We start from the raw sequence: 71,782 nt of genomic DNA, 5'->3' as shown, positions 1-71,782 counted from the left end.
TAGGTTTGATATAAATGGGGTTGTTTTATTGGTTGATATGTGTGTACTTTCATGTGGAAAACATTTAGTTAAATATTAGATATCAAGTTGATAGATCAATTTTTTTTTATGGTAAATCAAAATCTAACAATTGGAATTTAAGAGATGAAAATGGATTTATACACTATAAACTATGGAAGAAAACTACTATATCATAAATCTAAATTTTTGCACTTCTCACATGCAAACTCTAAATAATGTGTTTTTACATAACAATGGATGAAAATAAAAATCTTATGATCAACAAATTTCTCCTTTATAGTATTTAACCTAATTATATATCAAGGACTTGTGTTCAAGTCTGCACAAGTTGATTTTTATAACAAATCTGCACAAGTTGATTTTTATAACAAATTATTATCTTATGCACATATTTTTAACAAAACTATATTTAAAAGTTATTTTTACTCTTATTAAGTTATGTTGAGTATTTAATTTAAGTTTATTTTTATTCATTTAAAATATACTACTTAATTTTAATTTGATTTACTATTTAATCTCTAAATTTTCCTTTTCACCTTATCAAATCACTTATCTTTTATTTTTTTAATAGATTTGATTTGTAAAACACTTTTAACTCTTTTATTTCATTATTTTATTTTTACTTCTACATTAAATTTCAATAGTCTTAAAAAATTAAAATAAAAAAGAAATCTTATACCACAATATAAATTATTATAATGAATATAAAATATAATATATATTAAAAGTATTTATTAATCATAATATAATTTATGGATTTGAAACATATTTATTAATAAATTTTAATCAGGTGGACATAAATATTTATCATTTACATGTCATAAACTAAAATATTAATTATATCTTAAAAAAGTATTGGCTTCAAAATAAATACTAAATTACCTTCTAAAATTAATTTAAAAAAAAATAAACATCTTAATCAATTATGATCTGAATAAATTTGTTCTTATTAGACGTGGCATTTAGTCATCCAAGATGGTAAATCCGAGTTATTAACCATGTTGGTTATGTTTTTTAAAAGATTAATGAGTTTTGTATTTTATGTGGAAACGTTCTAATACGATGAACGTATAGATAGGATGTCGAGTTTAAAATACATCCCACATATGATGATACTCTGCGGAGGTTGTTAATATCTAATAAATATTAATAACCCAGATTTCATAGATTGAGTAGTACAAAAATAAACTAAAATAAAAATAAAAAGTAAAATATGTTTTCAGGTTCTCAACTTTTACCAAATTTTTTTCACACTTTTAAATAAACATTTGATTTGTTTCAATTTTAAATTTTGTTGTTAATGTTATGGTGAGATGAAAACAACAAAGGAATTAAAATAAGTCGATCAACAAATCCTATCAATTTTTAGAAAGAATTCTACAAGTTTTTCGACTACATTTTTTACCCAAAATCTATAATTTAATTGTGATGAGAATGTATGCTCACCACCACAAAGGCAAGTGCAAACAGAGGATCTCATGGTTTGAGGAGCACACCCTCAACTACTACACAATGACAAATCAATTTTTTATTTATTATCAACAAAATTGAAGTATTAAAAGAAAAAAAATTAAGATATATAAATTTTATTGTATGTGAGCTTAATTGGTCTTTATCCTCATAAAAATAAGAGTATCCTCGTAAAAATAAGAGACTAAAAACATAATTTATTAATAAAAAATACATGTATTTCTATCTCCACAATTTTTACTTTCTGTATTCACATAATAATCAATATAATCTTTAAAACAACATCACTTAAGTATTAATGTGAAAAAGTAAAATTATTAAAGAAAATAAAATCCACCAAATACTTATTTAGAGATTAAAAATTAAAATTTCTAAGAATTAATGAACTAAAAATATAAAAAAAAAAATCACAAAAACAAAACGAAATTAGGTTTTTAGTTTTGGGCTCATTTCGAAATTGGATTAAACCCAATCCAACTTGCTACCCTACTATATTTAAAGTTATCAGTTTCTTCTCGACACCCAAAATTTTCAAAAGCCTTTATTTTTCTGTCAGGTAAGTTCTCAATTTCTCTCACCTTTCACATTAGGGTTTCTGGACAAAGGAATTTTCTGCGATTCCCCTCATCGAATTTTTTAAACACCCAAGTGGGGTTAGTGATAAAGGGGTTTTAGGGCATTGGTGGGTTTACACCTTTTTCGTTTTTGTTTGTTAGGTTAATCTATTGACGATTTTAATTCTGAAAGCGATTCGGACGAAGAGGATGAGGCCGATTTTTGCTGGGAACTTGGAGTATGATACTCGTCAATCGGAGCTTGAACGGTTGTTTTCAAAGTATGGAAGGATTGACCGCGTGGATATGAAATCTGGTAAAGCCCTCCCGGTTTGCATAATCAACCAAAGTATTTTTAGTGGGATTTTGTTTCTTTCGATTTGTCATTAGTTTCTCTTGCCTGGTGAGCGGTGATGATGAAGTACGAATTTGTTTTTGTTGAGTTTATTGTTTTTTTAAATTTTTGTGAGCAAACCCTACTCTTTTGTCCCTTTTTGAATATTAGCTCCGATTTTTACTTGACATGTTGAATGGTCAGTTGTCCAACCGATTTCGTGTTGCCCATATGCTGTGTCATTTAGTGTAAACTGTGAGGGTCTTTTAAGACAACTAGTTGTCACTCATTTTGTGAAGTTAGTGTATGAGTAAAACAGAGGGTGTGGCTCGTTGGCAACACACTGAGCTTGTGGGGAAAGACATGATTTCGATTCCCCACAGAACACATCCTTGGAGAGGGGTGAGGAACTTAAGGGTGACTAAGCTATAGTCCTGAGTAGTGATCTCATAGCTGGTCCAAAGATTGTAGCTTCTGGGGATAACCTTGGGCTTCCATTGGGGAGCCAAAGGACTTAATAATGGTGGTTAAAGAAAATTAACAAAATAAGATGTTCATCTAAATGGGACCTCATAGCCGTGTTTTGGAATTTGGATGTGAGCATATGGATGCTTTTGTGGCTTGAATATGTAGTTCCTATGGCCTGGTAGGAAGTAATGGAAGCCACAATTGCAATGCCTTTGGAAAGAAAATCCTCTGGTTTTTAAGTGTTTGTTTTGGCGCAGGAACTTCTACTAAGGGAAAACATGCCGAGCTTCTGTCTTGGCTTGCCAACCTCTCTGCAAATTTTTTTTGGAAGAAAACCTTCTTGCTTGCCTGCTCTCCTTCTACCCACTGATCTGCATTTTCTCATCTGATCATTCGTCACTCACCTCATCATCTCCCAACATTGACATTTCCACCAGAATGTTCTTAGTGGGATCATCAATCAATTTATTAAGCCATGCGTAGCTTATCTGAAAATAGGGGATCAATGAAATTCTGTCAAGTCATGCCATTCTATTTCTGAAATCACTTGTGCTGTCTGAATGGAGAAGCATGCTTAGCAGTCTCAGATCTGAATTTTGGATTTAACCTTTATTTGCAATCATGATTTTGTTCCTCATTCAACGCCTCTACAGCTTCATGTGCATCAGCCCTCACTTATATTCAGGTGTTGTATTCCTTTGTTCCTGACAGGGAAAATGATTTCCTGGTTTGGCTGATGTACTTCTGGTGAGGGATAACATGCTGATGTCTTTCTTAATCATCTATGCCTCTAATACTAGTTTTGTTGCAGGTTTTGCTTTTGTCTATTATGAGGATGAGCGTGATGCAGAAGAAGCAATTCGAGCACTTGACAATGTTCCATTTGGTCATGAAAAGCGAAGGCTGTCTGTGGAGTGGGCTAGGGTATGATAATGTTTTCATAACTATATTTTGGTTTTATTTACCTATTGATGAGATATCACAGTATCCTACCTGGTTTTAATAGGAGCTTATTGTTTTCCTTTGGCAGGGTGAACGTGGACGTCATCGTGATGGATCAAAGGCAAACCAGAGGCCAACAAAAACCTTGTTTGTGATTAACTTTGATCCAATCCGAACTAGAGTTCGTGATATAGAAAAACATTTTGAACCTTATGGAAATGTTCTTCATGTCCGAATTCGAAGGAACTTTGCATTCGTGCAGTTTGAAACACAAGAAGATGCTACTAAAGCTTTAGAGTGTACAAATATGAGGTAAATAATGAAAATTATATTGTCTTGTAGTAAAATTCAGTTTTTTTGTTTTTATTTTATTTTATTGAATACAAATATTAACGTTTTGGTTTCATTACACGTGCAGTAAGATCCTGGACAGGGTGGTGTCTGTGGAGTATGCTTTGAGGGATGATGGTGAGAGGGGTGACAATTATGATAGTCCTAGACGAGGAGGTTATGATAGATCACCCAGTCCAGTTTATCACAGGCGTCCGAGCCCCGACTATGGTCGTCCACGCAGTCCTGTCTATGATAGGTATAATGGTGGACCAGACAGACGGGTGAGTCCTGATTATGGCAGGGCCATTCCTGATTATGGCAGGCGCAGGAGTCCTGATTATGGAAAGCCAAGGAGTCCTGATTATGGAAAGCCAAGGAGTCCTGATTATGGAAAGCCAAGGAGTCCTGATTATGTAAAGCCCAGGAGTCCTGGTTATGGAAAGCCCAGGAGTCCTGGTTATGGAAAGCCTAGGAGTCCTGGTTATGGAAAGCCCAGGAGCCCTGATAATGGGAAGCCCAGGAGTCCTGATTATGGGAAGACCAGGAGTCCTGATTATGCGAAGCCCAGGAGTCCTGAATATGGTAGATATCGCAGGTATTATATTCTTGGTAAATTTAACCTTTTCGTGCACATGTTTTTTTCACTCTTCTAGCAGCTTATTTATTCTGTTTTATCTGCAGCCGTTCTCCATTGCGAAGGTCTAGAACGTAAGGGATGTCCGTTTTTAGGGTAAGAAGAAAGGCTACAATGGCACTGTCACTTTCTAGTAATTAGAATAGCAAGTGGTACATTATGTAGTAAAGGGTACTTATGAGTTTAATGTGGTTTGCATCTTTATTTAGCATTCAGTGTGCCATTGGTTCCATAGGGACCTAATATGAGACCCTGTTTAGTGTGGGATTATTGATATGCATATTTTTTCAATGACATCGTGCTTTGCTACAGTCAAATTCTATTTTCGTAGCCTAGTATTACACTATTGTGAATGAGTTCGCTCTTGCAGTTAATTTGTAATCAACTGTGCTCCGAAGTAACTGTTACTATGCATATCCAAGTAGCCTCATTTTATCAAAAGAAACCTTGTGTTTTTTTTATGAAATACTCCTAAATACTAACTCTGCCCCAACTCTGGAAAAACAAATTAAATAGTTGGTGGAAGTAGGTGTCTAAATTTACACTTCTTAGTATAGGAATTGCTCTGGTGGATAAATAATTTCTTATTTGTAAAATACTGGTATGGTAGCCTTGGGTGTATATTAGTTTAGTTTGTTAATTTGTATAGTAGTTTGGTGGTTTATATGAAAATTTAGGTAAGGTTGGGAAAGCATGTTAGGAAAAGAGGGTAAATATGTAGTTTGGTGGCTTCTTTTTTGTCATTTTCAAACTGAGAATATTATTTGTGTGAATCCATCCGATAAGGTTTTAACGGTGAGGTGAGGGAAGAGACAAAAAGGCAATGTTTAATGTAGCAGCCTCGTTTGAAGTTTTTTATTTGCTTAATGTGGAATCGATAAACTTTTAGGGGGAAAACATGAGTAATTAGCCGTCGCATTGGGCAATTGTTCAAATTAAAGCAATATAACATCTTAGTTGCAATTATTTTGTCCCAATCAATACTTATTTTGATATTTAAAATTGTATAACCATTTTTATCATAACTTTTTTTAAGAATATCATTTATAAATTTCTCTAATTTCCAATTCCTAAATAATAGTTTTTTAAAGAATTAAAATTTCATTATTTTATTTAGTAGAATTTAAAGTTGTTTTTAAGTAAATAAAATAAAAAGTATATAACTTTTTTATAACTTTAAAATTATATAACAGAATAAATATGTATATATATGTTTAAATGTGGTTACTGTAAATTATTTGAAGTCTCAGTTAATGAAATATTTGAGTAATGTATACATTGAGGTTGAATAGTAATAAATGAGCTATTAAAAGATATTACCTATTTTGGATTCATTATTACGCAGTCCCATAATCCTAATCACCATATTAACCATTAAGCATTATTGTGCCGGGATACTTAATTGTTGAGCTATTGTTGTTCTGTTTCATTGACTTAGTTCTAAAGGAAGTTCATAGCTGAATTCCACTTCTATAAAGTGAGAACAAATATTTAAAAACAAAAATACATTGATAATTATTGACTAAAATTTCAACATATGAATTACTACTAATATCAAAATTTGTTATACATGTATTTGATTTTTATTGTAACTTCAAAAATTAATTTTTAATTAAAAATAAATTTTATGATAATTGTTTTTACAATATAAGAGACCGAATATCTCCTATCAAATATCTTTAATCTTCTCTTCTTCTATTATCCATCCGTCAAGTCTGAGAGGTATAGTATTAGTAAAGACACTCAAACGTTTAAATTAATTTTATTTATAATTTTTTATTGGGTCTTCTTTCTTAATAATGTTAGTCTAGATTTACTAAATTCTTAATAGTACTTTGTAGTTCTTAATTTAGATTAGTCCAATTAATCGATGAGGTTTTTATTGAAAGATCGAGTGATTTTTCGTGTTGCCAATCATTCGGTTTATCATGATAGGAAAGTAATAATAATAATAATAATAATAATAATAATAATAATAATAATAATAATAATAATAATAATAATAATAATAATAATAATAATAATAATAATAATAATATTATTATTATTATTATTATTATTATTATTATTATTATTATGCAGGTTAATAACAAAAACCAACTAACTAGCCCATCTTTGCAAGAAACTAAAATTGATTTAAAGAAAATAAGAAAAACCATCCACCATTATTTTGTCATTTATCCTTTCATACATAACCACTGAATGATAATGAATCTGAATCATCTTCTACATCAATTTATCAAAACTTATTTCCTCTTTCATTGACTTTTCCTTTTACGAGAAACACTCAATCATTTAACTAATAACATAACTATTGGCTATGTCTGCCCAAGATGAAACCATCAAATGAAACTAATATTTTCTATCAGGTAAAAAATGTAACAAAAATGCCTTTCTTGAGATAAATTTATCATTAAACACTTACAAGATAAAAGAAAAGAGTAAAACTTATCTACTGTTGGCTATCATTTGATATTCATACTGATTGAAGAAATTCATTTCATTAATAATGAACACTCCTTCAAGACAAAGATGAGTTTCATGAATTGTAGCAGCAGCTTAAAACAGACAAGATTTTGATTCATAATTGACTACAAAAGGAGCAATAATAATTACATGTCTAAGTTGGGGAGTTCCTAAGTTCTTCATGAATTGCCTTTTCCAGCCATGACTCAGCATCTTCCATCATTCCAGGGCTAAGCCTGACCATGAGAATGCAAAATTCAGTTTCATTAAGCTTTCCATCACCATCAAGATCACCTTGTCTAACCATAGCATCTGCATCCTCCATACTCATGCCCTCTATACCAAGAAGAGCTGAGTTTCTCCTCAGACTCTCACTTGTTATCAAACCTTTTTCTGGGTCTGATAGAAGCTTGAAACCACCACACAGTTCTGACACAAAGGACTCCACATCAAGCTTCTCTGCCATCACAGGCAGCAAGTCCTCAAACTCTGTCTCCATGCTGTGCTGCTTGCTTTCCATTTTATGATACCAACCTTCCCTTTTCTTCTGCTTTCTCTTGAAGCAGAAAGCGACTTTGGAAGACTTTATCTTATATAAGAATGAAGAAGACTCGATGAGAATTCGTTAGGACAAGTAGTCTTTTATAGACATGTAAAACTTCTACCTTTTGGAATAAACACTTCCTAACAAAAATAAATTATTCTAAGCTCCCAACTTATAAGCTTCATTCAAACTCCAAAACCACCATAGATTCTTTTCTAAGTGTATCTTACTCCCTTATTCTTTTCTAATATACTTTTTTATTTGTTAGTCATAATAATTTCATGATTTTTTTATCGATAAAAATAAATAAAAGTATTTAAAAAATACCCAATCTTTATAAAAAGATTAAATTATTTTCCAACTCACTAAACATAACAAAGATCTTACATATCCCAACCACTTTCATGCACAGTACACACATTGGGGGTAGGTCATAAACATATAGGGTAACTTTTTTTTTTTTTTATTAAGAATGATGTTTGCAAAAGAAAATGAAAGTGGTGGTGGTGATGAGGTTCATCACCAGAGACAAATTTGTGGGTGAGAGTTCTGAATTTTACCAAGTCAAGAAGTTGAGGAATCTAGAGAAGCCTGTCTTTGAGAAGTAGATAAGTATTATTTGATGTGCATGCCATTGATTATGATTTTTCATTTTCATTTTCATTTTGATGATGAGTTTTATATGCATAGGAAGGTTTCTAGGAAGGTGCCTTTGGTGGGAGCAGAAGGATATTCTTGTTCAGACGTAATCTTGAGTTGTAGGAACTGTTCCATACATTGGCTTCCATGAAGCTTCCTCTTCCATTTCTAGTTTTCTTCCATCCATCAAATTTTGCTATTCTGTCGTCTTCTCAATCAATCATATACATGACAAGTGCCATAATAATTTATTTGTTTTTAAACCACAACCTTTCCACATGGGGCATATAATTCTCCATCGCAACATTTTTTTTTATTTCTTTTCTCAAATCATATCACAACATCTAGTTTTCTTTTACTTTGGTTTTACATTTTCTTTCCCTTTGTTTCTTTATTTGAGAGTTTGCACCAATGCCCTCTTCACGTGTTTCACAAATAGTACATCATTGCTTAGTGGCAACTTTTCATATTCATAAACTAATTAGTAATGTACCGGTAGGCACCGACCGACCGAATGCACAATAAATGTAAGGGCATTTATGTGACAAGCTAAGTTGGTTAAGATACACCTCCGAAGAATAAGGAATATGCGTTTAAAGAAGATATGTTCCCCGGGTATTCCGGAGCACGACTAGCAAGACATATCCATAACCACCCTGAGTCCAAGGGACAGAAGGCCCATTAGGCAATCCTATAAATACTGTGCTCAAGCCAGAGAAAGGTACGTTTTCATTCACTTACGAAACTGCGCTTAGAATCTCATACTTACTTGAGCGTCGGAGTGCCTTCGCAGGTACCCTCCCCCGCCCGACCGAAGGAGACACCAAGAAGGAACGACCAACTGAAGGAGACACCAAAAAGGAACCACCGACCGAAGGAGAAAAAGATCGACACGTCAGCAATCTCATTACGTCAACCGACCGTGCCTGGGCCCCATTTCTCCAAACAGGTACAATTGGCGCCCACCGTGGGGCCGAGGCAAATCTTCAACTTTTTGAAGATATAATGGTTGCGACAAGAAACAACAACGACGCTATGGCAGAACAGATGACTATGATTCAAACCCTCCAAGCTCAGATGGAGGAACTGCGACAAAAGGGGATGGAAGACCATCGCCAACATGAAGAAGATAGACGCCGCCAAGAAGAAGAAATCGCCTTATTAAGAGAGCAGAATGCACGGCTCCAGCAACAGGTCGATAATCCCGAACGAGAAGGCCAATCCCATATGGCCGACCGAACCGCCTCTCTCATACCTACACCGACTAATACCAATCCTGCTTTCAGAGCTGAAACAGTCGAACGAAAGTCCAGTAAAAGGGGTCATCCTTTAACAGACGAAATTATCACTACACCACTTCCTGACAAATGGAGAGGTCTCGCTATTAAACTCTATGACGGCTCGACCGACCCGGACGAGCATTTAAATGTGTACAAGACGCAAATGACTTTGTATACCACAGATAATAATGTGTGGTGTAAAGTATTCCCCACGTCCCTTCAAGGAGAACCCCTTACTTGGTTTACAGAGCTGCCTCCGAACTCCATTGACGACTTTGACATCTTAGCTGTAAAATTCTCCACTCAATATGCCACCAGCCGACCGCATCACATGTCCTCCATGTCTCTCCTAGCGGTACAACAAGAAAAAGGTGAATCTCTCAGAACTTTTCTAGATAGGTTCAACAAAGCATGCATGCACATCCGAGGACTCAAGCAGGAAGTTGCATTGCACCATTTGGTCTCGGCCATCCGACCGAGCCGTTTTACTGAAAGTCTCATCAAGAAACCGCCTCAAGACATGGAAGACCTTCGAACTCGAGCAACCAAATTCATGCAAATCGAAGAACACATCGATTACCACCAACGGTTCAAAACCGTCGGATCTGGAGTCCTCAAAGATCAAACCCCGAACAAAGAAAGAGAAGTCGAGACCGAACGCACCGCCCAAATCACTCCAAGATCCGACCGGAGCAGAGGAGGCCGAATCCCCAGGTTTAACAGTTATACCCCCTTAACTGGGCCGAGGGGACGAGCCCTAGATGAAGCACTACAAACAGACTTAATTCCGATATTGAAGCAATATCAAACGCCACCGAATGCAGACACCGCTAAGCATTGTCAATACCATCGAAACTTCGGCCATACGACCGAAGGATGTCAGGCGTTGAAGGACAAAATCGAAGAGCTCATTCAGGCTGGTCATTTGAGGCAGTTCGTTAAGAGGACAAGAAATTCAAGATCCCCACCACGGAGTACTGACCGTACATCTCGTGGTGTCGACCGGTCGTACCGTAACGATTATAAACGTCGAACCGACCATAACCAGGCTTCGCGGAAACGCAGTGAAAGCCCCGTTCGACGTACACGCGCCCGCAGCATAAGTCCCGACCGAAACACCCGCCCTCGCCAACGAGTCCGCGAAGTCATCAACATGATTGCTGGACCCGTTAATTTGGGCGAACCGAACCACGAAGCTAATTATATAGCTGGAGGCTTTGCCGGTGGCGGGTGCTCAAATTCCGCCCGAAAGAAACATCTCCGAGACATCCAGTCCGCTCATGTTACCACAAGGAGGCGTCCACACATACCTCCGATCACCTTCACTGACGATGACTTTACAGCTATAGATCCAGCCCAGGACGACCCCATGGTAATCACTGTCGAAATTGACAAGTTCGCAATTGCCAAGACCTTGGTCGACCAAGGTAGCTCAGTCGACATATTATACTGGGAAATCTTCAAGAAAATGCGCATTCCAGAATCAGAAATTCAACCCTATAACAAACAAATTGTAGGGTTCTCAGGTGAACGGGTCGACACTAAGGGGTATATAGACTTGTATACAACCTTCGGTGAGGAAGACGGTCTCCACAAAACAATAAACGTACGATATCTGCTGGTTAACGCCCAGACTTCTTACAACATCCTGCTCGGCCGGCCGTCTATCAACAGATTAAAAGCCATTGTCTCCACCCCACACTTAGCCATGAAATTCCCTTCGGCCACTAACGACATTGCAACCATCCATGTCGATCAAAAAACTGCTAGAGAATGCTATGTCGCAAGTTTGAAAAGTGAGCCAACTCGACGACTCTATACAACCAATCCGGACGACCGAATCCCGCAAAAACGAGGGCGTTCCCCCACACGGCGTTCCGGACGACACATGTCCCGTCGTCAGATGATAGCCCTTGTTGACCTCGACCCTTGCATGGACGATCCCCGTATGGAAGCAGGAGAAGACTTGCATCCATTCCCGCTTCGCGATGATCGCCACACTACGCACATCGGTACTTCGCTGAAACCGGACGACCGAATGGCCATCGGGACGACACTTGTTAAAAATTCCGATCTTTTCGCCTGGACGGCCGCTGATATGCCTGGCGTAGACCCACAGGTTATCACTCACCGATTATCACTGTATAGAGAAGCTAAGCCAATAGCTCAAAAGAAAAGACATCTAGGCGAGGAACGACGTCAAGCCGCACGTGAGGAAGCCGACAAATTGTTACAGGCTGGATTCATTCGGAAGGCCCATTACACCACATGGCTAGCCAACGTGGTTATGGTGAAGAAAGCGAACGGAAAATGGCGTATGTGTGTTGACTACACAGACCTCAATAAAGCTTGCCCAAAAGACTCGTATCCTCTGCCTACCATTGATCGTCTCGTTGACGGTGCAGCCGGACATCACATCCTCAGCTTCCTTGATGCCTACTCTGGCTATAATCAAATCCAAATGCACCCGGCCGACCGAAAGAAGACGGCCTTCATGACTGATTCCGGCAATTTCTACTATGAAGTTATGCCCTTCGGACTCAAAAATGCCGGAGCCACTTATCAAAGACTAATGGACCACGTATTCCACAACATGATTGGTAGGAATGTTGAAGTCTATGTCGATGACATCGTCGTCAAGTCTGACTCATGCAAACAACATATTGCCGACCTAAAAGAAGTTTTTCAGGCCCTTCGCCAACACCAGATGCGACTCAATCCTGACAAGTGTGCGTTCGGCGTCGAGGGGGGTAAGTTCTTAGGTTTTATGCTAACTCATAGAGGCATAGAAGCTAACCCCGAGAAGTGCAGAGCTATCTCCGAAATGCGAAGTCCCAACTCCATTCAGGAAATTAAGAGACTTATCGGCCGACTCACCGCACTATCCAGATTTGTTCCTAAACTCGCCGAACGAACGAGACCCATCGTCCGACTACTAAAAAAAGCATCCCGCTTCGAGTGGTCGACCGAATGTGAGGAAATTTTCCTCGATTTGAAAACTTTTTTATCAACCCCGCCGGTCATCCAGAAACCGGACGCACGAGAACCCATCATAGTCTACCTCGCCGTTTCACACGAAGCCGTCAGCTCAGTCTTAGTGCAAGAAATTAATTTTGAAGAACGGCCGATTTACTTCGTCAGCCGCGCCCTTCATGGCGCCGAAATCCGATACCAGACGATCGAAAAGGTAGCCATGGCCCTCATCATTACCGCCCGACGAATGCGTATGTATTTTCAGAATCATCGGATTATTGTTCGGACAAATTACCCTATTGTAAAGATCCTCACTAAGCCAGATTTAGCCGGACGAATGATCGGTTGGACGATCGAACTATCCGAATTCCATATTCAGTACCAACCACGAGGAGCGATCAAGTCGCAAGCTCTCGCCGATTTCGCAGCTGAACTCACTACTTCTTCAGCCGAGACCGAACATTCATCATGGATCTTATATGTTGACGGCTCCTCCAACGAGAGGTCGTGCGGCGCTGGAGTCGTTTTGGAAGGCCCCGGCGAGATTGTCATCGAGCAAGCCCTCAAATTCGACTTCAAAGCTTCAAACAATCAGGCCGAATATGAAGCCATATTAGCCGGTCTACGTCTCGCTCAAGAATTAGAAATCACTAAGTTAATTTGCAAAAGTGATTCCCGGCTTGTCATCGGTCAGCTTAACGACGAATATGAAGTCCGAGAAAGCTTTTTACAGCGATACTATCACTTAGTCAAACAGTCGATGAACACCTTTTCTGAAATTTCTATGCAGCACGTTCGACGCGATCACAATACCCGCGCAGACGCCTTGTCCCGGTTAGCAACCACGAAGTGTAAAGGAATGCATCGGTCAGTCATCCATGTTACGCTTGCACGCCCAAGCATGGACCCACAGGAATGCCTGACGACCGACACGGAATCTACTTGGATTACCCCAATCAAGCAATATTTACTCGACGGCACATGTAGTCCTCTCGGCGAAAAAACCATGAAGCTGCAGGCAGCCCGTTTTGTCTTAATCGGCGACGACCTTTATCGCCGAGGTTATACCCAACCACTCCTTAAATGTTTGACACCAGACCAAGCTTCCTATGTCATCCAAGAATTGCACGAAGGAATTTGCGGAACTCACTCCGGCGCACGGACAATGGCTGCCAAAGTATTCCGGGCCGGATACTACTGGCCGATCGTCCAGGGTGACTGCACCAATTTCGTCCAAAAATGTCTTAAATGCCAAGAGTTTGGCACTTTGTCCCATCAAAAGCCTGAGGAATTCCATTTTGTTATCACCTTGGCCGTTCGTCCAATGGGGTATGGACATCATTGGTCCTTTCGCCCCCGGAAAAGGCCAGTGTAAATTCTTACTAGTCGGCATTGATTACTTCACCAAGTGGATCGAAGCCGAGCCCCTGACTGCAATCACCGCCCGCAATGTTCAAAATTTCGTATGGAAAAATATCGTTTGCCGCTTCGGGCTTCCACAAATCATCATCACCGATAACGGTCGGCAATTCACCGACCGAACGTTAGCTGAATTTTACGAGAAGCTCCACATCAAACACATCGCTAGTTCAGTCGAACATCCGCAAACAAACGGACAGGCAGAAGCTGCAAACAAAGTCATTTTGAACGAACTAAAGAAACGTCTCGGCCCAGCAAAGGGCAACTGGACTGAAGAACTCTTAGAAGTCTTATGGGCATATCGCTGTACTCCTCAGACGACTACACAAGAAACGCCGTACAGCCTAACGTATGGCACCGAAGCTATGATCCCCGTCGAGATTGGCGAACCCTCTCTCCGTCGGCAAACCCTTGATCTTGATCTAAACAAGGAAAGCCTCTCTCGGTCGGCCTCGATCTCATCAACGAACTCCGGGACAAGTGTAGAATTAGAGAAGAAGCATGCAAAATTCGGGCAGCCAGACGATACAACTCCAAAGTTAAACCAAGATTGTTCCACAAAGGCGACTTAGTATGGCGAATGCGGAGCAGCGCTCGGAAGGAAGGAGGCAAGTTCTCCAGCAATTGGGAATGACCTTTTCGCATAGCAGATACGGCAGCCGGTGGAGCCTATTATTTAGAACATTTATCTGGGAAGGAAATACCGAGAACGTGGAATGCCACGCATCTCAAATTTTATTACAGTTGAACTTTAATAATAAAAGTGCACTCTTTCCTCGCTCGGTCGGTTTTTCCCTAAGGAGGGTTTACGACCGAGAAGGTTTTAACGAGGCACTAAATTAAAATCTAAATCTCCTAGTCCTTTACTCAATTCATATCTCGTTCGGCATCAGAATTATCTTATTACTTAAATGTAATCAGAATTATATATGCCTCGTTCGGCATCAGAATTATCTTATTACTTTAATGTAATGTAATCAGAATTATTTATGCCTCGTTCGGCATCAGAATTACCTTATTACTTTAATGTAATCAGAATTATTTATGCCTCGTTCGGCATCAGAATTATCTTATTACTTAAATGTAATCAGAATTATCTATGCCTCGTTCGGCATCAGAATTATCTTATTACTTTAATGTAATGTAATCAGAATTATTTATGCCTCGTTCGGCATCAGAATTACCTTATTACTTTAATGTAATCAGAATTGTTTATGCCTCGTTCAGCATCAGAATTATCTTATTACTTTAATGTAATCAGAATTATTTATGCCTCGTTCGGCATCAGAATTATCTTATTTTAACGTAATCGGAATTATTTATGCCTCGTTCGGCATCAGAATTATCTTATTACTTAAATGTAATCAGAATTATCTATGCCTCGTTCGACACCCGAATTATCTTATTACTTTAACGTAATCGGAATTATTTATGCCTCGTCCGGCATCAGAATTATCTTATTACTTTAACGTAATCGGAATTATTTATGCCTCGTTCGGCATCAGAATTATCTTATTACTTTAATGTAATCAGAATTATCTATGCATCGTTCGGCACCCGAATTATCTTATTACTTTAACGTAATCAGAATTATTTATGCCTTGTCCGGCATCATAATTATCTTATTACTTTAACGTAATCGGAATTATCTATGCCTCGTTCGACATCAAAATTATCTTATTACTTTAATGTAATCAGAATTATCTATGCCTCGTTCGGCACCCGAATTATCTTATTATACCATAATTGGAATTATTTGTGCCTCGTTCGGCATCCACATTACCTTATTCTTTCGAAAATCGAAATTACCTATGCCTCGTTCGGCACCCGAATTCGTAAATCATTACTTATATAAATCAAACCACGTTTAGAAATTATCGTTCGGCCTACGCACTACAAATATTAGCTGAAATTATAAAATATTCGAAATGCAAGTGTGTATTGCTCACATGTCGGGCCCAGCAATTTTCTATGGCACATTGTTCATTAACTCTTCAAAAGAGGCGTCCGGCTGTGGGCCAGGGGTCTCCGCCTCGGCCTCCTCATCTAAATTATCATCGGGGTTGGCCGGCACCAGCTTTCCATCAACTACTATTTTTTCTATGTCGTACCGGTCGTCCTCCAGGGGTGCTCCATGAAGGCAGGCCGCTTGTCCGATGCCTAACCAAAAATATTCTTCGCTAATGCGAACGTCTCGTCATTCCGTTAAATTTAATGTCTGACACTTCGAAAGGCACAACAATCATTACGACTCTTCGGCTTTTATTCACCTCGAGCCTGGGGGGCAAGTGTACCGGTAGGCACCGACCGACCGACCGAATGCACAATAAATGTAAGGGCATTTATGTGACAAGCTAAGTTGGTTAAGATACACCTCCGAAGAATAAGGAATATGCGTTTAAAGAAGATATGTTCCCCGGGTATTCCGGAGCACGACTAGCAAGACATATCCATAACCACCCTGAGTCCAAGGGACAGAAGGCCCATTAGGCAATCCTATAAATACTGTGTTCAAGCCAGAGAAAGGTACGTTTTCATTCACTTACGAAACTGCGCTTAGAATCTCATACTTACTTGAGCGTCGGAGTGCCTTCGCAGGTACCCTCTCCCGCCCGACCGAAGGAGACACCAAGAAGGAACGACCAACTGAAGGAGACACCAAAAAGGAACCACCGACCGAAGGAGAAAAAGATCGACACGTCAGCAATCTCATTACGTCAACCGACCGTGCCTGGGCCCCATTTCTCCAAACAGGTACAAGTAACTAAGCTAATCACGTTTAGTTGATTTTAAGCTTGAAACATGAAAAAGAGATGGGTTTTAGAGAGGTGAAAAGAGAACTAGGAAATTAAGTATAGCTTGATGAAATGGTGTTGTCATTGATGAATTCTATTTCCACATAAGAAAACAAGAAAGTTTGAAATCTTTTGTTATTTTGGTTTAAATATTGATCAAGTTGTTAAAGGCTAGTTTCGAATGATTGACGAAGACGCAAGTATCGAATACGATCGATCATGCAAACCAAAGCAATCTTGAACTATTGAATTTAGGCATGAGAATAATGCTTGTGACTTTTGTGCCGACTTCCATAATGTGTTACAAGATAAAGTTCAAATCAAAGATATGTAAAAGAATTGATTTTTTTACCTAATGGTGTAATTTTATTTGATTTCTTAAAATAAAATAAAATAATTTTAGAATTAGACAATTCGTGCACGAGGAATAAATTTCATATAAATGAAGTTGTATATTCGTGCACGTGGAATACTTTAGTGAAATTTCATATAAATGAAATCGTATAGGTTAAGTTCGACTTCTAATTTCATATAAAAACTCGATAAGTGTGACTTGGCCAATTTTAGACTATTTGTGGGAAAAATCAAAAGAATTTATATAAATTAATTTATGTATAAATTAATTTTGACTTATGAAAGAATTAATTTTTATTTTTATCTTTTTAAAATTATGAAAAAATTCGAAAAAATAGTTTGTCTCCTTAATAGATTCAAACATTATGTTATTATCGTGTTTTATGAAATTGTTTTCGTAATTTATTTTTTAAAATTTATATTGTCATCAAATATTTTGGAGCTATAACATATTGTTCTTACAATATAAGAGACTGAATATTCCCTATCAAGTATCTTTTATCTGGTGATCTCTTCTACAGTCTGTCTGTCAAGTCCGAATGGATGGTGGGGGTACTTGCAAAGATATTGTGACGCTCAAGTTAGCTCAGGAGGTGATATGTCTATATAGGTTTAGAACTAAAAGAGTCATTAGCTTTTACCATGAGGTTTACCTCTATTTATACTTTTCTACTGGGCTTTATGATCTACTAGGATTAACGCAAGCCCAATAGTTCCTAATCATGTTTTACTATCCTTAATTTATTTTTGGATTTAATTTCCTTGTGAGCGATAATAATCGAGAAGCTGGATAGCCGAGTACCCTATCGACAATTCGACCAATCGGTTTTCAATTGGACACGTGCCCCCTAGGCTTGAGCGTCTTGAAGAGAGGCGAAAAGTCTAATCTTGTTCCTGTGTTGGGTCGCAAGGTGATGGGGTCTTGGGCTTTGTGCGTGATTTGACATGTGTCTGATGTGTCCGGTTAGTATGTGAATCATCGCACAATCTGGGTCATTCCTTTGTTTTGATCCAATGGTTCAAATTTCTTTGCCGATTCATATTCCTATGTAATTTCCAAGTCTATAAATAACGCTAATGGTCCCCTCCTTTTCTTACTTTTTCTCTTCATCTCTTCTTCCTCTCCGACACACCACTAAGTTAAAAAAAAGCTCGAGGTAACCATGTCTTCTTCCTTGTCTGATAGCTCGACCTTTAAGGTTTCTAAAGCTGTTGAAAGCATGTTTTCACGTGACGTCGACCATCTTTCGGAGACGGCTTTAGAGAGCTTTGCATTAGCGGCAAGGCTAGTGCGGGCAAGGTGGCTGGGGATATTCGTCTTTCGGTAACCTCGTTGAAGGTGCTGCCGAGTTGAACCTTCCGAATAACTGAGCCACCGGTTATGATTGGGTGGATTCGAGTGTACGAGAGCATTCTTCTCGGTTAATTACCACCGCATATCTAAAGTCCTTCAGTTCCAATATAGATATGTTGGATTCGAAGTCATCGGACGGGGTTGTTTCTCTTTGAAGGTGTTCATCATCTGAAATTGTATGTCTAGGTCCGGATTCTTTGGGTGAATATTTTTTCTTCTATTCTTGTTTAGTAATCGATGTCCATGTTCGTTTTCCTTTTGACGTTTTTATTGTCGGTGTGTTGCGTGCCTTGAATGTTGTGTCCTCACAACTTCATCCGAACAGTTGGGCGTACATTTAGGGTTTTCGGCTCCTATGCCTTTGTCTTAATTTAAAGCCCACCCCTCAAGTCTTTTTGCAAATGTATAGTACGAGGTCGGGTAGCCGAGTGAGGTTGTTGTCTCTCATAAGCCAACTGAGGTCGTTCTTGTTGGTTCCCTTTACTTCTTCCTACAAGAATTTTAAAGGAACCTTTTTCTAGGTTGTGGTCGGGGAGGAGGGTCGTTAATTTTTTTTATATGGTGATGCTCTACGTTTTCCCTTTTATTGGACTCGCGATCCTACACGTTTCCGTGTGTGGCCGAGGTCGTCACTGACCCGAGAGGACCTGGAGACTATTACGAAGTGAACTTTAAGCCTAACTCAACCCCATAAAACCGGCTCCTGAGGTTGAGGTTTGCACCCACTTATATACAATGAAAGGCTCTAATCTCTAGTCGATGTGGGATCTCCAACACACCCCCCTCATGCCGAGACTGCCAACTCGTGCGTGGGACTATATATTATGGGTGGTCCGATATCGGTCCGATAGCGGGTGGCACGATAGGCCCAACACAAACACTCGCTAGGATAGGCTCGAAATGGCTCTGATACCATATTAAGAAAGTGGACTTTAAGCCTAACTCAACCCCATAAAATCGGCTCATAGGATTGAGGTTTGCACCCACTTATATACAATGAAAGACTCTAATCTCTAGTCGATGTGGGATCTCCAACACACCCCCTCACGCCAAGACTGCCAACTCGTGCGTGGGACTATATATTTTGGGTGGTCCGATAGCGGCCCGATAGCGGGTGGCCCAACACAAACACTCGCTAGGATAGGCTCGAAATGGCTCTGATACCATATTACGAAGTGGACTTTAAGCCTAACTCAACCCCATAAAACCGGCTCATGAGGTTGAGGTTTGCACCCACTTATATACAATGAAAGACTCTAATCTCTAGTCGATGTGGGATCTCCAACAGAGACCTTGTCGATTTTGGACAAACTCCCATGTAAAATCCCTACTCAGTTGCTGTTGCGGGTTTTCATGTCGCCCACCCGACTTTGTGATGCCGAGGGTATGTTTTTTGTTCACCTTTAAGCGCTTTCGTATTTGTTGTTAGTTTTTTGACTTGTGCTTTTTGCAGCGATTATGACTTCTCATTCACCGGACGACGATAAGCACTTCTTCAAGGAACTTTTGAAGTAGAGGCGGGCCGCTACTGGAAAAGGTATTGACGTGCAAGCCGAAATGGTATCTCCCTTGAGGGTTGTCCCGGTAGAGGGTACCCAACCTCCCCCAAAAAATCCAAGTGCGAGGAAGCCTCCCCAGGAGAGGGAGTACTAGAAGTCCCTGCGCCACCATTCTGATAAGTCTTCATCCGAGAAGTCACACAAGAGGGCTCACATTGATGCTAACTCTAGTTCGACTAAGGACTTTCTCGGTCGCCACATGTATTTGAGCGACTTGTGCTTGAGTTGGCTAGCTCTTTCCTTGAGTTGAGCACTCATGCCCTTGTGCTTGGCAAACGCATGGGTTCAGTTTTGAAGGAGAGGGAAGGGGCAGAAGTCAAGGGGCTTAAAGTCGAACTAGCTGAGTATGCCTCCTTCCTTTAGAGTGCCTTGGAGGTCAACACTGCCTTGTCATTCTAGAACAAGGATCTTTCCACCGAGTTGGCTCTCTTTAAACTAAACAATGATGCCTTGCTAACTCGGTGCTTTTCGAATGAGGAGAACGAGAAAATGGTGTTGGCCGAGAACGAGGGTCTTAAACAAAATCTTACTGATATGACAATGACCTCCTTCTCCGAACAAAAGAAGTTTGATTGGTTGCAAGCAACTTCGCAAAAGGTGGGGAAAGACCTTCAACGTACTCAAGATTTTGTGCTCCATCAGCACGAGCTCGACTTCAACAAGGCTCTCAAGCAGGCTACCTTCTTTTATGGAATTCCTTGATGTGCATAAGGAATTCTATAAAGGGGAGTTGATGTCGGTTACCCAAGATACCGGATGAAGAGGGTGAAGACCAAATATCCCCTATCAAGTATCTTCTATCTGGTGATCTCTTCAGCAGCTCGTCCATCAAGTCCGAAGGGTGAGGGTACCTGGAAAGACACTTCGATGCTCAAGTTAGTTGAGGTGGTGATATGTCTATATGGGTTTAGAACTAAAAGAGTTAACCTTTTACCTTAGGGTCTACCTCTATTTATACTTTTTTGTTGGGCTTTATGCTTTACGAGGATTAGCGCATACCCAATAGTTCATTAATCATGTTTTACTATCCTTAATATGCCTTTGGCTTTAATTTCCTTGTAAGCGATAATAACCGAGAAGCGGGATAGCCGAGTACCCTATCAACAATTTGGCCAATCGATTTTTGGTAGGACACATTATTCTTGAACAAATTATAAATTTCAATTTACTCCATTCCCCATCTTATAAACAGGGTATACGATACAATGTATATTTTCAGCACAATGGTGTCATGGACAACCAATAATGCCATCTTATAAAGAAAATTCTCTAAACAAGGTAGATGAATACAATTCTAAACTTTCTTGTTAAATATAAAGCATATTGAACATTTTGTATGCTTAAAAACATTAAATATATGTTAATTTTCATAGGGTTAAATATGTTTTTATTCCTATGTTTTCATGCGAAATTTATTTTTGTTCCTAGTTCAAACTTTAGACCTCGTGGATACTTGTAGTAAGGAAACTATTGGAATGAGTTTTTACCAATGTTTTCTTGACGTAACAAACAAATTATAATACAATTCATCCACGCTGAAAATTCATTTGTTACATAAAAAAATCACTGACAAAAGACTCATTGTAATAATTTTCTTACTGCAAATTTTCAGAAGATCTAAAGTTTGAACTAGGAAAAAAAAACAATTTCACGGGGACTCACATAACAACACAAATTCATTGTTATAATGATAAGAACAAGAAAATGTCAAAAGAATCAAAATACTAGTTAAATATTGTTGGACCATAAATAAGCTAGAATAAAGTATTGTCCACATAATAAGCTGGAAGAAGACGATTGATCTAATAATAATGTTATCTTAAGATACATGTAAGAGTAGGATAAAAAACTTGCAATACACTTAGCATCACAGCAGAGAGAGAAGATTTGTTTTCCAACGCAGACACATACCAGCTTTCTAGATTCAATACAGAAGAACTTAGTCGCTTGAATATATTAAATTAATCCACTCCTGTGCAAAAACAATACATAAATATTGCAATTCTAGCAAATGCTGAGCTCTATTAGCTGAACTTAGTTCTTGTTTGTTGGATCCACTTTACACTATTCATCATTATTATACAACTTCAGGAACATGTTCATGTATGTTGGTACAATTAAAGTATTTTCAAACATCAAGATGTTTGCTGTATGGTTGAAAACTTTTAACAGATTGAGTTGGCTCTCTGGTTTAGGTTAATATTAATATATTATCTAGTTTTTGTGAACAAGATTTTCACTTCACCAAATAATTGTTTGAGTGAAATAAGTGCAGCAGGAGTGAAATATGATTTGCAAAAAAAAAAATGTAAGAAAACTATAACATTATTCATACAATATCAGTGAGAACGTGGCCAACAGAATCAAAACACTGATATATTTGAAACATACACCATAAACTAATATATATATATATATATATATATATATATATATATAGCAGACACCAAGGCAATTACAACAGAGAAGAAGGGAAATGTTTCTGAGATCTATTGACTGAACGAAGTTTTTGTCTGTTTGATCAGCTTTAGAATATTCACTATTTTTATACAACCTCGGAAAACTTTTAGGAATATATTTATGTATGTTGGCTTAATTAATAGTATTTTCAAATATAAAACTTGAAGATTAGGTTCATACTATATATGTTTTATACATGTAATGATAAATGACTTAATGGTCAATGTCTAAGGTGGAGTTTGTAAAGAAGAACCCCTCAGACTTTGGACTTTCCATCAGTATATATAACAGTGGCAGAAGGTATAAATACATAAATAAATTATATGGTAGAGGATAGGAGAGTGTTGTGAAAAATGACCGAACCAGTGTGAAAGTGAATCAATGGAAAGATAGTGTAAAAAAGGTGGAGGCATTGATGGAACTTTAATAAAAATCATTATAGTTAAATATATTTTAAGTTTTTTTTTTAATTTTGACTTTGATTTCTATGCTTTAAACTTTTCATTTTACATCTTTGTAATGTCAAATTAAAATATAGGCTTAACAGCACACTAGTTTTAGTAGTTTGAAATTATAGTTCAGCATTGACTATAGTTTTAAAATATTGGAAGCTGTGTGACAGTGCCCCATATTATGTTCCAGACTAATTTGATGAGGATCCGAAAATTGAATACTCAAATTGTGTATGCTATTGATTTGGCTTACCGTTTTATTGAGAATGGAGATGATCATAGAGGCATTGATGAATTTCCTCCTTTTTATACTATCTTTTATTCATGAGACAAAATGTGTTTTCAAGAGTGTATTCTACAATAATGAGTGAATAAGTTTTAATCTTCAAATTGTAATGTGATGTCAAGTTTGTTCAATAATATTTCATCAGAAGATGAACTTCACTGCAGCATGAAGTACCAAACCAGAGCACCTGCTGGGAAAAAAGCTACAGCTCTTTTATTAGGAAACTCTACCACTAAAAGTCACATTGTGACACAAATAACTAACAATACTCTTAACATTTTCAGATATTTGGATTTGACATACAGTTTATTGTAATCTTAATTCTTAAAAGTTAGTATTTTCTAACCATGCAACAATTCGAATATATGTGGGCCAAAAATTGGAATTACCAAATTTTGAGGCTTTGGTGAGGACACAGAAAAATAAGCACTTTAATGTCCTTAATTCACATTTGCAAAAGCCTGGATTGTTCTTAACTTACAGAGAAAAGAAGGAAAGAAAGGGAGAAATGAAAGTTACTAGATGGAGAAAAGTTGATGAATAAATTGTATTTCTGCTCTTAGATTATGGTGAGATGGAAGTCTCTAACACAAAGAAGCCCCTATGACACCCACATATTAATTGGCTTTACTTAATTTACATTTTGAATATGATTATTTAAAATTATTAGTTACAATTTTACGAGATTCTTCTGTTTTCAATGTGCTTCTAAACATATTATTTACTGAGAATAGCAGGAGTATTCTGACTAATACATTACAATATTGGGAACTATTTGAACAAGTCTAGGTACTAAAATAACATTGCACTGCATCCTTAAGAATAAGATGGTGATTCTCTTGCTGATCATCCTTAAGATGAATATGATTACAAAGATACTAATAAAATGTTTTTGTTTCCTTCAATTTTTTCCCTAAATTCCCTACCATCGTCTAGTTTTGTGTGTTTGGTTCAGATAAAAAATGCTGCAGGAGTTTTGCACACAGCATACCCCACAATTGGACATGAGTCTGAAGTAAACTGTTGAAAGAACTGACTCTGGCAACACTTCTGTCTTATTCAACTATGACTTGTCATTCAAAAGCTTTTAGTGGACAGCAATTTGTCAGTGCAAATAAACACCATTTTTTCTGTAGGCACCTAGGAACCATCTTTGAGTTGTTTATGAAATTCTTAAACTTAAAGATTAAGATTTTATGTAGCTTTACTGTTGGAGTAATCGAAGTGGCAGTTTTTACCCAAACAATTGTATGGTCCACTTTAAGTTCTCGAGGATAATACCACTACAGAAAAAAATTGCTAAAGTTCTTCATGATTATACATTGGAAATACTCCAACATCGTAAATTATAGATGACTAGAATCTGAAACAGCAAAAGAAGTACCATGCTTATACACTTCACTTTACTCCTTGAAAGGATAAAAATCAATCTATTTTATGACAGAACGGATTACAGATAGCACATAGTTATCAGTATCCTTAATTGAGAGCTACAAAGTCTCATGTTTTCTAACAGTTGAAATTTTAATGTTTTTGCTAAGAAAAAGTTTCTACTTCATGCAAAAATAGAGGCAGTCAAACGACATGATGATATTCAGGTAAACAGATTAATCATGATGATATTTATTAAGAATTTATTCATGAACTTAACTGTAAAATCATAATATTTATAAACTCTTATATAGTCATTCTGGCTGATCAGGTGCAAAAACAAGAGGCTTGTGCTAGTTGCGAAGCTCTACTTACCAGGACCAATCAGTGATCTTCGTAATTTTCTTGAAAAGAATCTTTTGTACATGAAAAAGGACCAATTAACTGTTGAGATCAGGAGAGAAACATTTAACAGCTTATTTCATCTAGAAAAAAATTAGAGTCACTAAAATCATCATTTGAAATTTGAACAAATTAAATTCCTTTCCCCCCTGGTCTTTGCAAGAACTTCACAGCCAACCTATGAACAATTGAGATCAGATGGCTTGGATCTAAAACAGTAAAATCTGTTCACTATCCATTGCCCCTGACTATTTTGAACTTCTCTAGCACACATTTTCCTTCTTTGTACTTCTGTGTTTCCTCGTAAGCTTTAACATATTTCCAGCCAAGTTCCTCTCCACAATCAGAGCAATACACATCAGCCACTGTGTGAAGACCAGTGATAAGCTGCCTATCCTCTTTAGGACCCAAATCAATGTTCATTGCGTGAGAGAATAAAAAGGCTCTACCATTGGTTGCCTGTTATATAACTCTTGAAAATCCGAGGTTAAAAAGGAACTTCAAAGAACATAAAAACAAAAACTCTGACAAGTTTGAAGGAAATTGAAAATGCTAAAAACTTTAAGTGAATTCGCTTCACTATAGATCAGGTTAATTTCAGGCCGTGTTTGAAAGGTTTTTGACATGATTAATAGGGGTATATGAATCTTAATCTTTAGCTCAACAACTAGATTAGAAGGTTTTTCTGTTTATTCTATGATTCTTTTAACATCTCAAGTGAATAATCTCATTAGTAATTAGTAGTTTCAACGGCTGATTAGTTGAAATTTAGAACCAACAGATCCTATTCTGATTGGTTCAAATGAATAATCCATTTCAATCTAGAAATCTAGCATAAAAATGGAGAAAATTCCAAAAATGCAAGAGAAAGTTCACCTGGAAATCTTTGGAAACAATATCGTCATGGAAAGCAACAAGGTTCTGGCACCTAAAGCAGCAGTATGCCCGTGATCCCATCAACTCCGCCATTGATGTATTTGCCTGCCACTTTTGCTCCTACTCATAAATAAAAGTGCAAAAGGAAAGGTTGGTCAAAGACTCAATAATAGAAAAGTGACCAAACTATAGAAGTCTCAAGCCTATCTCACCAACGAGTGACAATGGCTATGATTTGTTAAATGGGTATCAAACAGTGTCTACATGGCTGATTGAAGTGCAAGATAAGTACCTAACCAAACCATGTGACGTCAATCACGATGAAACATTTTGAAGAAAAGAATATGTCTAAGAGGGTAATTGATTAACGCAGATTCGAAAGGACTTTGATAATTAAGAGTTTTGTTTAAATAAAAGGTGTTGATTGTGATGGCAGAGGAAATGTACTAAAATAGTTTGGTAAGAAAGTGATGCAATTCTTTAACAAATGTTTGTGTGTTGCTTGAAAAGCAACGTTTTCCCTTTATCATAAACACATGAGAGAAGAAAAGCATACATATACATACAACAAAATGTAAAACTAGAATCAATGCAAACAAAGATTCCTCTGAAAATGTCACCAATTTATTAAGGAGTTGGATATTCTATTACGTGTTTGCATTCACCATATTCTAAGTTGAAGTAAAACTTACATTTGCCCTTGTGTTGGGTGCTTGTTGGTTTATGCATTGGTTATGCTTTAAAGTTGGGTATACCCACATGTTTTATAAAACAGAAGTGTAACTTTTTAGTCTCTAATTTTTAGAAACATAATCAAGGTTCTTATATTATTTTATTCATAAATTTGATCTTTAAATTTTAAAATCATATGAACACAGTTCTATCGAACTCTAAAAAATGAAGTGAACTATTAAAGAGAAAAAAACTGAATTGTTTTAAAATTTAAGTCAAAATCACTTCCAAAAAAAGGATAGAAACTTTGATAATTTCTTGGGGTGTTAAGTGAACCACTCAGCATTAAATATCGTTTCATCGATGAAGGAGGGGCCAGATAACGGAAAAAAAGTATCCCCTCTTTTCAAAATTCTCAGGTTAAGAAATTTTGTTAAACCATAGAAGAGTGTGTTTTTATATACCAAAACAAAAAACTTTCCACTTCCTAATTTCTTAACCAAATTTGCCTTGAAGAAACACTGGTTTTCTTTTAAACAGAAAATAGAGTACTTTATGTGATTGTATTTGTTTGTGGTTATTTTGGGGAATGGAAGAAGACTAATTATGCAAAAATGGTGGTATGCAAAGCTGGAATGGTGAAAAATATACTAAAATAGCAAAGGGTCTCCCTGAGAATGTGTCTTCTAGAACTATAAAATTTCTTGAGAGACGCATCTCCTACATTGTGCTAAAGAGAGATTGAGAAATGTCTCCAAAACAAGGAAAAAGTAGGTTGAGGGTAAGGACACTCACTAAAAAGAGCCACATCCAATATACAAAGTACAGTTCAGATCACAACACAAACTTTACAGTGAAACAATTTCGACAAGGGTTTAAAAAGAGGTGAATTAACAAGCTCAAAATCACCGAACAGCCAGTTTCTTCTTGGCCATCCATCTCCTTCTGGTGGATTCCAGTGCCTCCAACTTTATTTTGTTGAGTTCATCAATCCAATGCTGGTAGTGTGACTCAATTACAGCAAGTTCAAACTGTAGCTCAGGATCAATCTCCTCTACTGGTGAAGAAGACACATAAGAACAACAACTTCTTGGGCTCCCAACATTAGAAGATGTTCCAAGAACTGACTCCGAGTTCTTTGGGTATTCATTTATCACAACTTCTTCCCCACCACAATAATCTTCTGGTTGCAATTTACAGTCCTCAAAATATGCATCCCCCAGCTCAAGTTCAGAGATGTAGCCACTACTTAGGCATTTAGAGCTTGCATCAACATTGGAATCATTATAATTTTCATCTTTAATGGAAGCATTTTCAGCAACTACCTCGGAAGGTTCAGATCTTTGTGAATTATAATCACCCTCAAAAGTAGCCTTATCACCATTTTCTATAAAGCTGCTCTTCTCGGGGGCCACAAAATCTTCTTCGGTGGCTGTATGAGATAAGCCATCCTCCTCAATAACCAAATCGGAGGGAACACTCGCTAGGGTGGAACTCCATGGCCATCCCATGAAGCTTTGGACATCTATATTAGGACTTATTTCTCCACGCATGCAACGATCATGTGAAGGATTCCACCAACAGAGAAGTTTCATTAGCAAGTAATCAATAAGCTCAGCTATGAAAGGTACATCATGATCTGCCAACTCCAAATGTTCAACCATCTCTGTGGCCACAGAGACTGCGGTATCTGAATCAAGGTAAAAGAGAAAATGTATATTCCTTACTCGACCTGCTAGTAACACAACAAACACCTTTCAGTATCAACTTTCATGGCACAGGAAAGCATGTCAAAAACTAATCCAGATGTTCTCTACTTCCCCGCTCCTCCTTGAAACAAAAGTAGCATAAGGTGAAGGAGAAGGACGGAGAAAATACTCACCACATGTATCAGCAATACGCAAGGTTAATGATACCGAGTTATCATCATTTTTAGTCCCTTTCAACCGAAACTCATTGTTATTATTTGCCCTCTGGACTTCAAAAACAGGACAATATTGGTTTTCCTGGTTGCCTTCAGAATAGATATTCATAGAAAACTGTTTGTAGTCACCATCCAAGTCCATAGATTGAGAACCAGACTTGAATGAGTATGCTCTCAGAGTTCTTCTAGGTGGTTGTAAAGGATAAAAGACGGGATCCTTTGAATTCTCAACTTGTAGAAATGGGTCTTTCAGAAGCTCCTCTGCTGACAATCTCTCAGATGCTGGAACCAAACATTTCTCAATAAACTCCTTAATTTGAGGATCACTCACCTTATTAAGGGAAGCGGGTTTGATTCCCTGCAATGACATGCATCACAATACAGAATAGATATAAGTTAAATTGTTCTTATAATAAGTTAAAGTGATAAGGATATACCAATAACTTATTTACTCACTGAGGTAACTTTCTTAAAGATTTGAGCTGGATTTTTGCATTCGGAATAGGGATACTCAAAAGTAACCATCTCCAATATGCACATCCCAAAAGAATAGATGTCAACCAGTTCTGTGTATGACTCTTCATATAGTTCTGGAGCCATAAACTCAGGAGTCCCTTTTTTAAAATAGAGAAACAACAAACAAAAGCATAGCTCAGTGCCATTGGAACCAATATGATAAAAACATCACATTTAAGGAAGTAATATGTTACCAATAACACTTTGGGCAGTTGGTTGCTGCATGACAATTGCCAAACCAAGGTCTCCTATCTTAACTTCACCCTGGTTTCCATTCACAAAGATGTTGTCACATTTCAAGTCTCTATGAATAATGGGTGGCCTGTGACTGTGAAGATATAGTAAGCCATGAAGAATCTGCCTGGCCCAACCTTTTATAGCTTTCATTTCAACATATTTATGCTTCTTGCGATATCTGTCAATCAAAGGTGTACAAAAATTTCATCATATGTGCATGTTACAACCAAATAATATAAAGGAAAGGGTACAAAAATCAGGAGAACCTACTGCCGTAAATTTCCTGATGTGAAGAGTTCAGTAATCATGTTAACAGTTTTCTGCTTATCATCAATCCAAGAATCACAGAACTTAATGATATTGTCATGTTTCAAAGACTTTAAAAGATTAACTTCAGAATAAAGTTTCGCAAGATCATCTACTGAATGCAAGAGGCCATCAATCTTAACTTGGTTCCAAGCAACTTCAATTCCATCAACTTCATCAAAGCCCCTATAACTGCAAAAAGGAAAGAGATTAAATAGCATGCTTTCCCGAGTAAAAACTGCCAATAACAACCCAAAATGTTATTGAATAATGAATTTCCTCAAGAAATTATTCATAGCAAGTAAAATTCTGAATCAAATTAACCTAGAACACCAGGAATAAAATATAATAAATTAGAGTAATGAGAAAAAAGAATTATAAATAGAAAGAAAGATAGAGGAGAGAAAGATTAGGCATTAAATCTTACACAGTTTTGAAGGCACCTCTTCCCAAGATTTCAGTGTACTGAGACAAATGGAGAAAAAAATCAAATTAATAACACATAAAGAACAAGTGAATTGTAGAAATGAAGTAAGCAAATCCCCTTGAACGATGTGGGCATATTATAATAAGTGCTTCACAGAAAGCAAATTTTTCATAAAGAGGATTGTCCATATTATTGAATCTTAAGCATGAGATAGGTTTTACACTTCTGCATTATAAAGTAAAAGTGGAACTTAGTTTGTGAATCTCTCTTCTACAGCTGATAAGTGTAATTCATTACAGATACAGGATTAATAAATAAAATGTCATATACTATTGTTTAAACGAGAAAAACTCGGCTAATCAATATTAAATTACTATTGTTTAAAAACTAGAATATGCTACCATGATAATCCAATGCAGAATTGATTCCAAATGTGCCTACCCATCATCTGACTTCACCTAGCACATTTTCACCACCAACATAAGTAATTCAAACTCACCCTCCCTCCCCCCCAAAAAAAGCCATAGAAAACACACCACCACAGTTCATACGCAATTATTAAACTGTAGAAGAACCACCGAAGTTGACTAAAAAAGAATCCAAAAACATATAAATGAATAATGCGTGAAGGTGCTTATGTGACTCGAGTCATAATACCCTTATATACCGTCCGGTTGGATCTTTCTCCGCAAACTCATCCTCAAAATCCTGAGGCTCCCTAGTCCCGAACACATTGCCCACGGGAGGCAGTACCAAGACAGCACCAGAATTCATTTTAGAGGCTGAAACAATCAGAGCCCAACACAAATTGTTTCTTTTTTCTAATTATTAGTATATGTTTATAGGATGGGGCCTAGTTTGTGATTGGAATGGAGAAAGGTAGGAACAGAACGAAGGAGGAATCGAATGCCGACCGCAACGGGAATCGGCATTCGATGACAATGGTTTGAGGCAATGAACCTAAATCCAAAACCCAACCTTCCATGTCATAGCAAAAATTCATTCTCAAACCAAACCCACCACCTTCACCTTCCTCTCAAAGTCCATTCTTTCCACCCACCCAAGTGCCAAAACCTTCCAAAGGTTCAAAATTTACCAGATGGGTCTCCCATTATCCAATCTTCTGAAGAAAATTATCAAAAGGGATAATGAGGAAAGGTAGTTGGTAGGGAAGAGAGAGAAAATGAGGAAACTGTGGAGGCGTAAGAGAAGCGGGGAACAGACAGGTGGATGGTGAATCAGAGTGCTATTTTTGTTATGAAATTTGCGTATGGAAAGTTGGGAACTAACTAACCGAAATAATGTACATCTTCTCTGTGGAGATCAGAATCACATGATGTTTATCTTTGGGTTAATGGAAAGACAAAAAATATCACAGATGGATTCTTAGATTAAAATAACATTAAAGGTTTTGCTCTTTTTTTTAAGAAAAGCACCCAACAAAATAAGAAGGTTAAGATGTAAGTTATTTTTAGAGAATTACAAGTGTAGACTGCAAAGTATTCATTGGCATTTTGATCAATAATCTGAAAAGAGTGACAGAAAAGTATGAAATGGGAATAAAAATCTCCACAGCAGCATATAGAATGCACAGCTTTGCTAGTAGTAGAATGGAATGTTTTACTGCAGACCCCAAGCTTAAGAACACTACTAGACTAGAAATTAGTTGATTTGTTCAAGCAATAAATAAAGATGCTGCAAGATTTCATCATTAATTTCTTCAGAATAGTGAATTCTGAAAAGGTACTTTAAGATTGCCATGTTGCAGAGAAGCTACATCCCTTGTGATCTTTCTCACAAGAACTCAGAATCTTGCTTTCAACCATGAGAGTTCCTTCACATTGTATGCATCTCTTTTGAAAAAGAAAACAAATATTAAAATGGTGTCATTTTCCTATGTTATATGAAAAATGGATAAAATTTAAAAAAAATTCCCCTATGTGAATAAGTTGTGATGACTCTAAAATAATCCGACTCTAAAATAATTAAAAAATAAGTACTTTTATATGTGATTTTCGTGTTGAATATTTATTTGTATGTGTTGAAAAAGTTTGCATACATGTTTTTATTTATTTTTATAGAATTAGTAATTTTTTTATGTGTTTTTTAATTGTTTTTTATAGAAAATACATGTGCAAATTTATTTCATTTTATGGAAGTTGTGATTTCATATAAGATTTTTAATTTTTATAAATTTTTGTACAGAAGTCATGTTTTGGGTTACATGTTTTAATTTTCTTATATTATGACTTGTTTTTAAATTTTTATTTCATGTAGTTGTTTTTTTATGGATACCAAATTATATTTTAAATTTTTTATACAATATTATTTATTTTGGACATAATTCTCTTAGGGTATATGATGATCACTAGTGTAAATAAGACTTTTTTATGACAATTTTACGAGATCTTTTATGATGGTTTTGATAGCGATATAGATTCAGATTAGGTGTGACAATGCGGGGTGGACCATTCGGGTCGGTCCGCAATTCGCTACCAAAATGTGTGGGGCAGACTCACTAATCTAGTCCGTTAACCCGTTTTGACCGGTCTCGCATAACCCACAACCCGTGCGGGCCAACAACGGGGCGGGTTGGTCCATTGATTCGCTTAAATAAAAAAATAATTACTTTTTTTATAAAAAAAAATCATATAACATTCACCCATTGCAGTGTGACCTTTATTTTATTTTATTTTAAAAAAATTGAATTTAATGTACTAAAAAAAGGAATGCTTTATTTTAATCATCTAAAGGAGTTTCTATTAAGAGTGATAGTAGATTTAGTTTTAAGTAAAGTCTTATATTTAAAATTTATTTATAAAAAAATAATATAAAGAAGAGATTTCAATAGGATAATTAACAAATTAGTCATCTTCATTAAAATATTTTGTAACAAAACTTTGATAAGATACTTTTATACATTTACACACACACATATATATATATATATGAAAAAATATACACAAAGTAAAACTTTAATTATTTTTAATCAAGGCTTCTAAACAACCTTCGTACTTGACTTTATATTTTTATCTTAATTGAATGGATTAAAACATGGATAACATTTTAATTTTTCAGTAGTAGGAATAAGTTTTTTTATAATTAATGAAATTTTAATTTTTAAAAAATACTTTTCTTATGCAGGGTGGCCCGCAAGCCTACGGGTTACCTCTTATGCGGGGCGGGCCAGTGAAATAAGCCCCCACTTCTTGCATGGGGCGGACCAACCCGACCCGCATTTTGCGGGCCAAACCCAGGGCGGGTCAGCCCACATTGTCACCCCTAATTCAGACGATATAGAAACTCTGCATTTTCTATGTTGGTGAAAAAACTGTCATTGTATGTTGAACTTACTATGATAGTTGTATAGAACTATCATAAAATGTGCAAAAAATTTGTCATAGTATGTTTTGACGAAACTTTCCATGACTGGTATTTCTAGAACAGTCATAGAAAATATGACTTACTATGATGGTTTTTAGAACCGTCATAGTAAGTGGTTTTCTATGACAAATATTTCTATCACCCGTCATAGTAAATAATATTTTTTATGTTAGATATTGCAATAACCGTTATAGTAAGTTTAATTTTTTTTAATATCCAATAAACATTGTACAAAAAAGATAAATATAACATTCATTGTATATTTAAATAAACTAACAAATTTTACATCTTATCATAAACACTTAAGAAACACTTAAAAAGAATGAAGTCTAGTGTATTCTAATGTCTTCTATATGTTTATCCTTGAATGAAGATGGATCGTTGAATAACTACAAAAAAATTGACATGATCAATAAAAAGTGAAATTCACAATTAAATAATTAAGATATTTGAGTAAATATTTTATTACCTTCTCCATGTGTCAGTAATGTTTGCATATATAATTGGGTACATGTGCTTCAACATAATATCCACATTCATAATTTCCTCATTGATGTGAATATTGCAAATAAAAGTAAAAATAATTAATATAAACCCTTAAATTCCAACTTTCTTTGTTAAGACTAACCCAGTAACATCATCACCAATTTTAGTTCCATGTCTAAAAATCTATAATTCTATCAAGCTATTGTTTGTTTTTGTATTTGATAATTGATAAGTGCCTAATTTCAATAATATTTTCATATTAAAATATAGGCACTTATGAGTATTAATCGTTAAATTACATTTAAAATAATCCTTAATTTATGAATTTATACCTTTTTACATATTTTATGATCTTTAATTGAATAAGAACATTTTATTCCCAAATTTGGTGTTAATTTCAGGTTTTTAGGGAAGAATGGAGATGAATGGCCTAAAGAGAATAAGATAAGATAAATGGAGAAAGCTGGAAGGTCCGAAACACACAAAAAGAGCAAAAAAAGTCCAACTCAGCAACGAAATTTCTCGCTCACGTGAGCTCATTCTCACTTGAGCGAGAATGCTCTAGTGAAGTTTTCAGAAATCAACACCTTTCTCGCTTAAGCGAGCTACATCTCGCTTGAGTGAGAATGCATCAGACAAATTTGGCCATTTTATGTTTTTATCATTAAGCTGATCAACACAACGCAAAAAGTCACCTAACCCTAACAAATTAGGTTAAATAGGGGGCTAGAGGTTCAACTCTAGTGTTCCAGATTGAAAGGAGAATACCATTGAGTGACTTGTAACCCAATTGGGAGAATAGAAGGTACTAGAAGATGTGTGGCTAATTCTACCCTTTGGGATTGAGAGTAATTTGTTCGAACTCTTATGTATTGAGGTGATATTTAAATATGATATAATATTATGTTATTGATTGATTATTGGTATTGTTTTTTTTGTTTCTAACTCTTGATCTAGAATCTTAAATCTGACTGAAAAATATTTTTAGGGTTCTGACATAAACAACAATACTTAACATATTTGAGTGCTAGAAATAGACTTGAAATGTTAATTTCCATTAATGTCTGAGCGTGACTCTTAGTTGTTTTATAAGTATGCGAGAAATTGATATTTAGGAAACATTCTTAATAATTTTATATGCAAGAAATCGATATAAATGAATTTTATACGACCATCAATTTCAATCAAAGAACTTAATGTTAACATGCTAATCATCGCCAACACAACCACTATCAACACACTGTACTTGATATTTAGCGAGTATTGTACTTGATAATTCAATTGTTCCTTGTGTGATCGATATCCATCCTTAGGGACAAATTATTACTTTTGACAACGCGATGCAGTTGCCGTAAAAAGTCATCAAGTTTTTGGCACCGTTGTCGGGGAACAAATTGAATTTATGAGTATAGTTTCCTAAATATTGTGAATATTTTAATTGTTTTTTTTTCATATTGGTTATTTTGTTTTTATTGTTTTGAATTTATTTGTTTCTATTTATTTTAAGATTTAGTCTTTTTTTTCTTATTTTTGAATTTATTTCCTTTATTTTTTGTCTCTTTTAATTGTTTTTAATTTTAAAAAGAAAAAAATATAAATATAAATATTCTGTTAATGCTAGTGAATTCTTGTGCTAACCCTTGAATTAGTTGTCTTATATGATATTGAGAGGTCAAATTTTCAAAGACCAATTGTTATTTGAAACATAGATTTAAAGGGTAGTTAAAAGAAACAGAGAGGCAAGGAGACACTAGTAAGTGATTATCAACCATTTGTTCTTTTCCATTAATATTTCTTGGGAGGAAAGTAACATGACAGAAGAACAAGCATCACCTCCTAAGAGGACACTTCAAGATTATGTCATGTATCGAGGGTCAATGCATTTTTCTAGTATTGCAATACCTGCTACTGCCAAGGCCTTGAAAATAAAACCCACTTTTCTCACTCTTATCAGTATCCATCAGTTTACAACAGTTGGTCGTGAGGATCCATATGCACATTTGTCTACATTTTATGAATTGGTGGAAACAATGGGCTTCCATTAAGATGATCTTGAAATTGTCTATATGCGTTTATTTTCTTTTTCATTGGCAGGAATGACTCAACTCATATCCAAATTAGAGCTTTACTAGCTGGAATGATGTAGAGGAAAAATTTCTGCAAAGATTTTTTCCATCTCTCGCTACATGAAAGCAAAGTCTGAAATCTCTATATTCAGACAAGGAGTAGATGAATCTTTTTGTGAGACATGTGAGAGATTCAAAATGATGCTTAGAAAATGCCCAAATCATGGGTTTGAAGACATTGCTCAATTGAGCATTTTTCATAATGGTCTTAGATTTGATACCAATATGCTTCTAAATGCTGCAGTTGGTGGTACAATAATGACTATTGACGTAGAAAAAGCAACAGAGATTATTGAGGTAATGATATCCACAAATTATCAAGCCCAAAATTATAGCAAAAATGGTCAAAGAAGGGGATGATGGATCATAATATTTTCAACACACTTGAGGCTCAAAATAAAATTTTGACACAACAGTTGGAAGCATTAAATGCACAAATGACTAGACTGCCTCAACAAATACAAGTTGTGCAGGTTCCTCAAAATCAGAGTCAAGAAATAAGGTGTGAATTGTGCAGAGGTGATCATTCCAACGGACATTGTGCTTATCAGAATAATTCATTTGAAAAAAACGTTTTTATATGGAAGATCAATAACTTATAATTAAATAACCATGTTACATTCAATAATCATGTTACATTTATAATACATCACTACAAGTTCTAGTCATTCATTGAAAAAACTCAACTATATGAAAAGTCGCGAAACACCAATCACAAAAATAGTTGTGAAAGTATAACATCAAAACCATATGTTAAAGCATAACAATAAAACTTCTGCCTTCATTCATCAAATCGGTCCACCTATCTTTTATGGATTAAAAGTCGCGAAACACCAATCACAAAAATAGTTGTGAAAGTATAACATCAAAACCATATGTTAAAGCATAACAATAAAACTTCTGCCTTCATTCATCAAATCGGTCCACCTATCTTTTATGGATTATGAGTTTGGAGGAATTTTTATACTTATCCTTTTATAATATATAGAAAGAAAATGTATGATGATAATATAAAATCCCAAAAAAACTAGATCTGTTGTTGGAAATCCCACATCGACTAGAGATAAGGACATTTCATAATATATAAATGGGTGCAGACCTCACCTTATTGAGCCGGTTTTATGAGGTTGAGTTAGGCTTAAAGTCCACTTCGTAATATGGTATCAGAGTCATTTAAAACCTATCCTAGCGAGTATTTGTTGGGCTTATCAGGCCACCCGCTATCGGGCCGCTATCGGACCACCCAAAATATATAGTCCCACGCACGAGCTTCTATCTATCACTCTCGACGTGAGGGGGGTGTATTGGAGATCCCACATCGACTAGAGATAAGGACATTTCATAATATATAAATGGGTGCAGACCTCACCTTATCGAGCCGGTTTTATGGGATTGAGTTAGACTTAAAGTCCACTTCATAATATATGTGAATATAATATATATATATATATAATTATAATTGATTAAATAACAAATAATCAAATTTTTTAAAATATCTTTTAGAAGTTCAATAACCTATAAATACAGATGAATTCCACAATAAATACTCATCTATTTATCTTATATATTTTTTATATACACATATATTTTATAATTCTTTTAACTCTTATTTATTAAATATTGAAGAATATTTTGTATGTAATTTTTTTCTGAGACGTCATCACCAACTTAAACTTTGAGGTATAAACTCAACATTTTATAAATATTGTTTTTTTTTCCTATCTCGGAGGAGTGAAACTCATTTCCGGTAGAAAAAAATTTTAAGATATTAAATATAATATATATATATATATATAAAGGATTCTTCTTTTTAACTATTTTTTTTTGTCTTTATGAATTTTACTCTTATATTAATATTTATTTTATTGTTTTATCTTAGACAATTTATTATTTTTTAAGTATTTAATAAATAACTAATTATTCTTATAATTAATTGGAAATTATTTTTTCTTTTTTTAAATTAATATTCTATCATTTTGTAAAAACTAGATACCAATTTTAAATTTTGAACATATAGATCAGTTTATTAAACCTTTTGTACGACGATCAGTTTTTTGTCCATATCTTCATCTCTCTTAAAAATCATAGTTATTATTTCTTCTTATCATTTGGTTTCTTATTCTTTCTTTGCAAAAAAATATGAATGAAGGACATCAACAGTTTCTTCATCGATGACTCAATATGTGACTGTGACCTTCGTCAGCAACATTTGGTAGATGACCATCTTCGAATGCCTCGTGTGGACGATAAGGATGGAGATGTGAACGAGGAGCAAAACAACTTACTCTTCTTCACTCCAATTACATCCTTCTTCACATATAACATATTCTTCTCCTCACATTGAAGCTTCTCCAAATTCGCCAATAGAATTTTGAGTCCATGATTTATGACACGATCTTTTTCGCACGAGGCAGAGAAGATGTTCGTTGCATTACGGAGAAACGACTATTACGGAATTGGGTCTTCGTAACTTGTATTTGTAATGGTAAACAGTTGTTTGTCTTACCTTTCGCAACCAAACCTTTAAAGTAGTCATTCCTTGACAAGCGAGGCTCACATTCTTTTCTTGACAAATTCGTTTTTTATTTTTTTTATCAAATTGATCATTCTTTTTTTTTTCATTTATTCGTTTCATTAAATTAAAATTTATTATTAAATATAAAATATTGAATCGTTTATTGTTATAGGAATATTATAACTTTAGAAATATTAATAAAAAAAATAAAAAAAATGCAGACATGCATCCCTAGTATATATAAATAATATATATAAAGAGATAAAAAGTGTCTGCGTTTTTTCTACACGTTTTATATAATTCAGAAAAATTTGGCTACTTTGTTTTTTTCCTTATACTTTTATGATGACCTTAGCAAGCGTCAGTGTCGCGGTGTAGTTGGTTATCACGTTCATACACCTTCGATGTCGTGGTGTTGTCTTTTAACTATTTTAAAGCAAATTGAAAGATATATTCACAAGAAATAAAAAGAAAATTCTTTTTTTCAATATATTTTATAATTAATTAAATTAAATTGGGAATTAATTCAAATGTTGGACTAAATGAGTTATTCAACAATTTTGACCCTCCCAAAATAACTTAGAATTGAAAGTATATTCACAATTTGCTATGAAACATAAAGATAATTAATTTTTTATTATATTTTATAATTAATTAGATTAGAATAAATTTGATATTAATCTAATTTTTGGGATAATACCTTGTATTGGAGATCCCACATCGACTAGAGATAAGAACATTTCATAATATATAAGTGGGTGCAAACCTCAACCCTATGAGCCGGTTTTATGGGGTTGAGTTAGACTTAAAGTCCACTTCGTAATATGGTATCAAAGCCATTTCGAGCCTATCCTAGCGAGTATTTGTGTTGGGCTTATCGTGCCATAATATATAAGTGGGTGCAAATCTCAACCCTATGAACCGGTTTTATGGGGTTGACTTAGGCTTAAAGTTCACTTCGTAATACCTTGTTTGGATTGAAGAATAAATTTAAAAAGAGTAAAATGATAAATTCAAGAATAAAAGAGTCCAAAGTGAAATTGTATTAATTAAAGAAAAAATAATATAAATAAATGAAGATTTTTTTATAAAAAGTTATGAATCAATGTGATAAGTATGATTTATAATTTTTTAATTGATAAAATTATAAGATAATATTTTTATAATTATGATTAAAAATAGTTTAAAATAGAATATGATTAATTGTTTATGCATAAAACTTGTGTGTAATTAAACTACTATTTCTATTATTATTCCTTAACTCAGTTAAAATAAAATACATGTAACAATTGTTAAAAATATATTATAACAAAATTAAATAAAATTAGAAAATACATAATTATAAAAGATTTAACTGATATAAATTTTGTAAAATTTAATAAAATAAAATAAAGATTAGTGTAAGACTTCATAAATATTAAGCATAGAATAATATAATATAATATAATATAATATAATATAATATAATATGAAGACTGAAATTACAATAATTATAAAAAAAAACAACATATAATAAGCAAAATCTAATACTGTCAACAAAATCTAAAAATATATAAAAACTATTTTTATATACTATATTATATTATTAATTTATATTTTGTTTCTACTAGGGGATGAGATCTAGAGAACTATTGAAGTCTTCGTCTCCTTCCTTCGGTCGGGCAGGTTGCTGGGTGATGAACTGGAGTTCCTTTCATCTTCGCGCTTCTGTCTCAGCACTCGGTCTCGGGTGAACACCGGATGGTGGGGTACCTGTGAAGGCACTCCGATGCTCAAGTCAGTAAAGCGGGTGATAGTGTTCTGGTATGTGAGTAGTAATAAATGACGTACCTTACTCCTTGGGATGCGCGCTATTTATATTATTCTAATGGGCCTACCTTGTTGGGCTTGTTTATCGAAGTGGATACCGCTTAGGATTGTATTACCTAATTCTTAATGACGGATTAACTTTACTGACCTTGGTTTGAGCATTAACGGTAATATGGGTCGGCCGTCGGCCAAAATTTCTGGCCTCAGTCGGCCAAGTCCTTGAGATCTCGGGCAGGTTTCCCTGGTCTTGATCAGGTAGACCGTCGGCCTCGTCCTCCCGGCCAAGTCTCTTAGGTCTCGGTCAAGGTTCCCTAATCTCGGCCAGGTAGATGAGGCCTCGGGCAGCCAGGTGGGTCTCGGTCAGGGAGATGAGGAGTCGGTCTCGCCCATACCGGTACATATTTATTATTATTATATTAGTGGGAACACATAATTTTCGTGTATCTGCATATTTTATTTTTATTATGTATATTTATATTTATATTTATTTAAATGAAATATGGATTTATGTATATTAGTATGTATGAGAGATACGGAGAGCATGAGAAACATAGAGAGAACATCATAGTCATGATATTGGGTTTTAAGAGAAGAAGAGAGATAAAGTGAGAAAGAGTAAAAATGAAAAGAAATAAAGTGAGAAAGAGCCAATTGAGAAAAAATAGTAATAAAATTCAAAAAATTCAAAAATTCAAATTATAAAACAGCAACTGTGTGAGTAAAAATTGAAGAAATTGAGATATATTTAAAAAAATTAAATTAAAAAAAAACTATTTTATATTTAGAACTACTTATGATAACAGTTTTAATATGTTTTAAAAAAATTAAAAAATATACCATGAACATAATATATTAATAACATTAAATATTAATATAAAAAAAATTAAGAGCATGAGAAAAATCTTCTTTAAATATATAAGTATAGATTATATTATATAATCGATTATTTATTTATAATATCTTCAATTATGTTAAAACTTTTTTATAACATAAGTTATTATTGTTTTCAGTTTTTTTTTATTCATGAGTATTTTTAAAAAATAAAATAGATAGTAGATAACTACCTATATCTCTGGTGTGACATTATCATTGTTTATTAGGGAGACACGTGCTGGTATTGGATTGTTTCACTAATTATGATGTCATAAGACAAGAGTGGGGACTTTGCCATATATAGTTTACTTAGCTAAAGTGGTCTTGCTATACAAGGAATCATAAATTATCAAACTTTTTTATTACATATATTAAACTAAGTTTCTTTAATTAATGGTTTGTTTTCTTCAGCATGGTTTATGAAATGCTATTTGTTGGGATTGCTAATTATTGTTTTTTTCTTTCTATAATTGGTATATAGTTGTTTGTGTTATGCATGTCATGAAACTTATTGTCTCAATAAATTGTATTTTTAGCACTTCTCAATTCATACATGGATCAGAAACTAATTTTCATTTATCTATAATCATGAAAATTAATTTAAAAACAATTAGTTTTATGAAAAGTTATTTAGAATAATAACTTGTTATACCCGTAACAAAGTTAGCAAAAAATAACTGTAGCCAGGCTTGTAGAAAATGTGTGAAATCAATAAACGACGTCGTTGCGCTGCCCTAAAAAATGTATAGAAGTAAGGTTTATTCTAAAGATATTTCTTGCCCTTATTAATTACCACTCCTATTATTTACGAGTAAAAATCAATTTTAGCATTGAATTTCAATTCCTCCACACGCCATCCACCATCCTTGATATTTTAATCAGAGAGAGAGAGAGAGAGGGAGAGAGAAGGAGAAGGAGAAGGAGAAAAAGAGAGAAAGAAAGAAAGAAAGAGAAGAGGGTGTGTTTCTGGGTTTTGAAATTTTGAGGCCCCATCAATCAAAGCCCCATCGAATCATCCAAGCATTTGAAAGGTGGAGACTTTTGCATCTGGGATCGTGTAATTGGGGTTTTGCGTCAGAAGGGTATCTATCAATCTATCTTCGGTTTGATGGCAAATCTGTACGTGAAGGCGGTGCCACCGGCGGATCTGAACAGGAACACGGAGTGGTTCACTTACCCTGGCGTCTGGACCACCTACATCCTCATCCTTTTCTTTTCTTGGATCCTCGTTCTCTCCGTCTTCGGTTGCTCCCCTGGCATCGCATGGACCATCGTTAATCTCGTACATTTTGCTGTATCTTCCTCTATCTACCTTCTATCAATTAATTTAATTTCTGCCTTTTATTTTGAGAAAATGAAGTCCAGTTCTGGGTCCTTGATTTGTTGCCTGATTTATCTCATGACTTTGCAGTTTAAGGCTTTTTAGGGTATGCGTATCTTAGAGGGATTTTAACTTGTTGTTCATTCGTGGTTATTAATTAGTTGATTATAATCCATTTGACATAATATATGGTTTTAATATGGGGAAGGGAATTATCATTATCATGCACATGCAAATCAGAGGTTCTGGCAAGATCACGGACAATATGCATGTACCAATTCCTAGTTTATGTTACACCAGTTTTCTCTTGTTAAGGATGGGGGTGGCCCTAATTCCTAGTTTATGTTACCATCAATTCGTATGCTCTTTCTCTTATTCTCTCATGGCTGAAGTTAGTTGCTCTGCAATTTGTTCTTATTCTCGCTTGGCTAGGAAGTTAGTTATTGGGTGGAAGTTTGAGTACTCAAAGAATGTTCCATAGACACATATAAGATTATGAAAATTCTACGTGTTAGCCAATATACAAAAATTTAAGATTATCCCAATAATCTTTTGGCATTGGTCATTGGATTTTGCTCTTCTTACTACTCTACTTCATTTTTTTAATACAGTTAGATATCACTGATTGTCTTTTCACTCCTATCTCCATGGGCCCACCATGTTCTAAACTTTGATAAATATTTACTATATCAGATATATACACAGCCCCACCTCTTCCTAAGTCATTATCTGCCTCTCTTAGTTGAGAAAGGCATTTATGCAGTTATACAATTTGCTTGAAAATGTCCGAGGTTTTCTGTGCTTCTCTTAATCTCTGTCTGCTGATAATTATGACGATGGTCTGGCGTTGCTCCAAATTGCTGGCCATAAAAGTTCATTTTGCGTCTTATTTGTGAACCTTGCCCTTCTGCATTCTGGATGATGTTTGGAGATACATTTTTATTTTTTAGAAAGTTGACTGCCAACTGTTTTAGAAATTGTCAAAAAAGTTGAATGGAGTTATGGGAAGTGGAAATGCCGCAGAGCTTGGAGTTGTTCGGTTCTTTATTTCCTCTTGACATAGAACTAGATGTGCTTCCTCTTAATTGTTGTGAATCTTGAACTAGATGTGCTTTTATTTTACTGTATTTGCACAGTAGCATCTTTCAGTATTCGTTTTTTGCTCCTGCTTCTCCTCTGTTTGATTTAGAAATAAGCCATTTCGAGTTTCACGGTATCTTTTAAGGTGTAGTCGTTCTTTTAAAGTATACTATTAACTTATTTGATAGTGCTTTCTCATAGAACCTAATATTTATCATCATCAAATATTTTTCTTACATATTGGTTTGGAATGAACAGTCTATCACGTTTGTTTTGTCCTTTTGTTTTATGGAGTGGAGATTATGTCTTCTAATCAAACACATTAAACATAATACTTGGAAAACTCATTTTTTATCATTTATTACTTGACGTGATGGAGCAGGTCATTTTCTTTTTTCTTCTCTTTTTGCAATCAAAATTGAATGATTTTTTTGGTCTATAAATTAATATTGTTTATAAATTATTGCTAAATTAATATTGAAAATAATTTAATATCTCTAAATGGCTTAGTTGATTATGCTGTGTCCATCAGGTAACATATCACTTTTTTCACTGGAAGAAAGGAACTCCATTTGCAGAGGACCAAGGTATCTACAATAGATTGACATGGTGGGAGCAGGTAGACAATGGAAAGCAGCTTACCCGTAACAGGAAGTTTCTAACGGTTGTCCCTTTGGTCTTGTAAGTTTTCTAATATGCAAGCCATAATTGGTATCTGCTTATGGTGATGTTATAGGAACTGTGAATGTGTTTGTGTGTGTGCGCTCATGCTATGTAAATTTAAACAGTATTCATTAAAATATTGTCTACACACTGATGTGGGCAAATGTATGTGTCATTATGCATTAACTTGTTGTGCTAGAACTTGCAAATAAGTTTTATGCTTGTGCGGAAACCATGAATAAAAACTTATCCAATTCATAATTGCTAATAATACCAAATAGTGTCACAATTGCACATGCTACAGACATTGAATAGAATCACATTTTTAAGTAGTGTCCATTAACCTGTGGTAGATGCCAAAATTGCAGAAAATCACTGTCGGAATGTGTTATTATTGGACTGTGCAGCTAGAAAACAAAACCTATTTTTGAGACATCAGCGGTTAGGGTGTACTGGGGTCAATTATGGTTTTCGCTGCATCTTTTGATCAGAACTGAAACACTACTTTCTCTGTGATTTGCATGTTATGAAGTAGCACCCACCATTCTCCTTACCAACAAACTCCCACCACTATCCAACCACATTTTCCAGTATTTCTGGTTAGCTGAGACAGCTTTTGGCCTTCCATAACCTCTGTAGTCTCTGTCCCATAGTTTTCAGTCATCCCAGATCCCTGCAGCCATTTTCTGGGAAACCTGTCACTGGCTCTGGCAAACCATGACCTTCTGCCTTAGTTCAGTTTTGTCTGTGTTTTGTTTTTTAAATCTCTCTAAAACAGGTTTATCATCCTGTGTTGTTATCTCTTCTAATCTTACTTACCCATTAATTTTTTTTTGTTCTAATTGGTTAGAATGATAGCCATCACACTATCCTGTTCTAGCATGTTCAGGGTCATCCACTCTGCACACTGTTTTTTGGGATTGACTACTACAAGCCAATATTTTTTTTTTTTCTTTTTCAAAACATGTTTTCTTAGGTGGTATGTATAGACTACTGATCAAATTAGACTCCCTTTTCACTCATTTTGTGTACTGATTCTCTTCTGTGTATGAGAAGATGTCACTCAGCTGTGATGTAACATAATAAGTTGCATGCATCTGGAATTATGATTGTTTGCTTAGAAGTTCACAGTACTTGAAGGGTTATATCTGCACACTGTACACTACATAACAATTATATTATCATAATTCCATTAGTAATTACAAAAAAAAGAAAACTAATTTTTTTTTTGAGAAAAAAAAAAAGAAATATAAGAAAAGAAAAAGGAAAGTAAAATGACCACTCATGAAAGTTTCTGCACAGTTCCATATCAATCAATGAACTTGATGGGTTATATCTGCATAATGTACACTACATAAAAATTGTATTATCATAATTCCATTAACAATTACTAGAAAAAAGAAAACAAAAATGTTTATTTTTTTGAGAAAAAAAAATAATATAAGAAAAAGTAAAGTAAAATGACCACTCATGAAAGTTTCTGCACAGTTCCATATCAATCAATTAACATTATTAATGTTATTGGATTGTGTCTGAAATCAAGATTTATTTCAGGAAGAGTGAGAATTTTATTAGCTTGTAAAATCAATTAGATAGCTGAATACCAAATGTTGTTTCAATAGATAGATCGTAAGTCATACGCAGTGTGAAAGTGATCACTGATAGCAACGCTATTTACATGAGCTTCTGGTGAGGAACTTTCAAAGTAATTTGAAGTTAGTTTATGATCTTCTCTGTGTGTGCCTAGCCTATTATTAATACTATGACCTACAAATCGGCTGTTATGGGCGTCCAAGCTTTATTGGAAGTGTAGGAGAGAAATATTGGGTCAAATATAATTTAAGAAGCCCAAGAGCATTTTCAAATGAGTACTAATGTTTGCTAAAAGAATTATATAAAACAAATAAAAGTTAGGTTGTGATCTGGAGGTTTATATTCTTCATGGTGTTTGGGGTTTGACTTGATCTATTATCTACCTTGATTTTTGGGTGAAATTTTGAGGGGTTTACATGGCAGTGTTTTCCCTGAAAATTCTTTTGATAGAAGAAATATTGTTTGATCTAAAAACATTGTGACTCTGCTGAAACGAATGGTTCATTTATTGGCACTATATGTTTAGTGTAAAATCAATGAACTGAGTTTTGGCATGATTTATTACTTTTGTTGATTTATATTTTATCACAGTATCAATCATTGGTTTTCCACTCTGTTAGAACTGTACATTTTCTAGCTAAAGAACCCCTTTACTTAGAGAAACCAAATCTTGTTGAAAAACAAAAAACTACTCGAAGATAAGAAATCCGCCTAAAGTGCAGAAGAGAAATAAAGTAAACTTCAAAACAAAACCCTCTCAAAGATTCAGTGCTGTAAGGTGGTTGTCCAATGACAGATTTATTTTCCCTGAAGATATTTTTGAAAATGAAGCATTTTTGCATGCCAAAAACATTGCACATAGACTTTTTCATTCCACCACCAAAATCCATGATTACCATAACAGAATACCAATCCAGATCAAGTGCGCATTTGGTTCAGTTTATTATGAAGAAATCATTTGGTGGTGATTGGTAGCACGTGGAGAGCATTTGAGGTAAAAAAACTTCCTAGAATTTTTCATATCCAAACATGTACTAAAATGGTACACCAATCTTGGTTTTCAACAACTGAGAATTTCAATAGCTGGAGTTAATGTTTGTGGAAATGATTTTGGCTTCAGCATGAGAATTGCATGTCTGTAGCTTTGATGTGATTCAGATTCTTGTGGAAACTTTCCTGAACTTTAAGAAAAAATCTACTGCAGAGGTATAAAAGTCGCAGTGCATTACTGCAAAGGTGAGGAAGGATGCTATAGTGGAGGAGTAGAGCATAATATTTGTTATAGAGAAAGTAAAGTTTAACATATATTGATGAAAATATGGTGGAATCTTACCTAAGGTGGTTTGACCTTGAGAGAGAAAAACACCTAGTGGGGGAAGTGGTGCTAACATCTTATGAGGTTATCAGGGTTGAATATGACCTAAGGTAGATTTGATTGGACTTGCTGAGGATTTAGTTCTTGACATAACACAATGGTTTTATTTTAATCCATGGCTGACCCTACTTGGTGGGGAATTGTTTAGGTAGTTAGTTGTTGTAAGGTTGTCTAATTTGAGAGGTTAGGTAAAGCTAAACAAACATTCTTTTAAAGATTATTTAAAAACATATGAATAAGAATAAAACCTGTCATAATTAAATAACATTTGCATTATTAATATTCACATTTATGAATTTTAACAAAATAAAAGCATTATTACCTCAACTAGACAACTAATCTTTTATATCTTGAAGATGATGCACCGCAATACTTGATATTATGATGTAAATTTGTACAGTTTGATGTGTCTCTTTTTTATGACCTTGTTAGAATTTTAAAAATGACTAGTTATTTACTGTTTTGTTTTTGTATTGTTTGTCATTGTCAGGTACTTGATAGCCTCCCACACAACCGACTATCAGAATCCAATGCTCTTCTTCAACACTGTTGCGGTGATTGTGCTTGTTGTTGCAAAGTTCCCCCACATGCACAAGGTGAGGATATTTGGAATCAATGCTGATAAGTGAAATGTTGCTGTGTCCCTGAAAACCTGGTCTCCTGCTCAAGAGCCTCTTGTCCTTTTGTTCTGGAAAAAGGTCACACCTTTGTATAGAAGGCAGAAGTGGAAGGATACTCAAGTAATGTTTTGTTGCCAACTGCTTTTTAAGCTGCTTCTAAAGTATTAGTAAACAAATAAATATGTTGAGTTATTTCTGTACAATAGAGAAGTATATGTATCGGATTATAATGGTGCTTTCAAAATGTACCTTTCTTTTATTCATGCCTCCGAACTCAAATATACAAAAATATGATCCTTTGCGTTGGTATTCAAGTTTATTGCCATAACCTTTTCTTTTGGAAATAAAGGTCTTACTTTATCATCATGACCATGAGTTGAATACTTACCTTGGACGTCACCTGAAATTTGACAAGTCAAATGCTGAATATAAGCCGAAAAAAAATAAAGACATTGTTGTGGAAATTTGAAAACCCAAGTCACACTATGTTGAAAAGTTCAAGCATGTTTTTGTTTTTACGCAAGCTGAGTACTTTTATATGCTTCTGTTTACTTACTCTAAATTTCCTTTTATAATAATTAGTATTTTTATTATAGATTAACAAGTTAATCTGACTTCTGTTGTGAAAAGTAATAATCTACAGTATGCAGATATCTCTTAGTTCTGAACATTCAACCAGAATCTGAAACCTAGGGCAGAAAAAATAAATATAAATATACATAAGTTCAACTTATAGACAACACATAAAAATAAGTTTATTTTGTATTATGGTAGGAATTTAATATATATTTAATAAAAATAACCTTTACGTTTATATTTTTTATATTGCTTGTATTTATAAATTACTTGTATAGTGTATGAACTACTTATTAATTTGGATACAACATTTGTTAACAAATAATATATTTTTAACAAATAAGTTTTTGATAGCTTTTTTAAAAGTTTTACGCGCATTTATAAATTTTTATGGATGTAGAGAATATTTTCTTGTTTTATACAGTATTTACTTTGAGCAAATATATTGTTGCATGCTTCTTCTAGTACTCTAAATTGAAAAAAAATGGTGAAGAAATGAATGGATATATTATTTTAATAAAAATCGAAGTAGAAATAAATTCAGTGTATAAGAAATGTAATTGATCTAAGGTACATTTTAAAGTGGTGTGACACTCTCTCTAGTTTGTCTCTCACTCCTAACACTTTAATTTGAGTTGAAATAGAATATCCCATTATTTCTAAATTTATGTGTTGTTCCTATCTTAAAATTAAAGATAAAGTTCGTATATCTATTTGAGTAAACTTTTTGTAAGTATTTATATAAGATGAAAATTTAAGAAAAAAAATTAAATAATTTTTCATAAGCTAAAACTAACTTATGTGTAAGTAAAAAAAAAAAATCAAATTTTGAAGAAACTAATATATAATATTTTTTTAAAATTAGTTATTCATTAGTTGATATATTAGTATATTGATAAACATATTTCCTTTTTTCTTCCCCCTAAAATATTTATGAACAAGTTCATCTAAATAAACCTTTAATCTATTTGAATTTCACATTTTTCAAACTTGGTTATTTTGTCAAAATAAAAGTTTTAAAATAAAGAATGAGTTGCTTATCCAAACATAAAATCTTGAAAATAAAAGATTTCACTCATCAAAATGTTGCTGGTAATTTTTAAAACAATATAAAAATTAAGGATCAATTAAAATTTAAACGTATATTTGTAAAGGGTTTTAATAAGAAGATGCTTTTTTTCATTATAAATTATTTGGGAGTGCATTAAAAAGAAAAATCACTTTTAATTTCATATAACACACTTTTGTATATGAGTGGACTCTACAAAGTCTTAGCATTTGTAAAAGAGATCATGTGACATCCTTACCTCTCTATGTTTATATCACTACAAGAAAAATACCAATTAGTTGTCACAATTAACTACAAGAAAAATATCAATTAGTTGTCACAATTAAGTGTTGACCAAGTACGAGATGCAAATAGTCGATCAAACCGAAGTTAGAAGGAGATGAAATCTTTTGTAGGTCAAACCCACTTTAAGAGGAAACTAACCCAAAAAATAAAAAATAAAGTTCTCTATGTCATGGACGTAAAAGAAACTATTCTTTTAATTATTTGGAATGAGTAGCATTGAGATTAATAAAATTTTATATTTGAAATGTGCATAACTATTTATGGTTTTATTTTGTATATGTTTGTTTAATTATCATATTAGTTAACTTTATCATGACTTTGATCGATGTTGAGTAAAATAAAATAATTTTTTATTATTGTGTTATGCATCAGCCTGGCTGACACTAAGGATTAGGTGAGGTGCGTTGGCCTCTGCATGGACTAGGTCGACACTAATAATTTAAAAAATAGCTATCTACCTTCAATATTTTCACTTATGCAAACTTACTCCCTTTTCTTTCTCTGACATCCCTAAGTTTCACCTTTCTATTTTTGTTGTTGCAATGTCATTTCTTCGTGCAATGCCTTCTTCTCTATAGTTGTTGGTTTGTTTTGTAAGTAGCTTCATTTTGGTTGCTCTGGTTCCTTAATTTTAGTTGTTTTGATTCAATAATTTTTTCCCTTAAATTTTATTTTGGCAGATACTTATTTAACCAACATTTACTGGTGAGTTGTATTGGACTTTTGATAGTTATTTGTGTTAAGGGTTTAGGGTTTAGGAGTGTTACTTAATTAATTTATGTTGTGATTGATTTCAAAAATGAGTTAGAAATTGAAATTTGGATGAATTTGGAAAATCATACAGGTTTATAGGTTTACTTTTTTCCTGCAAATTAAAATGTTTGTTTTTAATTATGTGAGCTTTAACATCAACCTAGTCAATACATAGTTTTTCTTTTTAATTTGCGTGGGATTTTGCATTGATCTAGTCCACACACATAACTTTTTCTATTTTTTTTTTTGTTGCCATTAGCGTCGGCCTAGCTTACATTTTTCATAAATATTAAAATATTTTGTGTCATCTAGCATCAGTTTGGCCCACGCTACTTGAGTGTCTTACAAGGTCAACACTAAGTGAACTAACTTCTAGGATTTTAATGTTTGTCATTAGATCGATACACTGTCCACGCTTAAGTGGTGATTTTATCACTTTTGTGTATGTTTTTGGCTGACTCTAATATTTTACTCAGGGTTATGGGAATTTAAAGAATTTTAATTAACTTTATGATTTTTAAAAGATACATATTGAGAACTTTCACTAAAAGACTAATATCTCATTCAAGATTTGAACCTACCCACTCATATGATAATTCACAAGGAGTTAGGATACTTTCGTGTATGTACCTAACTAGTATCTATGTAGGAACCTCCATCAACTTCTACAACAACTAAAATTCTTATATATTTGAAAGAAAGATTTGAATTTCTTTCATGAATTAATCCACTACTAACTTTAGTTAGATTATAGAAAAATATTGAATGAAAATAAAATTCATAAAGTGAAATTTAGGAAATAGATTGCATTTTTTTTATCTAATTTATTGATCAAATTGTCATAATATTTTTTTTATTCTCAACCCATTCAACAAAATCCTAAAAATATAATCTCTTTTTAAGCACAATCTCAAATATATTTAATGCTTTTGAGAATATTAAGTGGAATATTATGCAGAAATTCTGCAAGTAAAAATTGTGTAAATAGAATGTCAAAACCATTTCAAATGGGCTATGTAATACTTTTTAAACAATTAATCATGTATACATATCAAATAAAATACTAAATTTTACTTCTCACATATCAAATTACATAACAAGAAAATCATGAAATATAAACCAATTTTTAGAGACCAAAATAATTAGTTGCAATAGTAACTAAATTAGAGACCATTCTAGTAACTAAAAATAAAATTGGTTTCTAAATTAGTTTCCTTTTATTGTTAAATAGTTTCTAAATTGGTATCTAATTAGTCACTAAGGTTTTAACTACCAATTATTTAGTTTCTAAATTTGGTCTCTAAAACTTTGGTTGCTAATTAGATACCAATTTAGAAACTATCTAATAATAATAAAAACTAATTTAGAAGCCAAATTGTTTTTTAGTTTCTAAAATGGTTTCTAATTTAGTTTCTATTGCAACTCATTATTTTGGTTTCTAAAAATTGGTTTCTATTTCAATGATTTTTTTGTAGTGTTAATTCAATTCAATACTTTTTATATATACAATGTAACAAAACCCCACAAATTATATTTCACTATAATTTCTCAAAATCAAAGTCTTAAATAAGTTATTTTTACAAACTTTCCTTACCTAGCTTTTGTGTATGATTGATCGGATTTTTTTATCTTTTGAACAGGGGATCGAATTCTAGAATCCCTAAGTTATAATGACTTTTGAATTGTAAAATTTGAAATAAAAATTTAAAAAGGTATTTTTGAAATTTCAATAATTATGGAAATGCAGATAAAAATTGTCGAGAAATAAATTGATAAAGCCAACAATTAGAATCTAGAACTCAAAATTCCAAAAACTAAATGCAATACTTTTAGGTCAGTCATCAATCAAAGCTCATATTTCTAAAAAGAAGTGAAAGAAGGGCATGAAGAGGATAAATCTTACTAAAGAGATTTTGGTTCAAGATTGGCACTAAAACCTTATTCTTGCTAGCTTGAATCTACAATTTTATATAAGAGTTTTGTTTGGAGTGAAAAAAAGAGAAAATGAGGAAGGGTTGTCTTTGAAAATAATTTTTTTCTTTCTTAAATTTGTATTTTAACAGACACCCCTTGATTTTAGAAGTTCACCCCTTTATTCTTTATTATTTCAATTCTACCATAATGGTTTATGTAAGCTTACTCAAAACCTCAACAACAACTATCTAAAATTATGTTTTGGTATCCCATCTCTAAATTCATTTCACATAATAAATATATAATTTAAATGTACAAATCACAAATCACACACACTTTTTTTATTTAGTAAAATTTTGTCGATGTTCCTACACCATTTCATTTCATCAGAGTGTCTAGTAGAGCGTATGTTTTTTTTACCATGAGTAAATAGTCTCAATAGAATATCTAGTATTTTTGTATCTACTAAAACTAGTGTGTTTGTTGAAGGTGTCATTTTGTAATGTTTTTGTTCAAAAGTGGGAAACTCTATTCACATGTATTCTTCGCATGTTTAGTTGCATTTCATAAAAGTTAGTTCTAATAGTTATGTTATTATATATAGGAACATGTAACAATATTTGAGTAATAGTTCACTTTAAGAAAAACTTTGAATATTTTAATCTTTAGTTCATAGTAAATTTTTTCATTGATTGATAGAAATTGAAGTTCGTTAATACTTCAACTGAATTATGTTATTTATATGTATTGATTCTTTCTTGTTTCTTTCATTATTTACTTTCTATCAATCTTTTGCCACTTCTTTTATATTATTATATTTGCATCTATGTTTATAAAATCTCTTATAATCTAGTTCATAGGAAATTCTATCATGAATGTAAATTGAAGTTTATTAATACTTCAATTAAATTATGTTACTAATGTATAATTAATTCTTTCTTACTAATGTATAATTAATTCTTTCTTACTACTTCCATTATTTACTTTCTATCAATCTTTTAAATTAATTTCTATCATTGAATTTGCATTTGTGTTATGTTTGTAAAATATCTTACAAAATAAGTTGTTCAATTATTTCGCAACACAACCAATATAAACATACTTAAAAATTTAGATCCTTACCTATCAAGCTTAGGAAGCTTCAATTATCTTTTTTTCTTTTAAATAATTTGAGGACAAAACTGCACCCCTATATGTTTTTAAAATTTTCTTAAGTGATATTCAATTTTTTATACTTTTTAAAATATATTTTCATTTTCTTTATATTTTTAATAAAACAACATTCACCTTCTTATTTTATTTAATAAAGGGATACAAACATCCGTTCTTTATTGCTCTAAGTATCATGTTATCTTTTTCTAGAGAACTTTCATTCCCTTTTCTTTATTATTTTTAAAATTTAAGACCATTTAATTTTATTAAACCTTATAACTATTTTGATAAGAAAGACGATATTTCTTTATCAGATAGAAAACCTTAAACAGCATTAAAAAAAAGAAAATGAATATGGTTTTCCTCATATTCAGAGAAAAATTACACCAACAAACAACATTAAACTAGGTTTTCTAAACAATATCTGATGTGATACTTAAATTTGAATGGAACATTTTTAAACCGATGATATTATTAAACATATGCTTAGTTAGTCAACAAAGAAAAAACATGATTTAGGTAAGGAAAGCAGCTTTATATAATTAAAAGGATATGAGAATTCAGGGAAACATAGAAGGAGACAGGTGCAGTTGGTCGAATTGTTATTTTAATTGATGAGTTTGAAGATATGAACAGTGGAAAGAGAAGATTTGGAATTTGAAAGATGAATTTATGCCCTGAGAAGATTGAAAGGGAATAATGAAGAGTGAAGGTGAAAAACACAACAGAAGAACATAAAATGATGAAAAATAGTTGTTAATGAATCGTCCACATGTGAAGGCAATCCATTGACCTAACCAGTGGAAGAAAGAGTTTCCACTTGCCCCAAGGGAATGTTTGAGGAGCCCACTAAAATACCGAACGAAGTTGTGCTTTTGAGAAATTTCTGAGTCCTTGCAAATACTATAATTAACAGCAGGTGGATGGATGACATAGGCCACACTCATGGAATTATAAAATTAATGCAACTCTTCCAATTCAATTAAACTGCAAGTGGATCACAATTATAATGTTATTAGGTTAGTATATTTAGTTGGGGCAGGTAATCCAATTTTCAAGATTTCTCTAATTATATTATTATATGCTCATACACATATCTAATTCATTCATTCATTCATTCATTAGTTAATTAATTAACTGTTTGTTTTATTCATCCTAGCTTGCATTAAAAGTGGGTGTGACATTAATTCCTGAATCAGCTAAAACACTGAGATCATAGAACACTCCCTTGTCCTTCCTTTTCAGATTTCTTTTACTATAATTCCTCCGAATAATTCCACCAAAGTGCTTTCATAGTTGGAAGAATCTCAGATGTGATAATGAAGACAACAAAGCTGACAACCCACTAATTTTTGCACAGACAGAGATAGAAAGAGTAGCTGGAAAGAGCACAAAGCAACTCAACCAAATTTATAATTATGGTTACACTTACAAACTTGGAACACCTACTTCTCTCTCTCTCTCTTTCCTTCATCACCCCAAAACTCCTTTCAACCAAACATTTGAAACCCCATACGTACATAATGAACAAGATCTGCTTCATTCCCATAGAAGAATTCAATGAACACAGGAATTGCATGTGCCATGGAGAAAAACAGGCCCAATATTCACCTCTTTCTTCTGCTATGTCTATATATATAATATATAAAAATTAAAAGCAACCGAGATGAGAAGTAAAACCCTCACGTTCTCTCAGATGAACAAAGAAGGTGTGTACAAAACAAAGTAATAATTAACCTTGTGTGTCCTATTTGTTAGTTCTGAACAACAACTTCAGGCCAACGATATCCATATTGTGGAAAGAGAAAAATAGGGAAGATCAAAATAAAGATATATATATATATAATGTTATTTATTGCATGTTCTCTTGATTTTTACTTTGTCCTTCCGTTTTTCTTTCTTACCATGTCCCTTCACCAATCATTCCAGTCCAATATCCAGTTGAGTTCCCTTGCTGTTGTTGTTGTTCTTTATTGTGTTCCACTTCAGCTGATCCTGCAGCAGAAAGCTGCTTATTGACATCTCCAAAAGGGAACAAAACTCTGCCACCCCTCTCTTGGACATGGTGATCATATGATCTATTTCCCATCCCATCAACCGAGGAAAAGCTAAGGCTTGGTTTAACCTCTTGCATGGGAAACCCTGATGGGTAGAGAGCATTGTTATTTGCTGAGTTTGGCATCAAGGAAGAAGGAGCATAAGGGTTCAAACCCCTAGATGCCATGCTGGACCTTAGCAGCTCAAGAGCTGAAAGAGTAGTTGGAGGAGCAGAACAAGAAGTGGAGTTTTGGTGATGAGTGGTGGTGTCACTGTTTTGCATCTCAACATAAGGGGAGATGCCATGATGATACTTGTCCATAGCTGGGAAAGCCAGGTTGAGATCTTGGCCACCATGTATTATTTTAGGGTTTTGAGAAGAGAGAGCCGAGACTGAGACTGAGAGGTTTGGGGGATTTAGGTCAGGAACCTTTGGTGATGATGATGATGAAGCTGTGGCTCCTGCTCCTGAAGAGACCTTCTTGTTCTTTCTTGAACCACCTCCAACCGGAACGTTTCTCAGAGACCCTCCTTCTGTCCAATACCTTCTACAAGTCTTACAGAAGTATCTTGGTTGTGTGAGGCTGTAGTTGTTGTAATAACAGAACTTTGTGTTAGTTGAATTGCACCTTGGACAATTCAGTTGCTCTTGTGGTCTTGCTTTCTTCTCTAAAACTAGCCTTGAACATGAATTGGGAGTCATTCCCTCCATGACTCTCACAGCTCCAATGTCCTGAGAAACCCCAAAAGAGAGAGAATGGACACCTACAGTTACAACTGTTCATATGTGACAACAATCTACACTCTACAACATCAATACCATAAAAAGTTTCAAGAGGTGTAGCTGGTGGCGATGATTTGAAGTTTACAAAAAGATGTTTGAAGATAGTTAACAACAAAATCTAAAAGAAATAAGGCGGCAAGGCTTCCTACTAAGACAGATATAAAGTTTAAAAAAATGTAAAGGAATCAATAATCAATACTAATAACAAATAGTATCTTTTTTATTTTTTGTTTGCTTTAACAAATGATCGCACACGAGCAAAAAGGATAAGAGAAGGAAAAGGAAAAGCAGTGCTTTTGTATGTAGGATTTGATCAAAAACTTGCTTTGGTAGAAAAAGATAGAAGATGGAATGTCCATATATGTGGACCTTGCAGTTACCAAGAATCGTCTCCTAGATATATATATATATATATATATGTATATATATCCATCTACAAAAATTGAGTTAAATCAAAGATACAAACAACTCTCAAATCTAGTGGAAGTTGATATTTTGTGTCAGCTTTTGAACAAACCCAAAACCCAGAATAAATAACTCAGAATTGTGGTTCATAGAAAAGACATGAGAAAAATCCACACCACCTTTGGGCAGTGAGTAGCTACAGCCATGAAATTCAAAGAAAAGAAAGAGAAAAGCAAAGGGTGATTTGAGAGAGAGAGAGAGAGAGTTCACCTTGTTTGTCTGGAACTGCTCCTTAGTGCAAGAAAGAATGTTTTGGTTGGTTTGTGGGGTGGCTTTATGCGTAGGCTTACTTTATGAATGCAACAAAGGAAAAGGAGAAAGCGAGAAGAGAGAAGAGAAGTGTCTGGTTTGACTACATTATCAATATCTCTTCACCAATGATCCATGTTTTAGCCTTTAAGGGACTCACTTTTTTTTATAATCACACCTATTTTTCTTAGGATACTTATGAACATACACTTTATTATCATCACCTTATACTTCACTTTCATTTATACCTTTTTTTATTTATTTCTTTTTTACATCACTTATTATTATTATTATTATTATTTATCTTCTCTCTATTTCTTTTATCCTTTAACCTAAAATCCAACTATTTTATAAATCTAAAAATGGTCTTAAACATTTATCCATTCTAGATTGGTTTCTTTTTATCTTCTTATTTTTCGGAATAATGAGAATGTACTGTGGTGTGTTTCAACTTTTCAAAAAATATAGACTCTTATTGGCTGTTCAAATAGTCAAACTTTCTTTTTCTCTAATCAAGTACTTTTCATTTTGGGCCAGAATCAAGGACTATATTCTTAATATTGAGTATTTTTTATTCAATTATCTCTTAGCGGAAAAATATGTTCAATTTATTTCTTTTATGCTTAAGTATATATAGGTTTCAGTTTGCTTCAATTCACCATGCTTTCCTTTAAATTAATTTGTGATGAGATTTATAATATTATATATATAGATTATTCCGTAATAACGTTATGTATAGAATTTTTTTTGCATATAATATGTATCTACACTTTATTTTACATGAATTTTTTTCGTATGTAATCTATGAGTAATGAGGCATTTATATACAATTTCAAAAGTAAAAATTCATAAATGTGCTGATGCTATCCATTAATTGTAAACAGGGATATCACCAATGCTAACAGCTAATTAAAATGTGCTTGCATGCTTTTGATATAGCTAAATAATTTTCTTTACAGCTTAATGTTATTATCTATATGAGATTCTCAATAATTTTTTTTTTCCAGAAAAAAAAATTGGTATTACGACTATAATATAATATATTGATAGAGTTGAATATGCTTTTACTTCCTTAAAAAAAATAAAAAAATAAAATAAAGAGGTTTTGGTTTTTGATTCCTCTGTTTCTGTTTCTCTCATGTGGTAAAAAACTTAAAATCATATTAAGAAATGTAAATTAAATACTCGTTATTCTAACGTCACTCTGATCCAATATTAAAATAGTGAATTTTAAATTTAACTTAATCTCATAAAACTATATTATAAAGTTAGCGGTTTATAAATTATAAAATGTTTTCATCTATAGTTAATGTAGGATTTAGGGTTTAGGATTTAGGATTTAGGGTTTAGGGTTTAGGGTTTAGATAATGTAGGATCTTTAGTAAATAAAATTATAAATTTTGGTTTTCACTTTCGAAAAATATTTTTCTTTACTTTTTATTCTTCCAAAATTTAAAATCATTAGTTTTGGTTTATAATATCTATTTCAGGATAAACAAATAATATATATTTTATACATTTTAAATTTCTTTTGAAGAGCACTACTTACTAATATCTTATCATAATATTAGTGGGTATTCTTTGAAAACATCACTTAACTTTTCTTTCAACACCTACAATTATCAAATGACATAATATTGGGAATAAAAAAAAATAGTTTTTAATTTTAGAGCAACTAAAAAAAATAAAAAAAAATTACAGAAACAAAAACCAAAACATACTTATTTTAATTAAAAAAATATTTAATTTTAATATTATTTCCTCTTACAAGTATTTTCATAATGTGTACATTCATCTATTTAATTTTATGGATGGCTAATGATCTATCATTATTTCTTAAAATCCAATAAATCTTGTTATCAATATAAGATGGATCAAATTTAATTTAACCAATTTTTTTAATACTTATTCTTTCTTTAAATTTATTATTTTGAAAAATTTTCAAAAATGTTTTTTTTTTAAATTGTTTTCAAATTTTTTTAAAATAAATTCAATTTTAAAATTTATTTATAATTTTTAAAATATTTTTTTATGAATAGATTGAATATTCATTTATAAAAAATGTTAATAATGGATTTAAATAAGTTTATATTAAAAGGGATAAGACTAAATCAATTTTGGAATTAAATTTTTCAATCATTAAAAAATGTATTTAAGCCATAATAATGTAAAATAATTTTTTTTCTGATTTATTAATTTTTATCCATATTTTATTTTAGATGAATATATAACACAGGTTTCTTTCGAATAAAATATTATTCCAATTTAAAGTTGGGGTCCACTTGGACCATTGGTCTGTCCTAAACATGATGGTTGTTTTCAACTTTTAATGACTCGCCCAGGTTTCAGTCTGCACTAAGCACTATTCTTATTTATTTTGTTAATCCTTCAGTTATATTAAACCTTGCTCACTGCTTGTTGGAACATTCTGAATACATATGGATAAAATAATTTTATTCCTTTATTTATATATATATATATATATTAAAATAAAATAATAATAAAGAGTATTTCATGAATATCTCGACCCTTATACATAATATCCTAAAACAAATGTAGTGTACTTCTAATTATCCAACTTAATAAAACATTAGAAAAAGATAATTTTTCTACAACCTACAAAACTAATATTTTATAAGGACATTATATAACATTCAAAATCTTACTCTATTTTTCAAAAGAAAATATGCAAACAAAAACCAAAATAACATCACTAAAACGTCACGATCTGCACTTTACGTTTTCTTCAATCTTTTATCTTTGAATTTCGACAAGGTTTCATTCCTTCATAGTGATTCTTCTCTCATATCAAACCAACCCAAGAAATTTGACCATGCAAACACTGCACATCCTTTCCATGCTAAAACAATGACAAATTTTGCAAATTACAAACTGAAGAAATGAACCCTCTCCAAACAACAAAACACAAACCATAAACCTTCCGCAAACAACCTACAAGAAAAAAAGTCAACAACAATCTTATCTACAACATGTCAAAAAAAATTAATACATAAATCATAGCAGAAGAATAACATCTCAATTACCTTTTATAATATATCTCATGCACTCCAAAGGTTTCAAGCACCAATCTAAATAAGAAAAATCAATTACATGTTCCTTTGCCAGTATCCACGACCAAGCCTTCATTTGTGCAATAGTGAAAACTTCCACATGATTGACTCTATCATTTTTAAATATACATTTATTCCTATGTTTCCAAATCTCCCCTATTATTGGTATTTAAATACACCCCCAAATTTTATTGCTCGTAGCATTCAAAAAAGAAATTATGTTATGCATAAAAGGTGATTTCGCATCATAATGATTAAACGTCGACACCCCAACCAATTGTAACACATCCCCCAAATAAGCCAAACAATTTTGCAATTAAAAAATAAATGATTTATAGACTCATCTTCCACACCCCAAATAACACATAAATTATTTAGTAAAACAACACCATGTTTAGACAATTTATCCTTTGTTGCTAATTCCTTTTGTAACACTCTCCAACAGTAATCTATGCAGATGAGATAAACTTTATCTTCCAAAATTGTTCAATGATTAAACAATCTTCTCCTTGAAATTCTCTCCTTGAAATTATATAAGCAAACTTAACCGTATACCTCCTAGATTCCCCCTCCCTCCAAATCCAATTATCAACTTTTTCAAAATCAATATCTTCCTTGACCACTTCCTTATTGACCAACAGAGACAACAATTGATTTACTTGATCTGACTCCCAAACAAGCAGGTTCCTTCTCCAGTTCAACTTCCATCTCCAACTAACTCCAGACCACTCCCCAACTTGATTCAATGTATTATATTTATTTAAAGATAAACCATACAACCTTGGAAATTCCTTCCTTAACTCAAATCTCTCCAACCACTTATCTTTCCAAAATCTTACATTTTTCCCCGTACCCAAATTCCACGTGCCATTATCGTTAAATTCATTTTCCCATTCCTCTAACCTTCGTATCCTTTTCAAATCTCTCCACCACAACGAATCCTTATTTCTAATTCTATTCACCTTTAGATCTCTCCAATCCCCGTATTTAGACTCAAGAATATCCTTCCATAATATTTTGTACTACCATGTCGTTGAATAACCATGAGACTGATAACACTTAATCGACACATTCTTTGTGAATTTTGTTGCTCGATATGTGTTCCTATTTGGCATCTCAGTATTTTTTTTTATAATCATTTTCATTGGTAACATAAAGTGATTAACAACATCATCATTAAAAATTATCACATACTAAATATTCACAAATCACAATTAAGGAGTAATTGAGTTCTATTGGACCCAATTTAACCATCTCTATAATTGAAGATTGAGTGTTATCGCTATAAATAAGCGAACATCCAAGGTTAAAGGTAATATGTAACTTTGATCCTAAGACATGTACTTTCAATTTGAACTCATACTTAAGTAGTGGAGTATAGTTGCAAGTACCCCTGTCGACATCGAGAAAATATTAGAAGATGAAGACCTAAAAATTTGAGAAATCGAGGACCAAGAAGAAGACGAGTAGGGATCATCCAGTCTTATAAAAAAAATCAAAAATCATTTTAATGTTTATATTTTAAATTAATATATAAAATTTAATTTGTGTTGTCATACATATAGTGATTTTCATTCGTATAGTAAAAATCAACTTTTTAGTTTTTTATTACGAAGTGGACTTTAAGCCTAACTCAACCCCATAAAACTGGCTCATGAGGTTGAGGTTTGCACCTACATATATACAATGAAATGTCCTTATCTCTAGTCAATGTGGGATCTCCATCATTGTTTGAAATTGTAGAAACTCAAGTAAACCTTTTAAGTTAAATATTATCCAATGTGATATTTACTTTTCAAATTTTAGATATCCATTTCAGTTAATGCAATATGCATCTTTTGCACAAGTGAATCCATGATGAACTTGAAAGAGGGTTAAAATAACTATATACTCCGCTAAGTTACGTTGTTGCACTATCTACATGATAATGAACGTCAGAATGCCTTTAAGCATTGTACTAGACACAAACATCAATCTGAATATGAGAAAATAGTTCCTAAGTGCTTATATTTCAGTCAAGATCACGAGGTCAATTGTGTCAGGCACCATATTTCATCTCTATCTACTTTCTCTTACCTAAATATGACTATGTTTCCTTTGTTTTCATATATACACATAAAGCATAAATGATAAACTTGATATTAATGTTACCAAATACATTTTGTTGTAAGGATCTATAAATTAACCCTAGAGTAGAAGTGATATATTTTAAATGACACCTGAGTATTTTATTATTAAAATGAAAAGAACATATAAATAGAAAATTTAGTTATTCAAGTTTCATTTCAAAAGAACCACCATCTCTCTAGAAGATTCCTTTTTTCCTTTCCTCACCCTTGTATGTAAGATTCTGACCTCCTTGCTCATCAGTTTGACGATCGGAGTCCGCCATTAGACTTCTGACAACGAAGAAGACAAGACTGCCCGATCAGAATCTCTGATAGAGTAAGTTCATTTTTTCTATTTTCCTTAATTCAAATTTTGAACTCGTAGGTTTGTCTCAATTTAGATTTTTGCATGTGACTCTTTTAGCTTCAGGACTAATCTCTGTTAGCTCATAGTCTTAGTGATATAATTAGATTGTTGATTACAACTATGTGGTGCAGGTTAAGCTACTCTTAAGCTTTTCGTAGAATTGGAGCTCTTAGTGAGCATTTGCTCAAGTAAAGGTATGAGAAGCTAGTTTAAATTGCCAATAGAACCCTAGGCTAGAAGATTTGGATGTGGGGGTGATGTGGTCACCAGTCTCAAATTTTCTCGTAGGATTTCTTTGTTTTTAGTAGATTGGAATTTGTTTGAGATTGAAATGTGAAATTGTAGATATAGAAGATGTTGTAGAATGTATATGAGTTTGGAATTGAATGAGTTAATGAATGTATTTGAATAGTTTGTTGAATTAATTCAAATGAAATGTTTGATGAGAATTGGTTGTTTGATTTTAAATAATCTTGGTTTAGAAATCATATATATGTATAGATTGACATAACAGTTCATGACTCAATACGAGTGCTTGTATAATGTTGAGCAGGATCTGTCAATGTAATGTGTAGATTTGTAAAATTATGTGATTGGTTTATTTCTTTCTATATAGTTTCTACTTATAAATTATGTAGACTTTTATTTTATGTAAATTTAATTGAAAAAAATCCTTTAACTAGATATTTATGTGATTATTGGATGAAATTTTATGTGATCTGAAATTCAAGAAAGAAAATATCATGTTAAGATTGTTTAGGAAGTGCATTGACTAGGGATTCGTCTAAAAGGAGATATCCTGACTCTCCTAAGATAATGGAATCATATAGATGAAGTTATTCAGGTGGTGAAAGTCGAAGGAGGTTCATATGAATGGGTAAGTTGTTTGAAAGATAACTAACTTGACATGTTATATGAGTTAACTTTGTCATACTATGAGAGATGATATTGAGATTATTTATGTGTATAGTTGTGTGGATTTCACAGCGAGATAATATGACAGGTGCAGATCTCTGAGTCTAAGTCAATGCACGAGTCTTCCGAAAGTAGAGTCAAGTGTTTATGTGTTGTGAGTCATTAGAAGTCTGACATGTGAATGAATTATGAGTTTTAATATACTCTTGATGGTTTGAGAAGTTTTATGATACTTGATGAATTGTGTTTATTAATTTAAAATTGAAATTATATAGAAATTTTTATATAGCTAGCTTACCTTGTTCTTTGTTTGCGTTTGTTTTCTTTAATTTGTGATGATTGTGTAATTACATGGGAGCATATGAAGTTGCAGGTAATAGAGTTCATCATTGAACAATTAGAAGATGAAATGATTTTATTTTGGATGTTTTGTTTTAAAACTTTTATGTATATATTAAATCCCTATGAAAAGTGATATCTGTTTGAGATACAATTACGAGATAGTTGTATATATTCATATGTTAATTAGATATTGTTTGTTTTACTTTTATTTTATTAAATATAGGTAAAATTAAGGATGTTACGTTCTTCACATAAGCACTACAATAAAATCATTAAATAGCAACAAACTTTAAAGAGAAAAAAAAATTAGTTACTACATTTATTAAATTAGATACTATTTTAAAGACTAATTTAGAATCTAAAATATTAGTAGATAAAACCTTGGTAACTAATTTAAATACCAATTTAGAAATCATAAAAAGACTAATAGAGATTAATTTAGAATATAAAGTAGTTAGTAACTAATGATTAAATACTAATTTAAAAACTATTTTATAAAATTTTATTAATAATAGAAATTATTTCAAATACTAATATTTTTTTTAATTTATAAAATATCTCTAATTTAGTAATATAATAACTAATTACTTTAGTCTCTAAAATTAATTTTTATTTAATAATTTTATTAATTTTTAATGATTTTTTTATTGTGAAGTTATTAGATGATTTTTTAGTCATGAACTTCCATTGGATTGTGTAATGAATTTTCCACTATCTTTCTCAATTGATTTTTTACACTTTTAACAGTTTTAATTAGTGATTAAAGATTTTAATTAAGTTGATTGGACTCATGGTAAAAAAAGTACCCAATCCGCTCCCCACGAATTTTTTTTAATCTAACTAGCCCATTTAAAATTATTGGGTTAATAATGATAAAATACTAGAACTTACAAAATCTTAAAACCCTAATTGTAATTAACCCCTAATTGAGGGGCATTTCCTCACCTTATATATGAATGAGTTATGGTAGATCAAGACAAAATTATAGCTTATGTACTTAATTAGTTGGAAGAAAAAAAAAATGACCAGTTAACTATCACTATGAAAAATGTCATATGTTAATAATTAAGCGTTAAACTTTTCTTTATTGATATAATTTAATTTGGATGTGTTTAATAACTCATTCCAATAATTCAAGTTGGTTAGCTACAGTATAATTACAGTATAATTTAGTGTGACTAAAAAAAGCTCATATTACTAACACTAACTTATTTTATTCATTTTTTATTTTTTAATAAACTATTTTATTATTATTTGTATTTTCACTTTGTAATATTAATTTTAATATCACCAAACGTTTTCAATTTACTCAGTTTGGTTACGGACCTTTTTCCAACAGTTTATTATTAATAAGTTTTCAACATGCTTAGAAGCTAACTATACCCATGCTTTAATAAGAACTACAACTTTATATGACTATGAATTGATGTTTTTTCCTTTAATATATTTCATAGTATATAAGTAACCACAAATCGCATAATTAATTTTACAAGGTTGAGTTAGACTTAAAGTTTATTTCTTGATATTATATCAGAGTCACTTGAAATCTATCATAACTAGAATTAGTTGGACTTATCTAACCACCTGCTATCAAATCACACACGAATATATGATTTCACGCATGAGTTGAAGGTTTTCGACGTGAAGAGTGTGAGTTAGTGATCCTACCTTAATTTGAAATAAGAATATTGCATAGTATAAAAATGGAAACAAGAAACAAATGAATCAATTTTATAAGATTGAATTACACTATAATAAATCTTGATTTATATCAATGAAAAATTTTAATATCTGATATTCTGGTTTTAGTTAAAGGACAGTTTTTCAATATATTTCATTTTTAAAAAGACTAATAAGTGAGTTAATAGTTTAAAAAGATAAAATAGAATTGAGAAAAACAATTTGTTTTTTTATTGGTATGTCTTTTGTTACTTTGTTACTATGTTATCCAGAAGTTCCATGTAAAGTTTTATTAAAAACTAAAACTTGAATCATGCCTTGATCTTGAAAGGAGTCAAGGGTATAAAGTTGTTACCAAAATAAGTCGGGGAAGAAGAAAAGAATTGATGTGTTATTCTTTCGTCTTTTTGGTCAAGAATACTAATAACTGTGTCCTTAACTCTGCTACAACATTGCTTTATGTGCTATCATTGTGTTGCTTTCTAATCCATGGAGATGACATTACTACAAAAAGGACAATCATAATACCAAAACATAAAGAGAACAAATGATGGAACCTCTTTTTAATGTTTTTTTAATTTCATTTCTTTTCCAAAAACACTGAGAGACCCGACAAAAGGTGACTAAAGAGACTAAGGTGGGCCAAAATAATGTTAATGGATACATTTTTTAATTAACCAATTAAGTTAATACTTATGTTTAATGATTTTAATTAGACTGCGTTACAACTTTAAAATTATAAAAAAAATTATGAGGAATTTGATTATAAAGTCAGGTATGTATCACATGTATTGATACGACACGGACACGAACATGAAAATATATATAATATCTAAAATATAGGATACGGAAACACGGATTTATATATTATATAATTATGAATTATATAAATTGACAATAAATATTTATGTGCATAAGTATGTTTTAGATTATTTTTTGGAGCAGAAAAATGTTTTTCATGACGGGTTGAAAATGTTTTGTTTCTTATTTTTATAATCATAATAAAAATTTATATAATAAATTTGAGTTTTTAGAAAATTAATTTTTTTTTTTAAAATTGTGTTAGAACCGACTTGTCAAAAATCCAACAAATACTTTTTGAATTGAACACTTCAAGAATACGTGTTTTACAAGTGTCGGTGTCCGATATGAGTATCCGACACCGACATACCATTTAAGAGAAGTGTTTGATCATCATCATACGAGTCTCAAGATTTGTTTTTTACAAATTTGTTATTTTTTATGTTTTTTTTATTGAAAGTGATCTTTTATATATGAATTAAATCACGGTTTGAAACTCATCAAATTCATGTATACGGATTTAGTCGCAGGTTTGAGACTAATCAAATTTATACCTATCGAGTTATCTTGAAAAACTCAACCCTTTACAAAAGATCACAAAAAGAAATAGATTTTTTTTTTCTCAAAAGGAACCACCTCTTTGAAATGTTTTTTTTTTGAAAAATAAATACTATTAACTATTAAATATATAGTTATGTTCAAAATTATTTTATTAATATAAAAAATAATACATGAAAATTGAAAAAAAATCAATTACTATAATGTAAACAATTTAATACTTTTATTAAAACATTTTCTTTATAAAACTCTCAGGTTAGATATCACTATAAAACTTAATATCTCAGTTAAACTGCCACTCAAATAACAGCAATCATTTGTCACTATATAAAAAATATTATTATAAAAAAATATGAAAAATTAGACCAAAACTTATATATTTAATAAAAATAGTACATAAATAATCTATATATATTAATAAAAAAAATAAAAAAAAAATATGAAAGCTTATCATACTAATAAAAATATTCTTTAATATTAAAATATAATTAAAGAGGTTTAACTTTTATAATGATCAATTTGAAAAAATGAATAAGGTTTAGCATAGTAGTTGGTTTGTTTATTTAAGTATTTTTTTTCCGGAGTGTGGAGAAATTTTTATTAGAAGAGAAAAAAAAAACTAATTTTGATAATATTTACGAAACGTTTAGGGAAAAAAAAAACGAAAATGTAAGATTGTGAATATGTTAGTAGAATGAAAAAGAGAAAATAAAAATGTGAAATTTATTGATTATTTTTATGTTATTATTATCTACTTTGATTATTACTTTATTTTATTTCCTTTAAATTAAACACTTTTATTTTACTTTATTTCTCACTCATTTTCATTTATCTTTCTTATTTTTATTCACTCTAATTGTTTTTCTTTCAAACAAACTCTTATTCCTCCTAGGTTTTTATAAATTTTAATTTATCAAAAAGGGCTTATAGAAGCACGTGTAACTTTTTTCCATTTTGTTTTATTTATTTATTTATTTATTATTTTTTAAAGCAGTGCATCAATTCACACCTTGCATCATAATGACAAGACATGGACACTCCTGTTTAAATCATTCCTTTGGTTAAAGTATTTTTTTTTCTAGTAATTAATTTTTTCAAATATTGAAATCCTTTTAAGAAAAAGTATTTTTTAGTAGTTCTTTTTCTGTTTATAGATAATAAACTAAAATTAAGTCATACATAAGTTAAAACAAACTGATTTAAATATTTTATATAAACTACTTATGCATAAGTTATTTTTTCTTTTATTTTTTTCTTAAAAAATATTCAGGAAGAAGTTACACATAACTTACATATTTTCACAACGGGTTACATAAATTTGAATAAATCACGTTGGCAATGATTGCATATTAAAATTTTGAGGCCTTCATCTTAAAAGGGTCAATAAAAAACAAAACCTAGCCTCTGTGATTTAGGTTTTTTATTTTTATTTTAATTATTCATTTTTAAGTTTCATTTCCTTAAAATGATTTATTTAAGAAACTAAACTCGCTGATTTGAAAATCAAAGGTTAACATTAAAGATATGATACTTTCTAAATAGAAAAATATGCATAACTAATATAAAATATGTGATAAAAAAAAAAACTCTAGGAAAATATGCATTTAATTATTCTTTATTTTGGGTTGTTGATCATTATAAATAGATATTCCTTTGTGTGTCCTGAGATACATTCAGAAAATGCTCAATTAAAAATATGATGAAACATATGTAGTGTAAAATAAATTGTAAGTTGATTAAATTAGTTTTCTTAATTTAGTTAATTAATGTATTAACCTTTTCCCTTGACTTACTTTAGAAGGGTTAAATCCATTAGTTTTAATTTAGTTAAAAGAAACCTGGAAGAATATAATTTTGATAAAAGATTAATTTCAGCTAAACAACATCTCAATTGACACAGCAACTTTTATTCTTTTTTAACTATTTTTACCTTTTTTTTCCACTTTTTTAAGATGCTTATTAGTTTTTTTTTTTCTTAGTGGGAGAAAGCTTATAAGCCCATTAACGGTACTTTATAATTGCTATTCTTCCTGCACCTCCATATATTCTTCTCCCACCTCTATAAATTTTTATATTTCCAAAAATACCCCTCTACTATCTTCTGGAAGCCTTTTTTTAGATGCATAATTAGTTTCCGAATTATGTAATCTGAAAGTCTTTTTTAGCTTCCAGATTACCTAATCTGAAATTCTTTTTTCAAATGTGTGTTCGAATTATATAATCCAGAAACTACTCTACGGGGGTGGCACAAGAAAAATAAAAATATATTTTTACGTTTTGTATGGGAGTGATAGAAGAACTATGGATGTGCAGAAGAAACAGTCCTTTATAATTTATCCCCACACCTTCATATGTTTTTAATTCAAATCCTACTTTTCTTAGTATATGTTAGGGTTTTTTTTTTTTTTTTTATAGATTTTTTTCATTTTCAAGTGGTCTTGGTTGTTGTTGGTGTTTTTATCACTCATTATTCATTCGCTTATTTTTTTTTTAATATTGGGTTGTAAAATCCGTAACACCTTCTGGAAGATAATTCAAGATCCGAAAATCCGAAATATATTTTAAAATTACATTCTGGATGGTACAATTCAAAAGATATTTCTAGATCTGAAAAATATCTTCTGAATTCTACAATCCATAATATATATTATAGTAAAGAGTGTTACAGATTCAACCGTTCAGAGACTATTACCGAATGTAAGAATTTCTTCTCGATTTTGTAATCCATAATGGATTCTTTTTAAAGAAAAAATATTATTCCAAATTTTACAATTTGGGAGGCGTAAATAGGAAAAAATTAACATTTCCAGATTATAGAATATGAAATATATTTTTTAAGGAAAAAGTGGTCTTTTCGCCTAATCTATGGGAGTGTTTGGAGAAGCTATGGAGGTGTAGAAAGAAAAATAGAATGTAATCAGCCCAAAGCTCTTAGAAAATCAAACCTGCTACTTACAAAATTAGAAAAAACCCCAATTCTCCAATACTTACGAGGCTGATGGACTTTTTTGCCTTTTGCACTCTTATAATTATTAACTATAATATCGTAATTTTTAAAATAATTATTTTATTTTTTGTAACGGTGATTTTTGAATGAGTTTTTAGAACAAATGTTTTAAAATAAGTTTTCAATTATTGTGTAAGGAAGATTTTCTTATAAGTTAGTTTATAAACTTTATATAAAAAAAAATAATTAATTTAAAGTCCATCCATGTAAAAATCTAGACTTTTTAAATAATTTTTTGTATGGCTAATGCAAATCTTTCTACATTAATCATGGAACTAATGTAAGAAGGTTAATTTTATTTTAAGGCTTGGCTTCCTAACTTACTACAAGTTCTTATTTCATCGTTTAGTTATTAATTCGGTGCATGGTTTATTTGAATATTTAATAATTCTATCATAATTTTATGATGACACCTTTATAGATAATTAAAAAATATATTTATAAATAAGCATTGACACACTTGTCTTAACTATCGTGAAAAATCAGGTTTAGGATTTTTCACATTTTTCGTGAAATGAATGTATGTGCGGATAAGTTTATTTATATAGAGTATTTTCATTGGTATAATAGATTTTCATCTAGTCTTTTCTTAGAATTCTTTATTAATAGATATAGATTACTTATATAACTTTTTTGTTAATATATAAGTTTTGGTTTAGTCTCCATGTTTTCTTGATTTTTTTTAATAATATTTATTTTTTCATATGGTAACAGATGATTGTAGTTACTTTAGTTCTCAGCTTAGTTGAGATGTCAAGTTTTGTAATGATGTCTATTTTAAAAACTACTATTGATGTAGATTCTAAACACTTTATTTGTATAAGAATAATTTAGAAAAATTAAAAGAAAGAGTTAAAATTTAGGAAAAATAAACAGAAGAGATTGGAAATGTTATATATATTATCAAAATAATTGATTTAAATTATAAATATTTCACTCCATCACTTTTCTAACAAGCGTGGAGAAAGTCTAATGTGACGACTTTTTTAACCAAGTTATTACTAATATTTGTTATTCATTATTAATTAATCAAATAGCGGTCTCATTCTTGCATATCTCATTTCATTATTCAAAATTATGAATAAAAAAATGTAGCCTATCTTCTATATCATTCAAAATTATTGAATCATATTTATCCTACTCGATAGATACTTTTAAATGATTAAACTTAATTATAAAGAACTATTTTGAAATATAATAATCTATACATTATATTATAATTAAATTCATAATAAATATATTCAGAAATCTTCACTTTGGCTCAGCTGAAGGCTTGGTTCTGGTAACTTCTAAAATATCCTCTGTTTGCTTTTCCTTTTCTGACTGGTGCCTAGTTCCTTTATCTTGTTTGAATTCGATTTATTAGGCCCGGTCCGGTTTAGGGTGATAGGTATCTTTATCTTGTTGGTGGTTGGTTCTTGTGTGGCTAAGGTCTGTTGCTCTATTTTGTCCTTGTTATGGTTGTAGTGGTTCTTATTATTTAATTCTTATTGCTGATAAAAAAAAGTAACTAGTTTCCGTTAAAAGAAAATATATATGTAGAGAGAGAAAAGTACCTAAACCCATATATAGTTGTATCTATTAATATAAGGATAAAACATCAAAACTAAATAGAAGATCATTATTGTCTAAAATATAAGGATACACGTTGTTCTTGGATTCCTAGTGTCACAGAGATACATAAAGAAACCAAGTGACAACATAAAAGAAACCAAGTTTATTACTACTATAATTTT

At 32.6% G+C, this 71,782-nt stretch overlaps 6 protein-coding genes and 1 pseudogene across 14 annotated transcripts; 2 read left to right on the top strand and 5 right to left on the bottom strand.

The window, feature by feature from the left end:
- The first annotated feature begins 1,982 nt into the window (after positions 1-1,982).
- On the top strand, positions 1,983-5,073 carry LOC137818324 (serine/arginine-rich splicing factor RS31). Of its 3 annotated transcripts, XM_090296422.1 has the most exons (7): positions 2,012-2,047; positions 2,208-2,361; positions 3,105-3,532; positions 3,659-3,771; positions 3,878-4,101; positions 4,208-4,717; positions 4,804-5,073. In XM_090296422.1, the coding sequence occupies exons 3-7, from the start codon at positions 3,469-3,471 to the stop codon at positions 4,832-4,834; spliced, it is 942 nt and encodes a 313-aa protein (XP_090152548.1). In that variant the 5' UTR covers positions 2,012-2,047; positions 2,208-2,361; positions 3,105-3,468; the 3' UTR covers positions 4,835-5,073. The 3 variants fall into 3 exon arrangements, with proteins under 3 accessions (XP_068477771.2, XP_090152548.1, XP_068477773.2); XM_068621670.2 differs by lacking the exon at positions 3,105-3,532 and having other exon boundaries at positions 1,983-2,047; XM_068621672.2 differs by lacking the exon at positions 2,012-2,047 and having other exon boundaries at positions 2,063-2,361.
- A 2,165-nt stretch (positions 5,074-7,238) lies between these two features.
- Positions 7,239-8,416, bottom strand: LOC137818920 (Calcium-binding EF-hand family protein). The gene is made up of 2 exons (XM_068622577.2): positions 8,327-8,416; positions 7,239-7,811 (listed from the first exon to the last, which is right to left on the bottom strand). The coding sequence occupies exon 2, from the start codon at positions 7,740-7,742 to the stop codon at positions 7,377-7,379; it is 366 nt and encodes a 121-aa protein (XP_068478678.2). The 5' UTR covers positions 7,743-7,811; positions 8,327-8,416; the 3' UTR covers positions 7,239-7,376.
- A 16,663-nt stretch (positions 8,417-25,079) lies between these two features.
- Positions 25,080-26,483, bottom strand: LOC137819389 (protein yippee-like At4g27745). Of its 2 annotated transcripts, none has more exons than XM_068623224.2 (3): positions 26,279-26,483; positions 25,987-26,106; positions 25,080-25,569 (listed from the first exon to the last, which is right to left on the bottom strand). In XM_068623224.2, the coding sequence occupies exons 2-3, from the start codon at positions 26,077-26,079 to the stop codon at positions 25,342-25,344; spliced, it is 321 nt and encodes a 106-aa protein (XP_068479325.1). In that variant the 5' UTR covers positions 26,080-26,106; positions 26,279-26,483; the 3' UTR covers positions 25,080-25,341. The 2 variants fall into 2 exon arrangements, with proteins under 2 accessions (XP_068479325.1, XP_068479324.1); XM_068623223.2 differs by having other exon boundaries at positions 26,199-26,330.
- An 811-nt stretch (positions 26,484-27,294) lies between these two features.
- LOC137819001 (putative serine/threonine-protein kinase WNK10) lies at positions 27,295-31,509 on the bottom strand. Of its 3 annotated transcripts, XM_090296713.1 has the most exons (8): positions 30,912-31,143; positions 30,726-30,843; positions 30,069-30,106; positions 29,606-29,833; positions 29,293-29,513; positions 29,039-29,196; positions 28,541-28,940; positions 27,295-28,390 (listed from the first exon to the last, which is right to left on the bottom strand). In XM_090296713.1, exons 1-8 carry the CDS (start codon positions 30,998-31,000, stop codon positions 27,564-27,566), a joined length of 2,079 nt encoding a protein of 692 aa, XP_090152839.1. In that variant the 5' UTR covers positions 31,001-31,143; the 3' UTR covers positions 27,295-27,563. The 3 variants fall into 3 exon arrangements, with proteins under 3 accessions (XP_090152839.1, XP_068478792.1, XP_068478793.1); XM_068622691.2 differs by having other exon boundaries at positions 27,295-28,393; positions 30,726-31,509; XM_068622692.2 differs by having other exon boundaries at positions 30,726-31,509.
- A 4,619-nt stretch (positions 31,510-36,128) lies between these two features.
- Positions 36,129-36,234, bottom strand: LOC150024806 (small nucleolar RNA R71; annotated as a pseudogene).
- A 5,753-nt stretch (positions 36,235-41,987) lies between these two features.
- LOC137819505 (uncharacterized) lies at positions 41,988-48,227 on the top strand. Of its 2 annotated transcripts, none has more exons than XM_068623379.2 (3): positions 41,988-42,555; positions 44,195-44,343; positions 47,784-48,227. In XM_068623379.2, exons 1-3 carry the CDS (start codon positions 42,370-42,372, stop codon positions 47,920-47,922), a joined length of 474 nt encoding a protein of 157 aa, XP_068479480.1. In that variant the 5' UTR covers positions 41,988-42,369; the 3' UTR covers positions 47,923-48,227. The 2 variants fall into 2 exon arrangements, with proteins under 2 accessions (XP_068479480.1, XP_068479481.1); XM_068623380.2 differs by having other exon boundaries at positions 42,040-42,543.
- Positions 48,228-55,029: 6,802 nt separating this feature from the next.
- Positions 55,030-57,370, bottom strand: LOC137818897 (dof zinc finger protein DOF2.5). Of its 3 annotated transcripts, none has more exons than XM_068622543.2 (2): positions 57,159-57,370; positions 55,030-56,464 (listed from the first exon to the last, which is right to left on the bottom strand). In XM_068622543.2, the coding sequence occupies exon 2, from the start codon at positions 56,409-56,411 to the stop codon at positions 55,563-55,565; it is 849 nt and encodes a 282-aa protein (XP_068478644.2). In that variant the 5' UTR covers positions 56,412-56,464; positions 57,159-57,370; the 3' UTR covers positions 55,030-55,562. The 3 variants fall into 3 exon arrangements, with proteins under 3 accessions (XP_068478644.2, XP_068478645.2, XP_068478646.2); XM_068622544.2 differs by having other exon boundaries at positions 55,030-56,432; positions 57,159-57,339; XM_068622545.2 differs by having other exon boundaries at positions 55,030-56,476; positions 57,159-57,318.
- Between the last annotated feature and the right edge of the window lie 14,412 nt (positions 57,371-71,782).

Source organism: Phaseolus vulgaris, chromosome 10, assembly GCF_051622355.1.
Source record: "Phaseolus vulgaris cultivar YP4 chromosome 10, ASM5162235v1, whole genome shotgun sequence".
Classification (NCBI taxonomy): Eukaryota; Viridiplantae; Streptophyta; class Magnoliopsida; order Fabales; family Fabaceae; genus Phaseolus; species Phaseolus vulgaris.
The sequence above is the reverse complement of the archived record's forward strand: the minus strand, read 5'-3'. Positions and strand labels throughout refer to the sequence as shown.

Coding starts and splice junctions, on each gene's coding strand:
- LOC137818920 (XM_068622577.2), bottom strand. CDS start 7,742: ATGGAAAGCAAGCAGCACAGCATGGAGACAGAGTTTGAGGACTTGCTG.
- LOC137819505 (XM_068623379.2), top strand. CDS start 42,370: ATGGCAAATCTGTACGTGAAGGCGGTGCCACCGGCGGATCTGAACAGG. Junction 42,556..44,194: donor TTAATCTCGTACATTTTGCT/GTATCTTCCTCT, acceptor TGTGTCCATCAG/GTAACATATCACTTTTTTCA. Junction 44,344..47,783: donor ACGGTTGTCCCTTTGGTCTT/GTAAGTTTTCTA, acceptor TGTCATTGTCAG/GTACTTGATAGCCTCCCACA.
- LOC137818897 (XM_068622543.2), bottom strand. CDS start 56,411: ATGGAGGGAATGACTCCCAATTCATGTTCAAGGCTAGTTTTAGAGAAG.
- LOC137818324 (XM_068621670.2), top strand. CDS start 2,256: ATGAGGCCGATTTTTGCTGGGAACTTGGAGTATGATACTCGTCAATCG. Junction 2,362..3,658: donor CCGCGTGGATATGAAATCTG/GTAAAGCCCTCC, acceptor GTTTTGTTGCAG/GTTTTGCTTTTGTCTATTAT. Junction 4,102..4,207: donor TTAGAGTGTACAAATATGAG/GTAAATAATGAA, acceptor TTACACGTGCAG/TAAGATCCTGGACAGGGTGG.
- LOC137819389 (XM_068623224.2), bottom strand. CDS start 26,079: ATGGCGGAGTTGATGGGATCACGGGCATACTGCTGCTTTAGGTGCCAG. Junction 25,570..25,986: donor TTGTTTCCAAAGATTTCCAG/GTGAACTTTCTC, acceptor GTTATATAACAG/GCAACCAATGGTAGAGCCTT.
- LOC137819001 (XM_090296713.1), bottom strand. CDS start 31,000: ATGCCGATTCCCGTTGCGGTCGGCATTCGATTCCTCCTTCGTTCTGTT. Junction 29,834..30,068: donor AGAGGTGCCTTCAAAACTGT/GTAAGATTTAAT, acceptor TCCTTTTTGCAG/TTATAGGGGCTTTGATGAAG. Junction 28,941..29,038: donor TCTTTAAGAAAGTTACCTCA/GTGAGTAAATAA, acceptor ATGTCATTGCAG/GGAATCAAACCCGCTTCCCT.